Below are 70,000 nucleotides of genomic sequence, written 5' to 3'. Positions count from 1 at the left end.
CCATGCACTATTATGGTGGGTTGGCATCTCACTAACATTGTTGGGGCTTTTCATCTTGCATGGATCATCTCTTCATGGCAAACAAATAGATGTGAAAAAGGAAGACTGATCTTTAAATGGTGTTGTGTTTGAAGATTCAAAAAATCGTCACATTTTTTCCTTGCATTTTTATTGCGGTTTGTAGCGTTTTATGACCTCACGGCTAAACTTACCTAACACTATATTAGGGAGAATATACAGGGTAGGGACCCCTTTTGCTTTTTTAAATTCTTGATGGCATGGATTCCATAAGATGTGACATGTATTTGAGATCCTGGTCAATGTTGCTGTTAAGAATTACTAAGACCACATTATTACCCATTCAGATGGAAAATTACCTGACCTATATGTGCATAATCTTATTCATAGTACTGCCTCCACATGGATTGCATGAATGTACATGTTCCTAATAATATGCTTAATCAATGTGTATTGTTCCATTAAGATGGCTCATACTAGACCTTCTATTTTGTGAGGTTGCACAAACTTGTATATGGCTGCAGACTCCAGGATGCCTAGATTCTAGGTCATGGAACATCCAGCTGCTTGTCTGGACTGTTTTGATGGTCAGTCTTCAGAATAGGCTTGTCTGGCACCACTTCACACAAGGAGATACTGGTGCGAAAGGGAGCATCAGGTTATAACCATAATCCCTGTTCTCTGTATGTCTATCCTGGACACCAGTTTGTGGTTCCTATCTACATTTTGGACATCCTATTCCACATTTAGTCTCGTTTTGCTGTTATAATAACTGCCTTCTTGTGGGACGATGTTCCACTGGATTTTGGAGTCTGCTAATGAAGATTTGTGCTCATTCATTCATCATTTGTAAACGGGCATTTTCATGCTGGAACAGGTTTGGGTCTCCTGGTTCAAGTGAAGGAAATAAATGTAATCCTACTGCATCCTAAGGCATACTATGCAATAGGTACGTTTTGTAAAGTACGAAATATGGATACAAAACCAGGTGTCCCAATACTTTTGTACCTATAGTATAGCTCACAGAACCACAATAGTATAACAGAATACACAATACACAGTCACTAAAAGGGAGCAGCTTTCTGACACCTCATTCAATACAACATTTTTGAATCAATATTGCATGTGTGGTGCTGAAACACAGAGCGCATTCATTTGAAGTAAACTTTTTTTTTTATTAAAGTGTGTCTTCTTTTTATTCACATTAATTTAAACAAAATATAAATGTTTCAAAATAATACAATTTACATTTAGTTGTGAAAAAAAAAAAAGCAAGATTATTAGATTTTAATCTTTTAGAATCTAACCTTTTAGTATAGTAGGGTCAGGTCGGTTCCACAAATAGTCATCATAGTGTTTAAGTTACAGAAACATAGGTATATTTGGATAAGAAATACATATTTCTGTTACTGTTATACATCATCCATGTCATGACAGTATGCCTGAGATCATGAAATCCACTGAGAAATAGATGTTAAGTGTTCTAATATTACTGGAAACTCTGGTTAATTCTACATTTTAAGGCACTTGGCAAGAAAAAGATTTTTTAAAATGTTAAACGCTACAAGTTTTTTAGCTGAGCATGCAAGTTCCAAGTACTCGTTTGAAACGTCCTTCATTTCAGACATCGTCGGAAGTGAAATAAAATCCATTTAGGAATATAAAATCAATTCCTGCTTGTAGTTCACTCTCAATGCTTTATCAATACTATCAGATAAGCTCTATGTAGTTTTTACATGGCTTTATATATTGAAGCATAATGAGCTCAATAAAGTTATATCAAATAAAAAGTGAAAAAAATAATAAATAGGTCCACAGTTTCCATCTAATACCAGTCTGAAGATCATATTCTTCTGCATTAGAGGCCCAGCATGCACCGTTCAGCAAGTCTTTAATTTTGTAAGGGGATTTCAATGACATCCTCTGCTATTATTTCCCCTTGTGGGGCTTCAGGAATGCTGGCTGAGTCATTTGTCCTACAGGAAAGGTCTGAGAAGGGACTGAACCAGGCCAGAGAGAAAGGATCACCAAATGCTAATTTCATGGCTTCCCAGCATGTAGTTTTCTCCCATGTTGGAGTCTCTCCTTTTAGTCGCTCAATACCCTAAACAAAAAAAAAAATAGAGAACACAATATTTAGACATGAGCTTATTTTAAAGTGCATGCACAACTAGAAAACATCCACCAACTGAACATCCTGTGAATGCCACTGTAAAATAAAGCACAGTGGTCCGGATGAAGTGCGATGTGGGACAAATCATAGCTGTGCATTTTGGCAATGAAGAGAATGCAGAACTAATTCCTACAAATGTAAAAGGTCATATGTGGATGAATAAAAAAAAGAGGGGGGGGGGGGGGAAGTGCACATGCAACATGCTTTCGACAATCGAGAACATACACAGCAAAGAAAAAGAAAATCTACCTTCCTATATACAGCATCTGCATGCATTCAGGCACTAAATCCGTTTTCAGATTTACCTGGCACATTAGCCAGTGGGGGAATCAAGGCTTACCTCCGATTCAGACCAATCAGAATGACATCATTGTTTTAAAATAACTTTCAGCTTTTAAAACAGAGAATCACAGACATCTAGAGAAGAAAAGAACTAGATACTGAAAATATTGAGACAGAAGAGAGTGAAAGAAGAGCAAATAAACAAGAGAACAATACAGGTAGTTTGGACATTAAGATATAAAAAAGTACAGAACACAAACAAGGATTTCTTTTTAGTTTTTTTTAATCCATTTTATTCTTGAAAACTCTCCAAAAGTCCCAGTGATTGCCATTCATATAGCCTGTCATGCTTAATTATTTTGTTCATTTACGCTCAATCCTAAGAAGAAGAGAAAAAAGAAAAAAAAAAAAAAAACACCACCATTTTGTACAGATTCAGAAAACTGACCAAGGAACCACTAAAACACCAGCACCTGAAACAGAAAATTAAGTTTAAGGGTTTATAGGTTTAGGAAAGATAGGTGTATGTCCCATATAAGGAGATTGTAATGTTCAGCGCCCTCTGCTGCCTGAGAGTGTAAGTGTAATGTCGGTAAGAACATTCATAAGATTTCCTCTTCCCCCTAAAGCACATTTCTCCCAGTCTGTTTTCTCTAAATGGAGCGGAGCACATTTCCAGGCTGATAAAATGCTTATTAAAAAAAAGGCAGAAACATGAAAACTGGTATGAAACACTTTTTAAAAATGACACTGCATCTTCAAAACTTCAATCAAATTCAACTAATTTATATCCAGTAACCATAAATATATCCAGTATGACATTTAAGATTTTTTTTTTGTTAATGAGTGTTAATGAAAAAAAAGAAATTGATAATTTGTATAAAATATTAAACAGGTTAAAAAAACAAATAAAAAAAGAATGTATATTTACAGATTTAAAATAAAAATTCACAATGAGCCAGCTTCCCTCAGCAGACGTAGTGTAGTGCTGCGATGTAAAGTCTATGAATAATAATATAAGTAAAATGGTCTTGCACCGATCCACAGGAAACGTGTTTATTTAATATGCTCCTTTAACAAGGACAGTTGCTTGATTTATAAGACTTTGTCATACATTATCTTCTTTGTGTATTTATATCTTTACTCATTATTTAGTAGTAACAATAGTTAGCATGATATGCTGTCCATTTTTCCTAACTACAGTTAACACTCTTATTTCCTGACAGGGAATGAAAAGGACAGAAAGGTTCAGAACAGGCTCCACTTGGACCATTTATAGAAACAGAACAACAAGGAACAATGTTAATAATAAAAAAAAAAAAAAAAAATGAGTTAATCAATAATCAAGACCTAAAAAGCTGTTTGGCTGGAGTGTTACAGAAATTAATTGTTACAGAATGAATCCTCTCCCTTGTTCCCAAACTCATAATTTATATAGACAAGTGAATAAGAATATACTGTACATGTACATAAAGTTAATTGCGCAACAGTTTTAAAGCCCATTTTACACCAGATGGAACACAATTGGCAGAACACAAGCATATTTTAAAAAGTAATATGCTTTCAAGCTCGTTTCATAAGTCATGTGACAGCCGCATCTTTAGTAGAACTTCAGTAGTAATGCGTCAAACTTTCATTGAACCAGGCTACACATTCTACTTAACACTATTATGTGTCATTGTGTTTATCCCACCTTTTTCACTATACTGTACTAGATTATGTTTATTATCATAAGCAGCAGTAGGGTCCCCTGGTGGTCTAGTGGTTAAGATGCAGCGCTCTCACTGCTGCGACCCGGGTTCGATCCCCGGTCAGGGAACCATCCCCAGCCACTCTCAGTGCCGGTCCCAAGCCCGGATAAATTAAGGAGGGTTGCGTTAGGAAGGGCATCCAGCGTAAAAACATGTGCCAAATCAAACGTGCGGAGGATCCGCTGTGGCGACCCCTAACGGGAGGAGCCGAAAGAAAGTCAGTCATCATAAGCAGCAGTAGAATCAGACCTTTGGACATTTACTGCTTAAATACCAATCAGTTTCATTTTGTGGCTATAAATCATTAATCTACTGTACATCAACCAGATCAGATAATGTTTAGAAACTGAATCAACCAATCTGCATGTGATTCAAAACATCTGGCCTAGAGAACACTGATGAGATTTTAGATAGGTTGGATCTAACTGCGTTGTTGTCTTCTCAATAGAAGAGGCAAGTTGGCTCTCAGAGTGCACCTAAAAGAGGTGGCGCAAAGCCCAAGCATATTCACAAAAGATTCATTGTGCAGTCAAAGGCTTCAGTGATTAACGCCATGCTAGCAGGACTGCAACTGAGCCTAAGTGGCTACTCCATCTGGTGTAAAATGAGCTAAGCCTCTAAACTGCACCTTCTCTGAAAATATAGAATGGATGCAAGGATATAAGATATGGGATAAATGTTTTACATATAAGTTTCATTACAGCAATAAAATAGTCCCACTGGTAAATTTAATGCAAGACACATTGTTCAAGTCAGGATTACAATCACAGATGCTGGCGAGCGGTTTTTGGAGTTAAACAGGTCCACTCCAGTCTCTACCGTAAAGCTGGATAGGGAAGGGGGGTGGGGGTAGGGGTCTATTCTTCCTGAACTCAGACCACGTACTGGTAGGGATCAGCTTTCCCATGGTCAGGTGTAGAAAATGGACTAAACCATGCTATTGAGAAGGGGTGTCCAAATACCGCCTTCATGTTCATCCATTTAGTTTTTTTAGCCCATCTTCTCTCTTCCTTTTTCAACTGCTCTATACCCTAAAAACAAGAGACAAAACTTCAGAGTGTATGTGACTGATTACCTCTAACTGCCAGAAGAACCATGTTTTAAAAAATTTCTTTAAAAAAAATAAATAAATAAAAATAAATAAACTTCTAAGCTATAATGTAGTTTGACCTGAGAAAATGAAAGTAGTAATATACAAAGAGGTCAGTTTTATAAGAAAAGAGGCAAATGTGGGTTAGTAAGCAGAGCAACACAAAAAGATGTACCAGAAACAAATCAAAGTATGTTCAAATTCAACATATATAATTATTTGATTTATTATCTGGTTTACATGATAGATGTGGTTAATATTTAAAATTCACCCATAAATAAAGAGTTTCCTACATGCAAAATGTAATAATAGGAAATTTAGGGACAAATGGATCATTCTTTTTTTTTTGCTGACTGCACTATGCCTAAAGGAAGAAATGAAATGGGACTGTGCTAATAATTACACCGACTATAAGTATTTTAATGTAATGTTTGAAGTATTACTATGAGTGAACATAAAGGCAGTGTCAAAGAAAATCTATTTAGGCTAAAGGATAACCCAGTTATAATGTTAGTGGGGAATGGTGTTACGTCTGATCTATTCTGGGTCAGGAGTGCACAGTTATTTATGTCTGAGGTTTTCTAAATACTGTTCAAGTGGTATTTCTGACTTTTAATCATTGTAGAGTCACCACAGAACCAAGAAAGGCGCTTGTACAGACATTTTCTAGAGCAAAGATGGAAAGATGGCAGAGGGGAAGGCTTCAGGTCACTCACCGTCTCATCCGAACAGATGGAATGGACTTGGGTGCCAAACATCACAGAGGTGAAGATGAGAAAGAGGAGGCCCTCAAAACACAGGAGGATGAGGAGGATGACTGTTGCTGGAGGTGAGAAGGTACTGCATTCTGGGGTTGGAGGGGAAAGGATGGGTGCTTAACACACAGCAGGGTAAAGAGCAGGAAAGACACAACCTACTCCACACTGCTTGTATTTAAAGACACGATATTAGTTAATCTTCCAAGATACGGACTCTCCAATGGCATTTATCAGCTATGAATAGTGCAGAGATCAGTCACTATTATACATTGGGAGAAACTGATATTGATATGTACTCTACTGTTCATTTTTTTTTTTTTTATACAGCAACATTAAATAAAACATCACTGGCAGGTTAACAATAGTTAATTAGATACATACAATAAATAAATGAAAGACTTCCGTCTTAAGCATGTATATTTTACATTGCTAATGAAGAAACAGCAGCCACGTTTACATGTACACTTTTTTGTCATTCAGATTCAAATCAGACTGTTTACATGAGATGCTATCTAATATCTAATCCGTTATAGTGTTTACATGTGCCTGCGCATTCAATCAGAATGACACACATAAGCCTATATTCCTGTCAACATGGAGTTCCATTATTTCTTATGTAAAGTGTTGATCTTGTTTAAGCAACAGCGTGAATCTGTAGGCACACTACTGCTGAAGTTGAGATTTTTGGTGGCTGTGCATCTTTAAGAAACATCTCAATACTTCCCCCTTCCCTCCGCTGAAAAGCAGAAGCGTGTGGATGAAGGTCCATAGTAAGGACTGGTGGGTGCGGGTTGTAGTGCTAGAATTTAGTGACCTGGAACGGAAACTAAACGTGCGCACGAGTTGCCGGTCATTCACACGTTTGTGTGGTCTGGTAGAGGGATTTATAGTCCCAGAAGAAGAGACCGTCAGAAACCCAATCCCCGTTATACAGAAATAAACTTCACACTGTGTGACATCAGTTCACATAAATACATAAAACATTTTATATGTAAATGTAAATAATTCTAAATAAAATCAAACACAAGATCTTAACAGTTAAATGTGATTTTTTTTTTTTCACCTTGTGAAATATAATTGTAAATGCTTTTACTTACTTGTCCAATCATCTTCAAAGCAGTACAAAAAATGGAGAACCACCATGACCAAGGCATGCAATGAGATGAGTGCAATGTACATCTGAAATGCAAAGAAACAGAATTACAGTCCTGTTGAGCTTCTATTAAACCTAAACTTATATACATACATATTTTCCAGATAAACCTGCAAGAACTTGTGCCTTATACATATTTAACCTTTGCTAATAATACAACTGTTATGCCTTAAAATTAGAATGAGTGTCCATTCTATACTTTTTGCATGTTGCATGTTTTGGCCATGCAAATTCTACAATCCAGAATTTTCTTAACAATGTAGACGACATCTTGACAAATTGGGCAATTTATAACTGCAGGCAAAATCAGATTGACCTGTTACGCACAGAGACAAACAAAAACCCAGTACAGAAGATACTATTATTAATGAAATCCCAACTCACACCCAAGTGTGTAACATACCGTGAAGAGCACAAAGTACTTCTGGTTATTTTCACCAACACAGTTGTTGACCCATGGGCAGTGGTGATCCATCTTTCGAATGCACCGCTTGCAGACACTGATAAAAAGAAACAAGTATACGAAAGAGAAAATAAATAAATAGTCGATTCCCATGAACGCATTTTGTCAAGATTTATTCATTTATAACAATACAAAAAGACCATGTAAAAATGATCATTTTTGCACCAGTAAATATGGACGAATGAGCTAGAAACAGCACCATGCTATGTCTAAATCTTCATAGACCTAAATCTGCACACAATTATGTGGATCCAGTACACATGGCCAGCATATGTGATATACCTCATTGCAAATCATTAAAATCTTAATCATAAAAAAATTTATAAAAAAAAAATCATACTTCATACCTGCAGTGGTGAGCTCGGTCAGGCTTGATGCTGCAGCATTTAGGACATTTGTATACTACCTGACCTGGCTTCAGCTGCAAGCTTTCTATGTATTCTTTTGTGGCATTTCCTTTTGGTACAGCACCCTGAAAAACATACATGACTTAAAATGCAACTGTTCATACGCCTTTCAGCATTAGTTTTGCGTGAACACAAACTTACCGGATCTGTGCACATGGCCCTGAAGTGCGATGCCAAAGCCAGAAAGGCGAGACTGTTAAAAACTGCACCGTTCATCAAGCTGTAGGTGAGGTTCTTGGATGGAACCAGCATGACAAACAGTACGACAAAGTCCGCAAAGAGAACAAGCAGCCATGTGATAACGCCACAGACAATGCCACAGGCATCCCGAACAAACCACATGGTGCTCTGTCTGTCATGACAGGGAGGAACACACTGCACAGGTTGCAAGCTGCCTGCCTGCTTCTCGACGTCCCGGAACCGAGGAACTGGGCTTCTCATCCTATCACAAAGGCTTCATGCTGAAGAGAGGCACAACAAGAAAGAAATCGTTAATGTGTAGTTGCTCCAGAAATTAGTTCTCATTGGTTGGACAGATTTGACTGATATATGGTTGCTTTGGATTCTAACTGCCTGTAAATAGTTTGTATGCAAAACAAGCGGATTTGAATAGAAGCTGATATGTTATCCTTAAGGTCATGGATGTCGCATTTCCACAGGCACCAGGTTCAGCAGATACCACTTTCCAAAAAAAAAAACCACAGGATATAAAACAGATGGAGGTTTAACAAGATTTCTACATGTTTCCAGAGCATGTTTGCCCAACGGCCCTCACGATTTAAAGATTACTCCTTTATCTCCCTCTAATACACCTGGTTATTTACAAAAGAGCTGAATCAGGTGTTGGAGCAGAAAAATCCATTGTGCTAGACTCCACATTTCCGGGATTCCCCTAAGAGACTTATCTGTGATTACCGTAAAAGTAAATGTGGCTAAAATGACCAAATAAGATGATGGATCAATTGATATCTCAATAGCTGGATAGATAGATAATTTCCCACAGAGAATCTGTAATATGTTACAACAGCCAGTTCACAGACATACGACAAAGTAGAAGCAACAAGACATAGAAGAATATTAATACTTGAAGATTATTAAAGCTAGTTTAAATGAAAATATCACAAAATATTCAAATGTATAAAAAACCTCTATGATACACTTTTACAATAAATATTATAATATTTGTATGAATAAAGGTGGGAATCTAAGGACTGCACATTAAGGTGCATTAAAGAGGTCAAAACTAATAAAATACTTTTTTATGTACATGAGATCTATCCATCCATCCATCCATCCATCCATCCATCCATCTATCTATCTATCTAGATAGATAGATAGATAGATAGATAGAGACAGACAGACACACACACACACTTAGGTGCACCAGCAAGTTGTAACATTGTTAAAAAGAGAGAATGAAACATACATGATCATATCAATGGGCAACACAAAAGACTATAGACTAAGATATATAGATTAATACTGTACATTAATATAATAAAAAAAACAGTCAAAAATACCTTGAGTCAAAGCTTTAAAACATGTATCTTGTGCTATTGTTTGAGTACATGGAAGCAACTGCGATCATATTTACCCTTGCTTGGGGTAAACCCGCATATACTGCTCAGTATAAAATGTGCTAGGCTAATACTCCATCTCTCGCCTAGCCTTGTGCTCGTCGTCCTCGCTCTGTGTCTCAGTGTCACACTAACCCGATAATAAAAGTACTGCTAGTAACCCTACCCTTCAAATGTATATTTAATAGAACCACTGACATCAGATGCAAGTGAAGCTAATCAGGTTTTGTCAGGTCACAGAGCAATTCTGGTGAGTCAAGTCGTGCTAAGGATTGAGCAATCAGATATACACCTGGACGAGGAAACTGTTTTTAAAAAAAAAGACCACATTAGAGCGCTACCTCTAAGGCACACGGTTTCGAGATAAAGTGTAACGCGAGAAAGCTACATGAGGGTCTGCGCTACCTGGGCCGAAAGCCGCTTCACACGGCTTACTTACATTACTGCTCAAAATGCTCCTCGCGTATCACTTCATCCGGGTATAAAACGGAAATATGAAGAGGACATACAGCAGCCGCTCCGTTCCTCGGTTCCTAATAGTAAGGGAAATCCAATTTCGTCGAATACGACCCAGAGGCTTGTTGTGAAAGCTGCATTTTTCTGTGAGTCCACGCCTCCCTTCGCTGATTGACAGGCAGAAACGCGAACAGGCCACGCCCCTTCCTAGGGACTTCTTGCTCAGACGAGAACTAACAGGCCACGCCCCCTCTCGCACAGCCTACACTCTTCTTGCTCTTTCGGCTTTTCCCATTTGGGGTCGCCACAGTGGATCATCCGTCTTCATACCCCATTGCCCTCTACATCTGCCTCTTTCAAACCAACATGCAGGTATGTCTTCCCTCACCACCTCCATAAACCTCCTCCTTGGACTTCCTCTTTTCCTCCTTCCTAGTGGCTCCATCCTCAGCATTCTCCTACCGATATACCCCATGTCCCTCCTCTGCAAATGTCCAAACCATCTCAATCTCGCCTCCCTCACCTTATCTCCAAAACGTCCTACATGCGCTGTCCCTCTAATAAACTCGTTTCCAATCCTGTCGATCCTCGTCACTCCCAACGAAAACCTCAACATCTTCAGCTCTGCTACCTCCAGCTTCACCTCCCGTCTTTTACTCTAAGCCACTGTCTCTAAACCATAAAACATCGCAGGTCTCACCACAGTCCTATAAACTTTCCCTTTCACTCTTGCAGATACTCTTCAATCACAAATCACTCCTGCCACTCTTCTCCAACCACTCCACCCTGCCTGCACTCTTTTCTTCACTTCTCTAACACACTCTTCATTACTTTGCACTGTTGACCCCAGGTACCTGAACTCCTCCACCTTCTCCACCTCTTCTTCCTGCAACTTAACCACTCCACTGCCCTCCCTCTCATTCACACATGTACTCTGTCTTACTCCTACTGACTTTCATTCCCCTTCTCTCCAGCGCGTACCTCCACCTTTCCAGGCTCTTCTTAACCTGCTCCCTACTCTCACCACAAATCACAATATCATCCGCAAACATCATAGTCCGGGGAGACTCCTGTCTGACCTCGTCCTTCAACGTGTTCATCACCACTGCAAACAGGAAAGAGCTCAGATCTGACCCTTGATGCAGTCCAAGCTCCACCTTGAGCCAGTCTGTTCCTACTGCACACTTCACTGCTGTCACACTGTCCTCATACATGTCCTGCACCACCCTCACATACTTCTCTGACACACCTGACTTCCTCATACAATACCACAACTCCTCTCTTGGCACTCTGTCGTACGCTTTCTCTTAATCCACAAACACACAATGCAACTCCTTCTGACCTTCTCTATACTTCTCTGTATAAAGCTGGATATTCTCTTTTTCATGACTGCTCTTTTATTGTTTCATTAGTCCGCAAGAATGAATAGTATCCTGTCAAAGCTTAAGACTTTTGAAACATGTATGAAGTCTTTTATTTTATTTTAGATTTAGATTTTATTATACTCTTATTTACAAAAATGTAATGGACCCTTATTTGTCAATTGATTTACCATGATCATGATGTATAAGCAAACATGCCAATTCTATGGCATCTTGGACATCATCTAGTGCCTTCTATTAGGAACGTGTATTAGCTACTTGCATGTATTATACACTTTCTCCTTGGTAAAAGTTTGCAACCCAGAAAGCAGCTCAGTCTGGCTGAACTTGCTTTCTCAACCTGTATAACCAGCAGCTAGGATGTATGTTAGAAAACTGTATCAAGTGCAGGACAGCTGGTTTCAGTCTTTAGTCTTGTCTTAGATAAAGTCGCTACAGGGGGCCAAAAATAAACTCTTTCTGAATCATGTACCTCCTCAGTCAAAATGTACTGTTCCAGTATTTTTTATGTGAAATCTAAGCTAATTAGAGATAGTGTAGAGTTGGGTGCCGGTATAAAGTTATAAAACACAGCAGCAGTGCTGGAAATGTTATGCACCATGCTGGGATGAAAATCTATCAAACAGAAATAGCCAGGCATATACAGCAGTCACGTGGTTCAAAGTATTGAAAGAATTCTGAGTTAACTTTTCAAATGAAAACCTTCCATAGTTAATGGCACTTTTATTTTGGATTAAGTTTTCTGCTATTACCCAAATTGCAACCTAAATATTGCGATGCAGCAGTGCTTTAACCCATTTGTCTGTCATCTTTGTCCTCCTCATATGTAGACTATGCTCAAACGCATCAATTTCCACTGTTTCGTATTTTATGGTAATACTTTCAACTCTGTTTCAGTCATACCTTGTAGAGTTCTGTTCCATTCTTAAAATTTAAGTACCGTGTTTGTACAGTATTCGCTTTAATTCTTGTTATGTAAAGCTGTTTTGAGATAATGTCGATTGTGAAAAGCACGATAGAAATAAACCTGAACTTGTTTATTCGTCTTCACTACATCTACTCTGGCTTTCTCTTTAATATTACTTTAATTGTTGGAAAAACATATGTTGATGCTAATTTTGTCTTGCACTATAATGCCAAAACTATGTGGACCCTGATTATCACTTTCACGTGGGCTTGTTGAGCATCCCATCAAAGTAGGTCCCCTATAGTGCTGCCATACCCACCTCCACTCCTATGGGAAACATTTTACTCAATTTTGGAACATGACTGTCAAAATAGGGAGTGGTGGCTCCAGCGGTTGGGGAGTGGTGGCTCCAGCGGTTAAGGCGCTGGGTTGCCGATCGGAAGGACTGGGGTTCAAGCCCCGGTATCGCCAAGCTGCCACTCTTGGGCCTTTGAGCAAGGCCCTTAACCCTCTATGCTCCGGGGGTCCCTTACGAGGTAAATATCAAGGTCCGTGACGTCGGAGTGACGTGGGGCCGCCTTCCCGTGGGCTCACCACCTGCAGGAGGGACCGTAAGGGACGGTGCTGTAAGGATTGGGCAGCAGTCGAAGGCGGGGGTCTGCTTAGACTGCTGCCCCCGCGACCCGAATTACGGATAAGCGGGAGAAAATGAATGAATGAATGAATGAATGAATGACTGTCAAAATTTGTGTTCATTCATTCTGATGCACTGATAATGGCTGAGCATGCCAAGGGCAATTCTGCATCCCACAGAAGCTCATACACCCCAGCCCTGGCAAACAATGTCTTCAATGAGCTTGCTTAGTGCACAGAGACATCCCATAAGGAAATTGTTTCATTCATTTGGGACAGACTTATTAGGGATACACTTAGGCAATACAGTGGAACCTCGGAGCTCGCGGCCTCAGCGCTCGCGACCTCGCATGCTCGTGACTTTCATTCCGACCGGCGACTCTCATTCAGATCGGCTCGTGAGCAACCGCGAGCTGCTCAAAACGCTAGTTTTAACATTTCTAATCAAGGTTTATCTCATTAAAATTGTCTAAAAAATGCTTTAAAACAATTTTTATTATGCATTATTATTCTGTACTTCTCTACTGCATACTTTACTGTACCTGTACTTTATTTTTTTTAATTAAGCATTGTAATTGCTGTTAATTTACATAAAGTATTGTTAAAATAGTCTAATAATTAAGTGTTATGGAGTGAAATAGTGTTATTTACTCATTTAAATCGATTTCGTATAGTGTTCTTTGGATTTTTACTGGGTTGGAAGGGGCGTAGCAAAAGGTCGCGAAAATTCGGAACTCGCGACCGGTCTTGGTCCCTAACCCTCGCGAGCTCCGAGGTTCCACCGTAAATGTATATATTTATTTATACCTTTTATAACATCTCTGTAAAGCAACTGTGGGACACTATCCATTGTTAAACGCCCTGTACAAATAAACTTGAAGAACTGAAATGGGATAAATTAATAAAAGAAATTAGCACTTTCGGAAGTCGCTCTGGATAAGCAGGTCTACCTCTTCTTATTCTTTCAGCTTCTGCCATTAGGGGTCGCCACAGCTGATCATCCATCTCCATACCCCCCTGTCCTCTACATCTGCGTCTTTCACACCACCTACCTGCGTGTCTTCCCTTACCACATCCATAAACCTCCTCTTTGGCCTTCCTTTTATTGTCCTTCCTGGTAGCTCCATCCTCAGCATTCTCCTACCGATATACCCCATGTCCCTCCTCTGCACATTTCCAAACCATCTCAATCTCGCCTCCCTTACCTTTTCTTTAAAACGTCCTACATGTGCTGTCCCTCTAATAAACTCGTAAACCTTAACATCTTCAGCTCTGCTACCTCCAGCTCCACCTCCTGTCTTTTACTCTAAGCCACTGTCTCTAAACCATACAACATCGCAGGTCTCACCACAGTCCTATAAACTTTCCCTTTCACTCTTGCAGATACTCTTCTATCACAAATCACTCCTGCCACTCTTCTCCACCCACTCCACCCTGCCTGCACTCTTTTCTTTACTTCTCTAACACACTCTCCATTACTTTGCACTTTTGCCCCCAGGTACCTAAACTCATCCACCACTTCTCCCTGCAACTGCACCACTCCACTGCCCTCCCTCTCATTCACACACACATGTACTCTGTCTTACTCCTACTGACTTTCATTCCCCTTCTGTCCAGCACATACCTTCACTTCTCCAGGCTCTTCTCAACCTGCTCCCTACTCTCACCACAAATCACAATATCATCCGCAAACATCATAGTCCAGGGAGACTCCTGTCTGATCTGTCCATCACCACTGCAAACAGGAAAGGGCTCAAAACCGATCCTTGATGCAGTCCAACCTTCACCTTGAACCAGTCTGTCGTTCCTACTGCACACTTCACTGTTGTCACACTGTCTTCATACATGTCCTGTACCACCCTCACATACTTCTCTGACACACCTGACTTCCTCATACAATACCACAACTCCTCTCTTGGCACCCTGTCGTACGCTTTCTCTAAATCCACAAACACACAATGCAACTCCTTCTGACCTTCTCTATACTTCTCCATCAACATTCCCAAAGCAAATAGTGCGTCTTTGGTGCTCTTCCTCAGCATGAAACTATACTGTTGCTCACAGATGGTCACCTCTTCTCAGCCTGGCTTCCACTACTCTTTCCCACAACTTCATGGTGTTTGGAAAAGCACTAAGTCTACCAAATGCCATAAATTTAAATTCCAACTGACAATAATAAACATATCAGCAGCATAATCACTAAAGAGTAAAACAAACAATTCAAAACAAACATATTGAATGTGATAGTGGGTCTGGGTGGAATTTTCCTTTGCCGTTGTACATTGTGGCGCGCATGCGCATTAGTGCGTCCAGCTGATCTGCCACTCACGTTCACCGGAACTTGAATTGGCTGGTCTTTTTGATATTTCCGGTTAGGGTAGACTGCCTGAAGATTGGTGAATGTGAACGTTAAGGTGGATGCTTTGTGTGTGTACGAGTGTGTGTGTGAGAGAAGCGAGAATAAAGCTACACTGTAATAATGTCTCTAGTGTTCAGTGCCAGTCGGACACAGTGGCCCTCTGAGCAAACCGCCCTGACTGACAGCTAGAGTCGGAGCTGCTTCCTGTTACTTGTTAAATGGAAAATAATTTCAATTTAATTTACTTTATTTAGACGTTTTGACTGTCTTTGGGCTCTGTTTCTGCACCTCGCTAGCTAACTAATGCTATGCATTCACTGAGAGTTCCTCGGGTATCTGCCTGGTGAGTACTGCACGCTCGCTAAGCTACACGTTAGACAGGGACGTTACTCTGATGGTTAGATGTGATAGATTAGCAGCTTTAATATTACCGAGCATATGTTAAGATGTCACGTGTATGAAATGCGTTAGCACTGTTTTTCCCTTTTCCCCCCACGTGTATAATGAGGCTTTAGTGCAACATTAGCCTAGCTTGGCGGCTAGGCTAAGTTGCTAATTGTGCTAGGTTGCAGTCTTTCCACAACCTGTCTTGTTTGGATGCAAGGCCACACGCAGAGACATGGCTAAGGATCATGTTAATCATTATTATGATTCTCACTGATTGGATTTTGTATGGGCATGGAGATTAAGTGAGCTGAAGAGATGTAGTTAGAAGGTCGCCCAGGCTTCAGATCGTGTTTTTTTTTGTTCAGGGTTGAATGAATTCGCTGATCTGCACCCTTGTTTTTATTCTGCACGTGTTTTAGACACTTGGATCACCATGGCCGTGACTCAGTTTCGCCTGTTTAAGATCTGCACCTGCCTAGCATCCATCCTGTCATTCTTTAAAAGGCTCATATGCAGGTGAGTCCTACACCAGCTGCTTCTTTTTTATCATGTTTCTGAAGATACTTTTGTTTTATCACAGCTTTGATATCCCTCTTTTGGGCCCCATTCCCCTCCAACATCGAGTGTACAATATTATGTATGTATTTTTGAACCTAATTTGTGTTATTTATGGCTGCCGTGGGCTGTCACATGACTCGGAACCAGTTGTAGCAAACTTGCTCTACTTCCTGTTTATTTATTTTTATGAGAGCATTTTTGCAGTACTGGATTGTTTAGATATTAGATCAGAAATGTCGTACCAGGGCCACGATTGATCACACAGACCTGCTGAGGAATTGAGATCTGGGGTGCTGTTATTACCTGGATATGCCATGTTGTGAGAAGATGGAGTACAGTTTGGGATGCTCTGCAGTTCTTTGGGAATTCAAAGTATTGGGGTATCTTGGAAAAGAAGGGTGTTTAAAAAAAAAACCTACATACAATCTTTGTTCTACTGTTACACTAGCTTTAATACACCAGCACTGTTAATCAGACACTAACAGATGTTTTTCCTGAAAACACAGCAGATCAAAATGTCTGCAAGATCCTTCATCATATCATCACTGTATGGATATATATAGTTCTTCACCACACTGTTATTACACAGTTTGGCACACACTAAATGAAACTAAGCACTAAACTGTTTCCTAAAACTAAAAGATTTCCCTTTCCTGGAAGTAAGAGACTCAAACCAAGCATATCAGAGCTGCTGTGCACAAAATGAGGTCTGTAAAGACACGGTGTGCCAACGTTAGTGTGGACGAACTTGAGTGTTTTGAAAACAGTCCTGAGCACATCCTAAGTAAACACCTTTGGGATTAAAAAATAAATTTAATATTATATAGAACATCACCTTCCTACAACACAAATTACATGATTAATCTTCTTAAATAGAAACCTCAGCATGTTCAGTTAATCTCTAGTGGTAAACACTGCCAGGTAAGAAAAAGTAATTTCTATATCAAAAGTGATATCAAAAATAGATAATGTGTTGATGATGATGTGTTGCATGCTGCTACCGAGTGGATAACACTAAGTAGGTTACTTATTTGTGTATTGAGGAGTAGCAACATTAATCTTTATACTATCAGATAAAAATAGAATAGATGCATAAAATAGAACTTGTGTGTGTGTGTGTGTGTGTGTGTTTATTTATTTATTTATATATATATATATATATATATATATATATACACACACACACACACACACACACACACACACAAAATAGGGCTGTCATAATAATCTGCAAAAATTTTATTAACACGCGAGTAATGCAGCACACATTGCTGTTTGACCATTTTTATTAAAAAAAAATAAAGAAATAAATATAAAATAGGTGAAATTAAAACCTGCAATGCAACACACATTTATTCACAATGTCCTTTCTTTACTCAGATAAAAAAAGATAATAAACCGCACCAAAAAAAAATAAAATTGTTATCACTAAACATTTGTTTTACTGATGTGCTAAATCTAAAATGATGCACACATCGGGCAATTAAAATCGTCCGTGTGGAAACGAAGCAAAAGTTCCGTTTTGGTGTCCCGATGATATACATAATTTAAAACACTATCATTACTTTAAAATATTTACATTTTAAAGTAATGATTTTGTATATTTACAAGATATTTTGTCTTCATGCTTTATATTGAGTATGGTTTCACTAATAATAAACATACATTTGCATTAAGCAGCCATATTTGTTTCTGATCATGTTGATTAGAGTATTAAAAACTTAAGTATTAATCAAAGTACATTTAGAACAGATGACATGACAATTATGTGATTAATTGTGCTTAAATATTTTAATCGATTGACAGCCATTACACACACACACACACACACACACACACACACACACACACACACACACACACACACACACAGTCACGCAGTCACGCACACTTGTGTTAAACTTCATGCTGTTGTTATATGTTGTAATTCTAAATATATTTTATATTTGACAAAATAAAGCATACCTATGTACTCACTTACACACTCACAGACCCAACTCCCCCCTCCCCTTTCATACACCTTGTCTAGAACTGTGCACATTGAACATGTATGGAATATCTGGTCATATCCATCATAATCCAGAAAAGGAAACCATAATGCATTTTTCTTCTGTATTATGAAACAGTTAAGTGATTTTGTCATCTGGGGGCACTGGGAGGCTTAAAACATGACGCTTATTAATATTAGTTTTTACACACACCTGGGCATGTTAAAAGTTGTGTCGGAAAATGATTAAAAGTGGAACAAAGTCAATGTATTTTGGTGGATACAAAAACACTTGTCTTTTAAGCATTAATACTGACTAATCATGCACAGTATAACAGGGGACATGTACAAACAAGGCAACAAAAGGTCACTTTTGTTATATATTGTTTTAAGTATTATTTTTAGGTGGATAAATAGTTTCCATAAGAAAATGTATACGGTGCTCTTCACTAGTATTGGCTTCCTTGGTAAAATGAACCATGTGCTTACATGTTTTCTGCTTCCAATGTAAATGACACGGGTTAATAGTGTTTAAGATCTATTAACATTATAAGATATGCAATTGCTTTGGCCTATATGGTGTAGTCATGGCAACAGGAATTCTGATTGTCATTTGGTTAAAAGTAGCCAAACATGTCCTAAAGCACTTCTTTACCCTTTCGTGACTCTGTATTAATGTTGTTCTGTTCTTGTTCATAGAACTGTAAGATCACGCAAACGAAGTGGTGATCAGATCACTCTTCCTACTTCGGTTGATTTTTCCTCTGTACCCAAAGAAGTAAGTATATACACAGTTTGTATGTTCGATTTAGCTTAATCGTTTTTTTTTTCCTTCACCTTTTTTCTAAGTCTGTTTAAAATAAAGGTTACAATCACATTTCCATAACTTTAAACAGCAGTATTTTGAATAATATCAATAGAGTTATGTGTCTTAAATAGGAAAATTATTAGCAATAAAAGTAATATGTATAACTTCATGGCGCTTGCCTTCAAGATAATATAATGAAGTTAAAGCTGCAGGCTATGTGATTTGGTGATTTTTTTCCCCCTGTGGTGGAAAAAAAAATGTATTGCAAACAACCTGAGGAAGAACATTTTTCTACCATGGTTTGTGCTACATCATTACACATTTCACGTACACGTACACGTGGTCCACGTTATGTGCATATAAAATACACACACACAGTAGCATGGACGGAAATGCACCACCCACATTTATATACACTACTGAAACAAATTCACAAGTAGATAATGATTCAAATCTCTTCAAATTGACTGAGTATATGTGTAGTTGGACTACTTTCATTTAATCATCGTTCATTGAATGCATTCATCTCTGTAGGCATATTTGCTATTTTACTTATACTGTATCTAACATATGATGTTCTTATGTAGCCAGAGATAGAGGAGTGGAGTTCATGGGATGAAGAGGCTCCCACGAGTATAAAGATCGAGGGAGGTAATGGAGCTGTTCCATCCCAGCAGAACCAGATTGAGGATGAAGAGCCAGATTATTTTAAAGACATGACTCCTACTATCAGGAAAACACAAAAAGTTGGTTTATCCTTGTTTGGATTGTTATTTTAATTATCTTATCATTTTATTGTCTACAGAATAGTGAAGAGAGTTTGCAAGTAACACAATTCTTCCTAAATCTTCATCTCTTACTAGATTGTCTTGAAGAAAAGGGAGCCTGTGAATTTCTCTCTCCCTGATTCAACACTGGGCTTCTCCAGCAGACTGGCTGTTACTCAGGATATGTCATTTATCCAGCCTTCGGTAAGATATATTATTATTATTATTTGTATTATTATTTAGTGTAGAAAATAAGGCATGCGGTCTGGATAATTCTCCTTATAGTGTAATTGATCTGATGTACTCCGCAGTAGTGCATTACCACAGATGGACACCTTTTTTTTTTTTGACTCATCTGTAAATCTGAAGCAAAATATGTTTGCAATATACAAACAAAGTATGAACTTGATGCCCTAATTTATACAAATTTATTCTGTGCTCTACCACGCCTTTCGAATATGTGACTTTCGTCCGACTCGCCTACACGTGGTGAATCAGAGAGATGTGTAATGATATGAACCAGGTATAAACTGTAGGTTTACTGTTCAAACACTATATGGACCAAAAGTATTGGGACACCCGATACTGCACCTCGGGCCTCCTCACCCTACATCAGTGCCTGTCCTTACTAACACCCTTGTGGCTGAATGATCACAAATCTCAACAAGCACGCTCCAAAATCTAGTGGAACATATTCCATTTACTTCTGTGGCATTTGGCAGACACCCTTATCCAGAGAAACTTGCATCTTCTCATCAAGTGCCTGGGGATCCATGAAATTCTGGAGTAAGAACAGGAGCTTTGAGGATTTGGATTTGGACTGTAGTTAATGTCAAAAGTCTGCTACACTGATTCAAGACTACAGTTTCAAGCTACAACCTCTTAGAAGTGTCGGTTATTATAACAGCAGATGGGGACTGAATATGAAATGGGATGTTCAAAAAGTGCACGTGTATTTTATGGTCAGGTGTCCACAAACCTTTGCCCTGTAGGGTATTCTGGTGCTTGCTTTGCTGAGAAACTTCTATATGTGGCCTACAGGCAGAGCTGGGAGACTTGGAAACCTGGCAGGAGGACACGAATGCCTGGGAGGATGAGTCTGATGCTTCATGGGAGGCAGAAGAAGTGTTAAGGTATTACAAAATCTGAATCTTGATGTAAGAAACACACATTTTTGTAAAACTGCATGACAAAAAAAAAATATTATTCCTTTTGATTCCTCAGTGGTTTGCCAACAATTTTTATTTATTTTTTTATTTCTTGAAGAATTTTTAATCACATACTTTACATACACAGTGTTGTGGAACATCTGCAAGACGCGTCTGTTTATAGCGTTATAGCTCTCACTAGTTTCTATTTATTTCCCTTCTGTAAAAATTAATAATAGAACTAAATTATTACAATTACAATAATACATATAGCTACAGGGTTTCACTGTACACAGATGGTTCCGTTTCACTTCACTGACAGTGTAGTGAACACAATGTACATTTAGATCATTTGTCCACTAGATGGCAATAATATACAGTCGGGTCTTCAAGAAGCTCTTCTTTTCTCTAGCTTTTTGACTTTTTCTAACTCTTCTTCTTTTACTGTTTTTTCCCCACTTCTCAGTATTAAAGTTTATTTGGCAGTGAAGTAAAATGTAAAGAACAGGCCGGCTTAAGAATTTAAGTAAATAATTTCAGTTCACTGAATATTTGGTGCTTGAACTAATAATTGATCTGCTTGTGGATTTCAGACAGCAGAAGTTAGCAGAGCGGGAGAAACGTGCCATGGAACAGCAGAGAAAGAAAATTGAGAAGGAGGCACAGAGAATGATGAAGAAGGAGCAGAAGATTGCAGTGAAGCTTTCCTAACATTTCTAGGCAGCACTGGACATGAAAAAGAACCCCAAATTATTGTCCACCAACATCTTTCATCATTTTTATTCCCAGTTCAACATGCCCCATTTTCAACCATCAGTTTTGAAATCCTATTGATTTTTCTCGAGTTTTACTGATTTCTGGAGTTTTCCCTTTTATTCTTTGTATAGAATGAATTGTACCCTTTTATTGAGATCACTTATAGTTGGGACATTGCTAATAGTACACACACAGAAGAACGTGGAACGTTAGCATGTCTGTATTTATATATAAAAGAAAGGACTGTAATGTGAATGAGGAATAACTTTCTCATCCTTTTTTTTTATTATTTGTGGAAAACATATTTTGGGATTGAGACATTGCAGAAAAAGGCAGTTTTTTTTAAAGGGCCAACACTCACAGAAGGTGGTCACCTGAATGTGACAAAAAGTAGTTTGAAGAACATCCCTGAAAATACATTGTGCTTGGAAAGCGACCAGTTTTTGAGTGTGTGTGTGTGTGTGTGTGTGTGTGGAATGGAGTGCATGACTGAAGCCAATATTTAATGTAGTGTGGGTGGTAAAATGTGGGTTGCCATGGAAACATGGCAGTTTTTCTTTTGGCAATCTTGGACTGTCATCCTAAGCTTCTCTTCCGTCTTTATTCATCTTAAATTTTACAACAATCATGGCAGTAGCATATAATGCACTGGGTACAGCTTCTATTCAACACATGCCATATGTAGCACTCTTCTGTATAAAACTGTACCCAAGTGTATTTTTTTCCTTAATTATTTCTACAATGATTATTGGTAACTACTGTAAGGTGATAGGAGTTGGTTTTGTGGATGGGAAAAGAATTATTGTCATGAAAGGTTTTAGGTGCAGGTCATTTATAATGCTTATTTTATTAAAAAAATTGTTTCAGGGGGAAAATAATTTAAAATGTCCAAGATGAGAGGTTTTTTTTTATAAATTATCATGCAACAAATGTGCATTGCATAACTAAAAACTAGTGGCAGCCATTTTCGATTAAAAATCATGTAATTCAATTTATGTACAGAAACGAAACCAACTACAGTTGTGCATTATTGTGCTATTTAGATGCAGATGGTTAAATATAGCCTATCAATGTTGTTCCAGTTAAATGCTCAGTGACTTCAGTCTGATTCTAATTGGTGAGCTTAGGCTTTCATTTCATGCTGGCTTCATTTGCACAAAACTCCAAGTAACCAAAGTAAAGAAGCAAAATTTGGACACCAAATGTTTTGGCTGAGGTATGTTGAAAATGTATGCTAATGAGATTTTCCCCCCAAAGCTATCCTTTTAAGTTGCATCTCAGCAGACATGAAAGTTTCTCCAAAGATTTACAGCACAACAATCATGATTACATTCTGGAGACAATGTTCAAAGGGGCAGCTCTGCAGTACATTTGAGAAATCAGGCCTAGGCAACGAATGAAACATGAGTCTGTCATTTTACAAACAATGTTTCCATTCTGTGCACACATTCATTCTTTCCCTGTAATAAACTGTTTGGATTTATATGAAAAAAGAAAAAAAAGATGTGTTTATTGGAGCCTAGAGAAGGTGTATTTGAGGCCTAAATGGTGCAATATACAAGATGTTTGTGCAGATGTAGAGCTGCATTTCTACACAATCAGATCGGCACGTAGAGTCTATACCCAAACAGGCTTCGTCTAAATATCCTAAATCCTGACTGTGCGCTAGGCTTTAATGTCCTTAACACCGCATGAGAATTGCTCTGCTAAATGATTCAACACGACCAATTTCAGAGCCTATTCGAGGTCATCATGTTCCTACTAGTGGAATATTTCAGGGCTAAGAATGATGTCGTAATCTCCCATCTGTTTCTGCAGCGCCCTCAGCCCACTGACGCTCATACATCCTGACCCACTTTAATATTCAAACGGTTCCTTTCATGCAAGAAGAAAGGATGGTGAATGTGTCGATTCATGGTATAATTTTTGAACCTCGTTTGAATTGAAGAGAAAAATGTTATTGCAGGTACAGGACTTATGTAATCAAGAACAATTTGTACTTTCAAATAGAGGCTGTCTTTACAGTTCCTGCTGCGACGAGTTATATGCAGCCCCTCGGATCATTCTTTTATTGTTTTTAACCATGTTTAACACATTGATGTAATGGCCTGAAAAACTCTTCATGGTGGTAAAAGTTTTGAAAATGATTGTATTTCAGTTCAGAAATGCCTTTCTTGTTTTGCAGAGTCCAAATATTCTATTATGACTCCCCAAGTCACAGCAATGTGCTGTTTGTCTAAAAGCAACTGCTATATATTCCATTCTTTTGGATTCAACATGTAGTAAATAATTCATTTGACAATGAGAATTACAGTATACATTTAATAAATAGGCTGTTTATCAATATGTGACCACTGCAAAAAAAGTTTAGGAAGTCCAAAAAAAACCCCATTTAAAGTGATATATGATATTTAGTATATATATATATATATATATATTCCAGAAAACCAATTATGTTCAAACCCTGATTTTGCAGGGGACATTTGTTTACTGAAACAATTGGTTTCAGTAAAATCGTCTATCCTGGGAATAATGACTATAATGGAGGAATCCACCCTGGATGGGAAGTCCCTCATCGTCACCATGCCACACAAACAAATAAAGGGGCCGCTCTAACCAATCTACCTGCCAATGAGAGGATATGAACGGGAGTACCATACAGAGAGGAACTCGAGCTAAGGATCAAACCTGGTACAGTAGAACTGTGAGGCAGAAACACTGCTGCACCACCATGCCCCCTGTCTCTTCAAACTACCACAATTATGGGAGCATTTGATGATAAACGCACCATTTTCTCCCACCTGTGCATACATTTTAGGACTTTTTTTTTTTAAAGTATGAGTACATACTTCCATGGAGCTCTGCTTGCCCAGTTTTACTGTTGTCAGACTATTTATATTGATAAATATTTGTCACATCTATTCAGCATTCTTAGTCTGAGTTGACTGATAAGTCAGAGCGTCAGTTCTCATTTTTCTAGCTAACTTTAGTGCTCACTGGAGATGAGGGCCAGGTTACACAACAGTGGTGCCCCATCTGGCATCTTACATCACCCCTTAACTAAGTGAGCCAGATGCCCCTCATATTGAGTGATTACATCCAAAAATCTATGAAAAGAGGAGCTTCAAATAATGCTTCATTATGTAAAATGTTTGCTTTGTCTCTGCATGTGTAGGAGTTAACAGCACCAAGATTAAAACAATGAGCTTCTGCTGTCAGCTCTGCCCGAGTGAACCCCCTTTTACTTTAAAAGCCTTTAAACATTAAGAGGCTTTTGTGTGCAGTCATATTTAACAAGTGATAATAGAACAGATGAGGGAGTCTGAATAACAGACAACCTATATGGTTTCTAGTTTTATAGATTTGAAGAGATTATAGAGTTGGCTTCTTTACTCATCCAAACTATTTTTATTAACAGAAGAACTAAGGGGTTTTCAAATATTTCATATTTCCTCATTACATGCATTGCTTTAAATCCCTTCCCATTCCAGATCAACACATTATCTGGGAAGGAAAAAAAAAAAAAAAAAAGGGTACAAACAAATAGGCTAATCATGCTTTAATAATAAATATATTTAACATGTCTAATACAAATAAATATTGCACATTGTTTAGGCACAAAAGGGTCATATGTACTGTAGCATTGACTGTTTAGAGAGTCAGCAAGGTCACATGCTCCACGAGAGGCAAAAATTCACAAAAACAAAATACTGAACAAAGCTTTGGGGCTGCTCCTGCCTTCCAAAGAACATTATTGACAACAGTCAACACACAAGAAACAGACTAGCTGGCAACATACAGCACAATAGCATGACCACCTACCCAGGTGATCACATCAGGGCAATAAGCAATACAACTTGTGACAAAAAAAAAGAAACAAATAAATACATTCAAGTTAATTTGTCATACAATTATTCACAGTGCAAAGTGACAGAGGGGAAAAAAAAGTAGCAATATAGATATATACACACAAAACAAAACTTATTTAAAGCTATTAAGTGCTATAGTTAACTGTGCCTAAAGGTGATAGACCATTACACATGTGGCCCATACGTGACAAGGCGAAGAGAGTGCAATCCCATAATGCAACACCCACGGATTAAAGCTGCAATGCTGTACACTGGTGCCCCATCATTTTCATTGTGCTGAGAGCACAGCCAGGCCACTGTAGGAAGAACAGGTGCTGCTACAGCAACCAAATCAACGAAGTAGGTGTTGCTCCAATAGTTTTTCCCCACCACAGCTGTACTTGCACTGCTGCTACAGGTATCCTTCATGCCAAAGTCTAGCTCTTCTATGAACCCTGGATCCACTTCAGTTTCAGAACCGCCAGGGTCCTGTGGAATTAGCAATGCAGAAAGTGCACGATTGTAGGGAATGTGGTTTATCCCCTCAATCAGGTTGGGATTTTGGGCTTGAGATAATTTGGTTTTGATCAGTTTCTCTTCTTGGGGTAGGTGGGATTCCTGTGTTTTGAAGAACATTTGGAGAACGTTTGAAGACAGGCCAGAATTTTGAAGCTTAAGCAGATGGAAAAACAGAGCTTGAAGATCAGGGTTATAGAAGCTCTCATCTGTTTGGACTGCTTTCTCACCAGACACATGTTGCTCATCAGCAGTGGTTTGACTGTGGATTTGATCTTTTGAGCTCTTCATAGAGTCCTCAGCAGCACTCTGTGTCAGAGTGGACAGTCCTGGCGGGTTCATGTATTTAGCACTACCATTTTGGCTGCAATCTACAGCTGTAGACATGAGAACCTGCTCAAGCATGTCCATCTGGTTGGCCATTTCCTCATTAACAAGCAGCCCACTGTCGGTCATCTCTTCCTGCGCATAATCCTCAGCCTGCAGCTTTTTTATCTGCTGCTTTTCAGACAGCTTTTCTGGAGAATCACATATAAAGTCCAGAGTGGGTTCATCATGGAGGGTGGCACCGCTTTGCGCCAGTTCCATGCTATGCAGCAAGGATTCCAGCTTCCTATTCTGGATGTTAATGTCAATGAAGTACTTCTGAATGCCTTTATCTTTTTCCATTAGACTGTTTTTCATGGTCTCGACTACTTGCCGTAGCTGTTTTATCTCCTTGCGTGCCTCCTTGAGAGCCAGCTGTGCTTCCACACGGTGACACTCTTCCTCAATCCAGTCCTCACGCATCCGGCTCAGCTGGTTCTTCAAATCCTGAATTTCAGATTCCCTGATAGACAGGAAATATACACGTTTATGCTGCTTTATTGAACGGGTCTTACCTGAAGACAGTATGCAAAAGATAAATCACTTTGGCTTACCGTCCAGAAACAGTTTGCTCAAAATCCCTGAGCTTGGTTCTTAGGTGACGGATTGTCACCTCTTTTTGTTGTAGAGGGGTCAGGTATTGCTCTGGATTAGGAGGCCTGATGCCATGATTGTCACCGCATGAATGGTAGCTCCCTGGAGTGGTTCTTCTAAAATAGATAGATAGAATACAGATACCTAGCACAAATCTAGACCACGGATCAATAATTATACAAATGGTACATATAATCTGATTCTCAAATAATTCAACTGATCTATTAATTTCATCACACACAAAATTATGGTATATTTCCTATAGAAAAATGTCTGTAGTCATTGTAGCCTTATACTTCTTTTATCAAAGTGAGGCACTATAGTAAGGGATGAATCGGTAGAGCACAGCCCTGTGAGCAGAGACTCAAGCACAAGCTAACAGTGCTTTGAAGCAGCCTCTGCATCTCGGTTATAAACAACACACCAGAGAGAATGAGCCACATACTGCAGCATTCCACTCACACTATCAACAAACCAGATATGCATATAATGCCATACAGTACATACATTAATGATCTTCCATTTGCTATCTATTGTTAAGACATTCAATGCAACGATCTGAAAATTTTAAACATCAAAATATAATAAAAAGAACCACAACACAAAAGCATTTGAAGCACACAACTGGCTGCATTAGCTATTTAGGCTGCCAGGCTCTACCACAAAATGGCTTTGAATAAACCTCCGCAGTCTGTAACCATGTGGGCGATGTGATGAACAATTTAGTGAATCATTTTGAAGTTCATCTGAACCCAAACATGATTGATTGTACTAAGCAAGTCCTTTACATAGAGTGCAGGAAGATTTTGCAATTGTCTGATAGACACACTGAACTAAATAATCATTACTTTGTCACTGTAATCAGATTTCTGCCTACACCATTGTCTTACCTGACAATAGGGCTAGAACTTCTGCTGGTGCATGATGAAGGGTTTTTTTTGGGTGGGGTTCTGTAAGGGGCATAAAGGTCTGAATCACGTGGTGCAGTAGGGCTTCCTGGAGGCTTAAACACAGGCTGGCTTCGGATGTGCGGGACACGACTTGAAAACAGACAAGATGATGGTCAACAATTACTAGCTATTACAGCTATAAGAGGAAAGATATGGGAAATGTAAAAATCCTCAAATGCTGTAGCATGAGCCCAACAATTTATTTAGGCAGATAAAAAAAAAAAAAAAAGCATTTATAAATGAATTTTTGTAATCTGATTTACAGGTGAATGTTGATAAAATCCTGAGGTGCAATACTTTACCTGTGTGCAAGGCAACCCTTTTTCCCTGTGGAGTTGTTGGCCATAATTTCACGGTTCTTTAAGCTTCCAGTACTGCTGGAGGAGCTGAAGTCAACCTCACTGCCTGCAAAACAATGTTCTACACGTTTCAGTGAACACAAACATGGTTTGATCATTGTAGCTACAGAATCTCCTGCATCATTATTACTCACCTATAATTTGTACTCAATATACAATTATGCCCTACAAAAACTCAATAAAAGTAAGAATTATCAGATCAAATACACTAGACAAAAATAAAACACCAGCAAAATTGACATGATTTAGTAACATGGCATTTAAAAAAAAAAAATAGCGTGTAGGTGTAAGCTGATAGACCATAACATCCTGTTATCGCAACACACATAAATACATGCACATTTACCTGAGAAACACCTCTTTCCTTTTGATAATACCATCACACTGTGAATGTAAAACTTGTGAGAAAACAGAACAAAACAAAGTGTTAAACCTAACAGTCTTTCAGTGCCGGTGGTGATTTAGATTTTGTTAGTCACTTCAGTGAACCAATAGGGAAGTTAACGACTTCTAATTTTACTGATTGGACAGCTGTGGCCTAGCTGACCAACCAATCAGCAATCACTCTGAGCTTGAACAATCAAGCAAAACCTGCCTCATAGTGGTTTGGCATTCCTGGAAATAAAATAAAGCTTTCTATCTTCTCAAGACAACTTCTAAATAACAGCAGTAGCATTATTAAAGATAGGTAAACTTGATAGTAGGGGATAATACGATTAGATATAAAAACCAAACAATTAATAAAATCAGAGTAATAAAATATATTTTTTTAATCTTTTATTATTAAATAAATCTTACAGCCCAGGTTCCTTCCTTGAACGTAGTGTAATGGTTTTAATAATAATAATGGGAATTATGTTGTATTATTTTCATTGACACAGTTATTGTCCACGTGAGTCTGACCTAGGACTAATAGAAAACCTTTTAGCAACTTCATCACATGTGGTATCTACTAAACACAGATAGAAAACATTAGGACTTTAGTAAGCATCCAGTCTTTAAATATGTTTTTTTGGGTTTGATAATAATGGTTTGATGATGTGCACAAGCACAATATGTTGCAAAAAATTGCTGATAAATTTTAATAGCATATGTAGTAAATAAAATTTACTACATATGCTATTAAACATATAAGATGTTTGTGGGATTGTTTTTGTTGGTGTCTGTGCATCAATTTCAATTGATCTTTGTGTCTGTTTGGGTTTCCTCTGGGCTTCACTGGTTTCTTCCTACCTTCCAATACAGCCAAATGGGTTAACCGGGTTCTATGTTACACTGCGCTTAAGTGAATATGTGATTATGTGTGCAAGAAGCCCTGTGATAGACTGATGTCACATCCGATGTGGCTTCCTGCTTTAGGCTCTTCATTTGTCTTCAACAAAGTGTTCAAATATTTAATTAAACTAACTAACCTCTTAAAGTTAACTAAAGTCCTGTTGTTCCAGAAAAGCTTGTATATACTGTGCAGGAAGAAAGAGAAGAAAATAGCTTAAATAAGTATAGATAATCTATACAAAATTGTATAGATAATCAGTTCAAATATACATTGTAATTTTGAATTTCAGTTTTGACTTGGAGATTCAAAGAATGTGAGCAGAGGTTTGGAAATGCACAAGTGAGCTGATTATAAAGAACAAAACACTTCACAAAACTCTGTTAAAGTTTGGTTTAAGATTTAGCCAACAAGCCACAAACTGAAGTAGTAATAGTTTTTGGAACAGATACATTAGCCTTTCACCATCTGGAAGTGACAAAAGTGGTTTAATCCTGGAAGCACTAAAAAGATTTTTAGAGAGTCTTTTTAATGTGACGTTTTTAATCATATGCTTCAAAGCAGAGATGACTATCAAGCATTACTCACCCTGAATTACACAGCAAACTATACATATATATCTATGAGACTTATGAATCCATGAAATGGTACCAATAGATGACCTTTGACTCACATAAATCATCTTTTTTTCAGTAAGACATTGTGCTAGAACAGCTAATGTGTTTAGTAGATAAAAATCCGTAAGGAGTTCCTGCATCATTTATCCTAAAAAAATTTTTTTGAACAGCTTACATTACATCATAGTGCAGCTGCTTCACAAAAACTGCCTGATCCATGATAACAATAATTCCAAAGTCATTATTATATTGTTTGACTAAGTCAGTAATAGTGCAGTCCAGAATTTGGACCGTAATAAAACTTGAAACCTGAAAATAAATAGTACATTTGATAGCCATAATAGTATAAATCATTCTGATTCTACGCTAAGATGAATGTACTTTTAAGTCTTGAAAACATCATCAGATTTTTTTTTCAAATTTTTATCTGCGCTGTTTCACCAAGCCACAGCCCACTGTTTCAACAGATTTTTAGTTGTTGCATGATCTTGGCTAAGAAGAATAAAACCCAGTGTGGTCTTCTGCTGTTTTAGCCCATTTTGTTTATGGTTCGGCATCTTGTTGGTAAATGTCGTCATTTATCAGAGATCGGAAATGTTTTTTAGCTTGAACAAATCTAGCCCTTTCTTATCAATAAGGCATTTACTTTATTTTTATGCATTTCTCTGAGTGAACATACCTAAGATATACTCAGTATAGTCCATCTGTCAACAATAATATTGCCAGGACAGCAAGATCACCTTTTTTGCACATTTTGCTGTGTGATATAAATATTATTTATTATAAATATTATTATTAGCCGAAGCTTTGTCATTTGTCATTTGGCACAAGTAATCCTATTAAATTGGCAGGTGAGTGCATAAACTTTTAACTTAGTTATTTAGGATTAGGTATAAACATTAGTGTGCTTGAAAGTTGTTGTGTCCAAACTACACTATTATGCACTTGCCCAAGACTCCATGTTTTTCTTTATAAAAGCTGTAAGATGAATCTTGGCAAATATTTACTCACCTCTGTGCCGAATAGAGGATTGCTGCTGCTCCCTGTTGTGCTTCCGTGTAATATCATTACTCTCGGCCACCACATTGACTCTGACCCTCTTGACCTTGGTCTTGCTTTTCACTAGAATTGGTGACCCCAGAGAGCTGTTGTCTGATGCAGATCTGATTTTAGCTGGAGATGGACACTGACTGCTCGGACATCCGGTGTCATCTGAAGCCACAGGAACAAATTTCAACACTGCAAGCAAAGTGAATGCATAATGCTTCTCCTAATCCAACTAGTCAGTGTTTAGACCTTGGGGCTTATCAACAATTCTACATGCAGCAGTGTCTGTCTTTAGGATATATGCGACATACCTGATGAGAAGCTGTTAGGACTGATGGTTCTGTTCTGATTTCTGCTGACATCATTGCTTTCATCCTCAGACAATGGAAACTTGGAAATCTGCGAATCCTTAGCACAGAAAGGCTGAACTATGAGACGGGGGATGCGACTGCGTGTGCTGTCCTTTCCAAATGACTTCTTCACCTTAATGTAAGTAAATTATTACTGACAATAAGTATGTAAATTATAACTGACAATTGAGCAATAGCAATCAACCAGTTGTCTGTGGTTATAATGATCAGTTTCTGCAATCTAAATCTAATTTTGGGTTTGACAGAAAAATCATGTTTGTGGGTAGAAAGAAAGCAAATACCTTATATTCCTGAAATGGCCCCATCCTTCTTGAGTCAAAAAACAGGTCGGGTCTAGTCCTCTAAGTGGAAAAAAATATTGTTTCTCATTGGCTTCTTTAAAAAAAAAATTAATTTTTGATTATTATTTAAAATGTATTATTGCTTTATATGGATAATTTTATATTGTAAATATTCATATCTACACCAGCAGATTGTGTATATGTACGAATACATATGTAGAGCCTTGAGAATCTGCATACTACACACTACTGTTTGGTAGACTTTATATTTAATTCTGAAAACATTTTGTCCAAATTATTCACAGCATAACTTTGAAAGCTACTGTGGTATGCGCTATTTGGTAAGATAAAATTAAATTATAACGTGTTTGGACATTAAATTGCTGAACAAAATGGTGTTGAACAGGATTTGCCTGCATGACTTTTATTGTGAAACCGGGTTGGAGTAAAGCACAGAAAGCTTTCATTTTCTCCTTCTGTATTTCACTTCGAACATGCTCACGAAGGAAATACAAATATTTGTGTGTGTATATATAAAAGCTAATTCATATTAACTAAGCGTCCTTTTTTCGTGGGTCACAACATATTTGTTTGACAAAACTGGGGTTGAAATGTTTACACTAACACCGAAACACTAAAATATACAAGAACAGAAATAAAACTGACTGAAATTGGAGCACAGTAATCAGTTTACTGCAACTTGCAAGAACACACACGCGCACGGTCCACTGCAATATGAGGAGACTGGGTAGCCAATCCGATGGGATATGGCAGGACTTCAGGAATGAATGGAAGGACTTTATGGCAGGAAAGGAATAAGTCCTTTCAAAACGAATAAATAATTTCTATTCCAGAACTGCTGACTACTTCTGTCTATGATTTATTTTTGGAATTATGTAGCAAGCAAATGGACTTATTACAACCTATTATAATATTGGCCTGTGTCAGACAGCCAAGATTCACAAAGCCTGACAGACTAAATGATAATGTGTTGGTGCTAAAGTACCCAATTTCTAAAGCTTTTCTAGTGATTCATTTGGTAAAAATGAATAAATCACATGAATGTCTAACTTCTGCCATAACTCAATTCAACCACTAAGGAAAAACATTAAAAATATCTATTTACAGTTTTGAGGAGATTGTTAAAGTATTTGTTAAATGTGTGGCCGTTAATAATCAAAAATCTTTTTTAAAGATATCTGTACAACCCCACATATGTCATTACCCTATTGAATACAAACAAACAAAGAGTTGAACCGGGCAATCTACCAGCTGGCTAAACACAGGCCAAGCTGCTTGGGCTTGTAGATCATCTGAAAAAAGGTTGGTATATGTTGGAAGAAGATAGAAATGCAGTTAGTAAAGCAACATTAAAGCGATCAACCTTGCTGTAAAGAAGCTGGAAAATAACTGTCAAATCAAATGATCTACAAGTCTGTCCCAGCTCAGCCTGTGTGATAGCTTCTGATAACTTTATATGATAATGATATGATAATTTTCTTTATCATTTCATGATTCTTGTGTGGTCATCATCATCAAACTTGTTTGTTATCAAGTAGATCAGTTTTTGGAAATATTGCATATTGCCAGTCTTTAAGTAGCAATGCTTACTCTGGGTGTGTTTATGATTCATGGCTTAAAATAAATACACTAAATGTCAAAAAATTCAATGCTAAATAACATAGTTCTTGACAGGGACTGATGACCAAATATTTGAATATACTTTTCAAACCCTAGAAAACTGTAGATAGAATATATAATTTATTTATTTTTTCAAATATTACAATAGGCTAAATTAGCTGGTCATGTCAGATTTGTGTACTTCATTGGAAATTATGTCATTGCAAAAGAGGATTATCACTTCACCAAACCTTTACATGCTTTTAAACATGGTTCAGTTATTAAATCAGATAATATCTTTTCTTTATCTTGCTCCCTCTCCCTCCCTCCCCCCCTCTCTCTCTCTCTCTCTCTCTCTCTCTCTCTCTCTCTCTCTCTCTCTCTGTGAAGTACTAATTGGGGGGATCTCAGGTGGATCTTTGTCAAGAATTCTGTGAATTTATATACAGTATTCCAGGTCCCCTGGTGGTCTAGTGGTTAAGATGCAGCGCTCTCACCGCTGCGACCCGGGGTTCGATCCCCGGTCAGGGAACCATCCCCAGCCACTCTCAGTCCGGATAAATTGGGGAGGGTTGCGTTAGGAAGGGCATCCAGCGTAAAACATGTGCCAAATCAAACGTGCGGAGGATCCGCTGTGGCGACCCCTAATGGGAGAAGCCGAAAGAAAGTTATATACAGTATTCCAACAATTTAACTGTCTGCTTAAATAAAGGTCCTTGGGTTTTTTATTCACTGAATCTTCTGTGTAGCCTCACCTGGTGTTTATCATTTGCTTTTAGTAATTGTTGTCTACGCCACTTTGGGTATTGTTTTTTCTTTAAACCTAATTCATTAGTGACCTAAGCCAATTTATCCAACTAAGAAGCATTGGCTGTGTCTTACACTATGCACTTACAATAGAGTAGACCCAGATGATTTATGCTTGATTACAGTTATTTTTAGATCATATAAGATAGGATATGGGTCATGTGCAGTGGATGAGTAACTCTCCAATAAACTAGAACAATCTAGTTGAACAAAAAGACTTTTTACAGACACTGTTTCTGGTGTTGTTTTTCATGCAGATAGAGGAAGTAAATTTTTTAATGTTTTGAAGATGCTGATTCATTAAAATGAAGAGAATGAGATTTAAGATACACCCCTCCTTAAAAGGTGTATGCAGTGTACTTCCAAAGTGTTATTTTGAAATAACACTTTGGAAGTACACTGCATACACCTTACAAGGAGGGGTATATCTTTAATAGTATTTAAGTTTTTTTCCACCTTTAATATAAATCCTTCTCTTGTAACATCAATGTTTTTGTAACCTTTAAAAAATGTTACAAAAACATTGATGTTTTAAGAGAAGGATTATTATTAAAGGTGGAAAAAAACGTAAATACTGAAGCTACCACCTCAGCAACAAGGAAAGCCACAGTTTGGCAATATAATTTCTGAAAATGCACCATATGGAACATGTATATATGATGCTCAAATGTAACACAATTAGGACAACGTGACAGTAACATTATTTACGATGCTTTGGTATTATTATAGCTTAAGTTTCATAAAAATGAAGACAACTCAACATTTTTAGTCAAAATTAGGTTAAATAAAATAAACTTTTTATTTACATGGGCTATATTAGGTTTAAATCTAGGACTACGAGAACTTGCGCAGTAATGGAAAGCACAGAGCTCTGTGTTCACTATGTCTATGTGCTGTGGCGCAGTAGGTAAAATTCACTTGCCTTCTGAGAGGTGTCTTCTCCTTAGCGAGGTTTCAATGTGATGATACACAGCCCAGAAAACAAATAATAGTATATGTGGGCGCGTGTGCGCATGCGTATATACTGTATATGTTTGTGTATATGCGTGTGTCAAGCGTCCTATGATCCCACCTTGTGCTGTTCCTCCCACGCTTTCGTTTCACTAGATGAAGACTTTCGTTATGGATGGGCAAAATCCCCAGGAAAGGACCAGATTCCCAGCTACGTCAGTCTGATATAAATACCAATGTCGGAGTGTGTTATGCAACAAGACCGGTGTTAACCCTTCTCTTTCTACTCCTCAGTAGCAGATTTCCCAAACCTTTAGCTACAACTATGGAGTTAGCTGATGGAGCAGGCTATGTCAGAATGTGCAGAAATGTTACATAACACCATGTGCTTGCCTACTTCTTCAGTGCGCATGACGTCATTAGGAAGAGTAGTCTGGTTTAACCACGTCACTTCATATGATCTTTATTTTATCCCTCATATTGTGTATTACATCAATTAACAAGCTGACCACAATTACCAAGATTCCACAGATCTATTCATTTTCGTTTCTTATATATGATGTAAAAAGCTTTAGATTCCGTTGATTTGCGTTAATACACCAGACTCAAAAAGCTTTTAGGCCTTTGGGAAGGTGGGGGGATTGTGAGGTATGTGGAGGTAGATCATGAGAAGGTATCTGCAATGAGGATGATTTCAGGATGATCAGAAAGACTCGGTGCTGCTGTTTGTCGGCTCTCCATGGTGCTGAAGTAAGAGAGCTGAGAAAAGGCGCCATGGATATAAGGCGCTGAACTGCTGTCACATATTTGGTCGTGTTAAGCTCGGGCCTATCTCCTGAGCAACAGAAAGTAGTAGATTTTGATTACTTTTGATCTCCTGGTACTCCCAAAACAGGCTGACACAATGTGCATACTATGATCATTATTGTTGTTTTGATATTCAAGTACGAAATGACTAGGTATGGCAGATAGCTCAAGCTATAAATCAAGTGGAGCCAATAAAAATGCTATTAGATATTTATCTGTCATGTATTTTTGTTGCTTTTTTTATTTTTTATAATCATGTATCAAAGCGCATTTATGTGTAGGGTAAAAAACCCAAAGGCAAAGGTAAACACTACCCTCTAGCGATAGAAAAGCATAACTTCTTTCAAACAGCACAGTATATTAGTAAAAAAAAATTTTTTTGTACATATGAATGCCAGCCATCTTAGAGAGTCTATTTTAAATGGATGCTGTATTATGTAAATTATCTTATGTCATATTATTATGTCATGTCTATTATAATATATAATATATAAGTCACATACTGAAAAGTATTATTATTATTACCTCTCCTGCCCTATATATATATATATATATATATATATATATATATATGTGTGTGTGTGTGTGTGTGTGTGTGTGTGTGTGTGTGTGTGTGTGTGTGTGTGTGTGTGTAGATGTTTAAACATATTTATAGATGGGGATTATTTGGGCATTTATATCCACACATCCTTTAGATTTCTTGTGCTTGTCTGTTGACCGGCCTTTGTTTAATATGAAACTTCCTAATGCTGAAGAAGGTTTCTAACTAATGGTTAAATGCATACATAATAATAATAATAATAATAATAATAATAATAATAATAATAATAATAATAATAATAATAATAATAATTATTATTATTATTATTGTTGTTGTTGTTGTTGTTTGTGTTACTGTTTTCTTGTCTCTTTACAGCTATTTTGCAACATGATACATCATAGTTAAACCAGTAGTAAATTGCATTGCATAATTACAAAATTACAGCATGAAGTCCCTGTTAAATTAGTTTTGCAAATGCATTCTTTCGGCATATTTCAGATTTCTTTATTCTGTCAGTAGATAACGGATAGGGGGCAGTACAGCTCCAGAAAACGCAACAGTGTAAATGGCTTTTCAGGCCACTGTTCAGCTGCCCATAAACAGTGTAAATATAAATCCATGTGAGGTGTATTGCTAATAGACTATTTATCATTTTATATGTTAAAGGCTTGGGCTGGACACCTATAGACACAGACACCTATAGACACAGAAACCTATAGACACAGAAACCTATAGACACAGACACATATAGACGCGGTATAGCAACTAGAGGGTTATTAATGACACCAAAATTGCAGGTTGCAATTATTATTATTTAATTTTTTTTCTTAAGACCAGAAATGGGTTGTTTGCAGTTTGAAGTAACACACGCACAAATATTTGCATAAAGCTTTATGCATGGCAGCGTCTTTAAGCTGAGCTGTAGCCGGTGCAACAGATCTGTGAATGTTTTGTGTCGACATGTTAACCCCTGTCAGTTATGTTAGTCCGCTCGTAATTTCGGCCCAACGTCGCCCCGAGGCTTTGCGGCTCCCCCTCCTTCGTGCGCGTTTCTCTCCCAGTCCCAGTGTGGAGATGGACAGAAGTGGGCAGAGGCTTCTCCGATAATTGTGTGGACGCGCGGCGGGTGGGCGTGTCCCAGCGGCTCCGGCGACCTCTTCGTCGGTGCGTACGCAGAGCGCAAAGCGAGCGCGCGTCACTTGCTGTTCTTGAGCACACACCGCCTGCGAGTTAACGCGAACCAAACGCCGGCTTCACTGTGGAGAAGGCTTCGGCGCACATTTGGGACGCCGCCGCTATGGACGCCTTTCGAAGCCTAGCGCTGTACGTGCTCTTGGTATTTCTGTGGAGTTTACCGTGCACCCGTTCGGCCGCGATCGTTCCTTCGTCGGGGCCGAAGAGGAACAGGGGGTCTAGGAGCCCACATGATGGACAAAGGTCACCCAAATTTCTTAAAGATGTTTTTGCGTCCTCCCCCGGTCTAAGTGGACGAGATGATTTTAAGAACTCGGTTGTGCCACACGAATACATGCTCTCCATATACAGGACTTACTCTGCCGCTGAAAAGCTGGGGCTTAACGCGAGCTTTTTCCGCTCGTCCAAGTCTGCAAATACCATTACGAGTTTTGTAGACAGGGGAAAAGGTTTGTCGAATTATTTTATGCATTCACACGGAACTCTGGTGCGTTCAACATTCTGATTGCGCTCTAATGGGAGAAGGCGCTTCTTTTGCGCATTTCCAAGTTAAAGAGTTTCGTCCTTTTGCGCACAACATTTTGCTTCAATTTGGATGTCTTTTTCATAGTTGCAAGACTGGACTGACGTTTTGTCAAAAAACAAAAAAGAAACCCCCAAAAAACAAACAAACAACAACAACAACCAAAAAAAACCCCAGGAAGACTGGAAAATAAACGATTAAAAACACAAACATGCCAATGAACGTTAAATAAAATTGGATCAAGTTTATAAACCTCAAATTCCATTTTAACAAATTTTTATCACTAGCATGAACCTTTTACTTTAGGGAACAATTTAGACCTAATTGTAACTCCGCCTCATATTTTTGGGGCGTATAGTTCTATTTAAACCGGGTTTACTTTGACGCCAAAATACCACGCCAATAAAGTCCTCTTTGGGACGTTTTTCTAAATTAAGGCAATAAATCATTCCTCTAACATTTGATCAAAACCCCTGTTTTCATCTAATTTCGCATTACACTGGAGAGTAACTGCAAAGTCCAGTGTTGGATTATCAGTGCTCAGATGGACTGTAGGTCTTTATTATAACCTCAATTAACTGAAATGAACTTGTATAAACATAATACGTTTTCTTTTTTAACAGCTTTTCAGGAGGACTGCAAAACCATTCAGTGAAATATACTTTATTTCCGTTTATCTATATGTTCAATTAATTAAAATTGCGTAAAGTACAGTAGGAAGCAGCACTTCTACGCACGTATATAAATGTCCTTATTAAATTAGATTAAATGTTCTATTTTCTAGAAATATTTATTCATGGCAGTGGATTTGTTAAAGCAGTTATCGGTACTGTGCAAAATAGTAGTTAGGCTGATTAATTATTATAGGCTGACACACGTTATTTAATATTATTATTATTATTATTATTATTATTATTATTATTATTATTATTATTATTATTATTATTTAAGTTAAATCCCATTCTAAACACATATTGTTCTGTAATTTTGATTTGAAATTCAATGAAAGCTATTTTTTGGTCCAGTTTCTACCTTCTGCTTGCATGTTAGCTATTTTCGGACAACTACAGAAAAGGTTTTTAAAGCGTGGTGATGTGACCACTGCATGCCTTTCTTTTCGGACACAAGACAGACGCCATAAATACATATTTTGACAAGGTTTCTGTTGCATATTAAAACATACTGCATTCAGTGAGATACTAGTGGACTGTTTAATGCATACAAATGGGGAAGTTAAAATGTAGTGTCTTCAAATGGGAAAGTAAAAAAAAAAGCAGAATAAATTGTTTTAGATGGCACAGGAATAAATTAAACTAATTTACAATAAACAATAAAATTATGCTGTGCTCGGTGCACCTTATTCAGTACTTGGTGTGACCAATTATTTTTACACAGGGGAGCGTTTAAATATTACAAGGAACACATAATTATATATATATATATATATATATATATATATATATATATATATATATATATATATATATATATATATATATATATATATATATAAATAACGACATCGATTTAAAAACAGAACAAAACAGTATTTCCCAGAGAAGTTTACATCGTTATAGTTGCAAGAACAAAAACAAGCGGATGAAATGTATGAAAATTACTTTTGGCACTTGAAGTAACTCATTAAAACGCAGATGCTCTCTCTCTCTCTCTCTCTCTCTCTCTCTCTCTCTCTCTCTCTCTCTCTCTCTCTCTCTCTCTCTCTCTCTCTCTCTCTCTCTCTCTCTCTCGTTCGCTCGCTCGCTCGCTCATTCTCTTTCTCCCTCTCTCCAAATTATATCTGGACAAAAATGCGCACGGATGTAAGTTGGACAGTAGAGGAATTGTTTGTCTAAAGCTCGATTATCAGTTTTTTTAAATCTTCTAAAAGCTGTTCTGGCGGTCCTCAGTTCCCAGTTCAAGGCGTGTATTGCCTGTGCAACTCTGCAAACACGAGTGCAATAACTTTTACAGTCAGAATAATCAAGCAACGCATTTTTGCACCGAAAATGTTATCGTTGGCAGAGAGCATGAAATATAAGCATTGAAGTCTGTAAGGGGGGGGGGACTGGGGGTGCAGAACTGTTAATTATTTGTTGACTTTGTATTCGATTTATTTCAAGTCTTAAAAGTTAATGCAAGCCATACGCGCATAGCAACAGAGATAAACACACCGTTTTCTTCTGCTTTAATGATGCAACTTGTGCAGAAAGACACACACACGCGCGCGCTCGCGCACATAGACGGGGAGAATGGATGGGGAAAAAAGCAGGAGTTTCTTTTATTTACATTAAGAACAAACTTGAGCACGCATAGTGTTTTTTATCATTTGACCAAAAACATGAATTATAATGTATTGTGATTAAACGCAATGGGTCTGGTTGAGCTGTACATCAGTATGGAATGTGGTTATATTGTTTTTTGCGCGTTGTTAAGATTTCCCAGGTTAGTCTGAACTGATCTTTCTTTCGTCAAAACGATCACACGAATTTCATGCCATTGCTCGTTGTGGTTATGTGCGTCTGATAAATGCCGCAAATGTGCGACTAGGCCTCCGACAGACCTCCGGAGAGAGTTGGAGAGAGAGAGAGAAAGAGAGAGAGAGAGAGAGAGAGAGAGAGAGAGAGAGAGAGAGAAAGAGAGAGAGAGAGAGAGAGAGAGAGAGAGAGAGAGAGAGAGAGAGAGAGAGAGAGAGCATGAAGTGTGTGTGTGTGTGTGTTGTTCGGCTACAATCCCGACTCCACTGGGCCATTTTTCTTGCAGCTTTGCGCAGTCTCTCCATCAGCGCATTCAAGAAATGTCTCCAGTTAAAGCATAACAGGTCAATGTGACATTTTGGATTCATTTCTTAGTTAATCTGCACACATTTCGTTTTTTTTTTTTTTTTTTACCAGGTGGTCGAAATGGTACAGCTCCCTTTTAAGCATCACAATATACAAAACGAAACCGGTAGAATTTGGCAGTAAATATCGGTCCATGTTTATTTGGAAAGGTGCATAAATGTTTTATTTTTATTATTTTGTTATTTACGCCTATAATAATCAGCTGATAAACTGTTTTCAGCAGATTTAACTTGACACACACATTAGTGATTTTAATGAAAAAGAGCTATAACATAATATAACAAAATATATAACAAGGCGACCCACAGTCAAAATAATAATAATAATAATAATAATAATAATAATAATAATAATAATAATAATAATAATAATAATAATAACAATAGTAGAAGTAGTGATTTAATAACAATAACAATATATAATAGTTTTTTTTTTTATTAACAAAACGTGTTCTTTTTTTTTCTTTTTTCAAAAGCTGACTTCAATTTCTTCTTATTTTTTTTCTATCTTGCAGACGAACTCTCGCATTCCCCTTTGCGAAAACAGAAATATGTGTTTGATGTCTCCACTCTCTCGGACAAAGAGGAGCTGGTGGGAGCAGAACTAAGGATTCTCCGTAAACCCCCAGAGGACGCGATGTCCTCTCCGTCAGGCCTCTACAACATAGAGCTGGTGTCCTGCGCTTCGGACAGGTCTCTGGGCTCCAGCGTCTCCGTGGGACTGCGCGACGCACGAAACCCGGCCTGGGAGGTTTTGGACGTGTGGGATATGTTTAAAAGCAGACTGTCTCCAACTCACTCGAGTCAGCTGTGTGTGAAGCTCAAGGTCACAGTGGGTCAGTCCGATGCTGAAAAGGACTTGAGGTCACTAGGCTTTGACAGGCGCGGCCGTGCGCAGCGTGAGAAGGCCATCCTGGTGGTGTATGCGCGCTCCCGAAAGAGAGAGAACCTTTTCAACGAGATGCGCGGAAAAATCAAGTCGGCTCGAGGATCTCGCGGCTCCGAGCAGGACACCGGGATGCAATTTAAAGCGCGTCGGAGGCGGAGAACCGCGCTGAGCAGCCGCCACGGCAAGAGACACGGCAAGAAGTCGAAGTCGAGGTGTAGCCGCAAGGCGCTACACGTGAACTTCAAGGAGCTCGGCTGGGACGACTGGATAATCGCGCCCCTGGACTACGAAGCGTACCACTGTGAGGGCATGTGCGACTTCCCGCTCAGGTCGCACCTGGAGCCTACAAACCACGCCATCATCCAAACCCTCATGAACTCTATGGACCCGAACAGCACGCCGCCCAGCTGCTGCGTGCCCACCAAACTAAGCCCCATCAGCATACTGTACATAGACTCCGGCAATAACGTCGTTTATAAACAGTACGAGGACATGGTGGTGGAGCAGTGCGGCTGCAGGTAGCGATGCACGACGGGAATTTACGCTTAAACACACTTGAAGTCGAGGCCATCCGAACTCGAATCCGTGTCCAGCATAGAGTTAAAGGCTCTTGCAAACAACAACAAAAATATAAAGGCGTTCCCTGTCATTTCTTGCCATAACCTGTAGTCTGATCATGCTTATCTTATTTTTTTTTACGTGAACTTCAAACTATCATCACTATGGCACCGACCCCTTTTTTCTGCAAGGATTTATTTTAAATAATGGGACGCATCCCTATTTACATTAGATTAACATACTCGAGCTTGCACAGTGCCTAAGCAGTTTCCATCAGCCACTTATCGAAACGCGTTAAAAAAAAGCTTAAACTAGGATTTTCTTGTGTCTCCGGCAAGTAGCCTAAGGTAACAAAAGCCAGGTTTTGTGCATAACCGTCTGGACAGGATTCACTGGGGATTTTGTTACTCCATTATCTATGCGGACTGAAAGGAATGGGGTGTTGGGCACCTGTTCAAACGCAGCCAGTAAAACGGTGTGTCTGAGCTCACTGTGCTTCACTGCGGTCCGGTGCGCATCACGTGGTCGTTTTTCGAATGCGTCCTGCTTTCGAACACGGTGTGCGCCAAGCGTTATTATTACACCGACTTGACCTGATTAGATCCGGTGCTGAGTGTAAACTTGCCAAATATTAAACCTGAAATTGCAATGTACTAAACTTCTTTGGAAAAGACAGACAGACAGAGAGAGAGAGAGAGAGAGAGAGAGAGAGAGAGAGAGAGAGAGAGAGAGAGAGAGAGAGAGAGAGAGAGAGAGAGAGAGAGAGAGAGAGAGAGAGAGAGAGAGAGAGAGAGAATGTAAAAGACCATGCATGAGCTAAAAGACAAAGTTTTTTTTTTTTTTTTTTTTTTTTACATAGAAATAAAAATGTGTTTTAAAAAATCCACTTGGGCAAATTTAGGTAAAACAAATTCGAAGTGCCTATACATTTTACCGCATGGGGTCACGATACCTGCTATAAAGTCCACAAAACAAGCTCATGTTGGACACAGGAGACAGCAAAAGGGTGGACCTGCAAAAAGACATCTCAGAGAAAGAAAGAAAGAAAGAAAGAAAAAATGAAATAAATTAGAAAGGATCCCAGCGCTCGCGTATTCCCGAAATGCACTTGACAGAAGCGGACTGTCCGGAGCCTTTTCCCCGCGCCTGACCCACTGCTGAGGGAAAAGAGACTCGAGCAAGATTTTATTTAAATGCACATTAGCTTCGAATGCACTGTTCTTCCTTATTTTGAGCTGTAAATATGTGTACAGTTAAAAAAAAAGAAAAGGGGGCAAGGAGTGGAGAAATGACCAGCCACGCTTTCTGTTTTTGTAAATGTACATTTTTTTAAAATGCACTCAAATCGTTATAATTTCTATTCTATAATTATTTTTTATTATTTGTGATGTACAGTGTCATGATAATCTCGTATTTCTTACAGTGATACAAATTAATAATTTAAAATTGTATTCAGTACTTGCTGAGGGTGGAAATACCAATATCGATGTCTACCTCATTATGACATAGAGTTGAAGTTTTGAGGTGCATTCAGTTAGAGTGTAAGAGATTTTCTTTTTCAGTTCTATATACAATATATCAATGGAGATTACTACACTATTACTGTACTAATAAAACGGAAAAGAAGTTATCTTTGTGTCACTAGTGGCTCATCAAAACACAAAAACTGAATACTTTTTTACCTTTATTTCTGAATAGTACATATCTATGATCACCGTATATTGTGTACACTGTCTAGGTTAAATTGATTCTTTTTACATATAATAGTGTTCAATATACACAAATATTACATGATCTGTTATTTTAAATACTACATTTTGTGACATCATACCTGATATACAGTGGTTTTATATACATTTATATACAATTTTCTCTCCACTTTGTTATTTTTTTAATTTATAAATTATTTTTTTTTATATAAAATTTAATTTTATGGGCAACATGTTATCTACTGAATTGTCATTACAACATCCAGTAGTCAGTCCAGGCAGTTCAGATAACTAAATCTTTTTTTTGTTGTAAACCATTCTGCACCTTGTGCAGTGACCTCACAGCATATGGCCTTGTGAGAGAAATCCAGCAGCTGTCAGCACTATGAGGCAGCATGTACGATCAACAGGCTGTTTTTCAATGAATTAACCATCCACAGGTCAAGTTTTCTTAACACTGTAATGTTTCCCAATCTTCAGATGAAAAGATTTAAAAGCAGGGATTGCTTCCATATAGGTGGCTGGACTTGGCCTGGAAGCAATTAGAAATTGCTTTAAAATGGCATATGTTGTCCACACACCAGTACAGTATCATGTCACCGTACACATGTTTGGTGAGTCAAGAAAAAACCTGCTAAATGAAGGTTTTACAATATCCTCGGAAACTGACAGTTGTGACGGAAATTCCCCATTATAATAAGGATGGTAAAGGCATCATGCGTGGTAAAGGGGTTCATGTCAAAACTCATCACCAGTAAATCTACACATTCCAGAATAAATAACTAATTAGTACTCAGTTCAGAAATGCTATAAAAAATGAAGACCTAGACATTGATTCGTTCAAGCTTCAAATCCTATTTTATATATAATGATAGTTGTAAAAAAATTTTTGTTCTGAGGTTTTATTAGACAAGCTGAGAAGGATTGTTCCAAAATCTTAATTTAAACACGCATATGTTTTCTCGCAAAACTCGTGTTTACATTTCTATTTCCAGAACAGAAAACACTGTATACCGGAATTTCATTGTCTTTACTCCAGATTTGATTAAGAAATAATGAATAGTGTCTGTGTTTGCTGAAGAGTGCACTGAGACAGGAATGCTGGATATCTCAAGAGTGTTTAGGAAAATAGACAGCGAAGTTTATCATTTTCAGTTTCTTAGTGCATTCTGGAGTTCTGTGCATTTATGAAGAGATGGCACATCCCTAGTCTCCCTCTGGCCGGGAATGTCTAAAGACATTGCTGTTTATTTAAATGTTGTGTCTTGAAAAGTTACAACCAGATGCCTGGCAGAGGGACAGATCATTTCCAGTTCAGATTTAAAGAATGTTTTTGACATAACCCATCTGTGTGGTAGGCTATCAGGCCAGATGACGGTTTGAACTCTGTGAAGCCGAAGCACAAGTCTTAAGTAAAACTTTTTATAATTACAATCAGGCTTGGAGGGTTAGGTCTTTAAAATATTTAAGAAACTTTAACACATATGTACACAGCTTATTCTTACATGAACCTTCTGTTCCAGCAAGGACAGTGATGTTCACGGAAATGCACTTGGCAGCTGCTCATTAGAGAAAAACACAGGATGGAGTGGTGCAAGGATAACAAAAGACAAACGGGATATTCATCTAATGGGGCATCTGCTGGCCTTCTCCTTTCTCCACAGAAGCAAGCAGGAGGCTCCTGGCTATTGCCCCAAGCTAGCCTAGGCTTTATTGAAAGGATAAATCTGCTGGGCTTTAGTTTACCTGTTAATCATATTACTCCATGCACTCTGGAGGCCTTTTTGAAAGCACAAGCAGTTTCTTTTACCTCGTTATCACTATCATGGCCTTTAAATCTGACTAAGCTTGGATGGAAAAATTCAGACTTTTTTGCTGATGTCAGAGAAAAGAAAAACAATTACTAGGGATTGTTGTGATAAAGACTAAGTACCTGTTTAAAATGCGAATGAATTGGCAATGCCTCACACCTGTCCAGTGAGATAGTTTGTTTATCTGGACATCTTCTTAAGGGTTGGTCAAATTTGTTTTCTGGAAGCAGCGTTCAGTTTAGCACTTAAGAACAATGGCTTGAGATTCGTTACTGTTGTAAAGTGGTGTCTTGTCTGAGGGTAAGTTAAAGTGTGTGCTAAGAGAGGGGTAAATTTGCACAGTGGCTCGGACAATGGTGCTGTTTAGGGACAGGGCAGGGACATGACCTCTCCATCTGGTCCTCCAACTGAACAGTCACTTTCAATACAACTTCACCATCTTTTTGCGTTTTCTTCCCCTTAGAGAGTATGTCGGGCACCTCCAGGACTGCTATATTTCAAAAAACAAGCTTATGCCAGAAGGAACAATGGTACATTTGAAGTTGTCTTGTAAAATAATCTACTGAGAAAAACAAACACGGGGCTGAAGCTGGGAGCTAGTGAGAAACAGACCCTCCAAGAGCACAGGAGTGGGGTGGGCTGAGGTCCTGATCGCAGGTGTTGATTGGTGGCTTGTCTTGACAGACACCTATAGGGCTCTGTAAAGGCACAGCTTTCACTTAAAAATGGTGCCTGGGGTGTCTCAAAAGGTCACAGCCCTATAAGCTTGCACCATCCATTAGTCATGAAGCACTGCAGCTTACCTGTCTTGCGTTTCAGCTGAGCGCAATACGATTAACCTCAATTATGCTTGATTACAAGGTGTGGAGAATGCCGAGCTGAGGCTATGGCCTCCTAATAAAGATCAGACATTAATTATGCACTCTCAAATCAGATGAACTGGCCTGGCATTAAGTTAGAGGCTGCTCCCAGGGCAAAGGTTCATGTTTGTGTGAGGTGACATTGTTTTCATGAAGAGTTGGGTCGGGTTTTCCAGAGTGCAACTGTCTATGTTTGCAGTTTTACAACTCTGCAGTAATGCGGTGCTGGGTAGCAATGGTACATATACGGGGAGATGTACAAAAGAGGGGCATGTGGGCTTTGGCGCAGTCCCAGCCCTCCTCACCGTAATTACCCCATTACGCCTTAGTGGCGGATGGAGCTGTTACAGATGTTTTATGATGGGGGCTGGGGGTGGCTTTTCATTTTGTCTTCCTGATGAGGGACAGATTTATGGTGTAACTCAATGATTCCATTCAAGAAAGCATTTCCACACGCATTCACGCCCTTCCCCCACACGCTAACATACAAACAACAAACACATGAGTTTAACTGGATGTGTTTTTGTAGGCTTCTGTCTGGGAGCTAGTCATATTGCATGTATTTTTTGAGGAAAGTAGTGAGTAATGCACTGCTCATCATTATAACTTTTTTTCCCCAAATTTTCTAATGGTATTCTGAAACATATTAATATCTGGTAATAACAGATGTTAGAGTTGCTTGCATCTGACTAAATATATTAATGCTAAAAAAACTATACTATAGAAAAAACTACTATAAATGATGCCCTGTCCTAGCATGGATGGGGCTGCACACTAGATATGCCGCTATTGCTTTATAATTGGAGATCTCTTAGGCAAAATCTAAGTGCATACACTCTTCTTACTTATTAAATATTTAAGATCAATACACTTTTAAATAGCATCCAGAACATAACAGAGAATTCAGATTTATTTTGCTGGTGTGTCCATTGAATATCTTTCTTCAGGTATATTCATAGCTTTTTTCCTTAACAGATACAGAATGTTTCTTATCCAGTAATAAAAACTTTAGACACAATGTTTTGAGAAAACCATTAGCTTGAAATGTAAATTTGACACTTTTACCTTTTGGAGAACCATCACAATGTCCCCCATTTTTTGTATCCATCTTGTAATGTAATAATGGCCTTTTTATTTATTTGTTTGTTTGTTTGTACATTTTTCCCGACATTGATTATTGAAAATAAGCATTGCAATTAGGTTCAAGTTACATAGTGGATTGCTCCTCAGCTAATTTGCATACCCAGCATGCTAGTGTGTGCTAAGAGTGTCCCTGGGTTGATAACAGATAACAGTTCTTTCTAAAAGCTAATCATTGTGAGTTGTCAGGTATGAGTCATTTAACCAGCAAGGTCAGAGGAGGAACAGTTGACATTAATCATTTACCACACACACACAATGGGGCCTGGCAAGACTAGATAGCTCTGTTCGACCAGGGCTTTGTGACCTGAACACATGCTCCTTGTGTTTCCAATAAAAATGGGGCAGACAGTTCTGATATTTTCTTCAAAGTGGTCAAAAATGTGTTTGAGTTGATTTGTGCATGGTTAAAGTAATTTAAACTGAAGCAGGACTCTGGAATGATTGTGTACATTACTACATTGTTGACATTTATCCCGAATACTTTTATTTAATCCTTTAAATGATGCACTGTGGCAAGTTTAATCAGTTTATCATTTGGTTCTTCAGTTGTGATGCATTCTTGTATCTGTTTGGGCAGATATTTAGTACTTTATCTGATCTTTGCTTTTCTCTTGTTTTCCTGTCTCTCACATCACGTTACGCACCAGACACTAAGCTCCTCTGGTCCAATATTTCTGTTTGCAGAAGTATGACCTCTTTCTGAACTGCTGTTAAGTGAAAAGCACTTTCAGCTATGGAATCAAATGGCAGTAACCATATGCCTTTCATGTGATACAAAGGTGGCAAGTGAAGTGTGTGTGTGTAACGTGTGTATGGTGCTAGAGAGTTTTTAGGGGTGTGCATTGTGAAAAGGAAAGTGGCATCTCTCTTTGTGATGGTTAGGTATGTGTAAATGTGTGTGTGTGTGTGTGTGTGTGTGTGTGTGTGTGTGTGTAGTGATGGCTGGACATGCTGTGGAACAGAGGGACTGTCTGCTCTGCTGCTCCGATAGTGCTTTTACATGGATGAATGAAGTGAGCAAACAGCATTCCTCTCTTTGTGAGAAGGTTTGTGGGTAAGTGTCCATGTCTATTAAGGGGTGCGTTTGTAGGTGAATGTGGGTGTGTGTGCGTGAGTGTGTGTGTGTGGGTCCATCCCAATGTTTAGCTGTAAATTACCCCTCTTGACCTTTAGGTTCATTAAAGCATAGTGGAAGATACACATTCTAGTTGACTGAACTAGAACATCAGTTCCCAGGTCACTAGAAAGAGGGATAGTGTCTGGAAATGCATCTGAAAGAAAGAGACCACACAAATATTTTCTCTTACTGGCCAATGGCAAACAATTATATACCTCGCTATGCCACGCACTAAAGTAACTCAGTAAAGTCTATAACTATAAATGAGACTGTTGGTGTGTATATGTACCCACTTCTATTTAGACAACACACACATGAATGTACTCACACACATGCACACATTTTATTGATCATAATCTGCAACATGACCTAAGAGGAGTTTGTGTGTGTGTGTGTGTGTGTGTGTGTGTGTGTGTGTGTGTGTGTGTGTGGTGGGGGAGTGAGGGAAGGGAAGGATGTTTAGTACAGAAGCAACATTAATTCATTCCTTCAGCTCCTCTTTGAAGAGTGCAGGGAACTATGACAGGCTAAATGTTTCCAGAACTGTCACATTTCCACCCAATCCTAAAGGGCTCTCATGAGCACTCTTCCTTTCATGTTTGATTCTATTTACAAGATTCCATGATAAACAGACGAGGACAGGCTGGGGTCTATGGACAACAGAAGACAGGGCAGCAGAAGGAGGATAGGCAATGTACTCCATAACCAGCCTGCCTTTGCAAATGAGTTCTTTGTCTACATTAGAAAAGATGATTGGAATGCAAGTCCCAGTGAAATCATACAGCTTATATTGCGCCTTTTAGAATTGCAAGGAAAAGTTTAATTTACATACATTGTAAATTACACGTCTACATATATAGGTTCAGGTTTGACTAAGCAACAACGCCAAATAATAATGTGTGTATGTATGTAGACAGAAGTCACGTGAATAATTTGAGAAGGACATGAAAAAGGCTTTAATAATGTTTTTAATGAAACGTGAAATAATGTTTAAAAAGTGAAGACTATATATATATATATATAGTATATGCATATTTGTATTTCTATATCTATATAGTAACTGCTTCAGTTATAATATCAATTAAGATATAATTCCATAGCTGCACACATTTGATGCCTACTGATCAATTATGTTTAATATTAAATCAATATGTTTTGATTCCTTAGGGGTACATGATCATCGTCTTGTATTTAACAGAATGGACATTCAGTCGCTGAGATCTGTGGAGTATACTGTGTCCTTACACAACAGCAGAGGCTAATAAAAGGCTCTTGAGGGGGAAAAAACATTTAAGCTCAACTGATTAAATAAAGTAGTAAAAATTTAAAACAAACCAAGGCAAACAAAGAAGTAAAAGATAAATAAAATCATTAAAATTCCAGAACAGCAGTGAATCTTTTCATTATTCTTATTAAAATCCTTAAACAAGCCTATATTAATGGATAATGTTTCATAACATTGGGATGTTTAAATGCCCATGTGTATTGTTAAAGAAGTCTTTAGAAATGTCTATTGTGGTGCAACAGCCTGCTACTTAGACTCTGCACTGGAGGGCTCTCTACTTTATTGAACATGACATTTGAAAGATATAAGGAAATCTGATCACACACAAATCAAACATAGAGGTGATCAGGTGATAAGGCGGAGACTGAAGTTTCCTTATCTTTCTTATAAAAGCTTGATACCTACTTCAACAAAAGGTTTGGATCTAATAGCTTCTAAGATTCCTGAGCATTTTTTTCCTTGATGTGTGGGACAGAGGCAGGTCTGGGAGGAGGGATTTCCTACATGAAGAGAGACTGATCATAATGAGGTTGGAAAGGATGGATGTTGGAGTGGTTGAACTTTTCTTGCTCTGACTCATTGAAGTGACTTGGTGAGAGTTCCCACAGGCCCTGGGATTATGGCGCAGGCTTCAGGGCTCCTGGTGGGTTTGGTATGAGGAGGGGGCATTCCAGAGTTCCAACCAGGCTGATCAGGGATGGCTACTCCTCCTCATCTTGCTCCAAGGCAATACGCTGGCCCTAGCCAGCAGGATGCCCCCTGACAGGCATATCTCATTAACGGGGTGGCGGTGGGGAGGGTGAGAAGGATGCTCGTAAAGCAGAAAGTGTGAGAAAAAGAATTAAAGAAACCCAAAAAGGGGAACACCAAAGTCATGTGTGCTGTAAAATTGTCCTGAATATAATTATGGGAGACTATGGACTATGGGCATACATTATATTATAGACTACACCAAGTCTGTATTATTCAATATATAACATGTCCAAATGTTTGGTCTAGAATCGAGATTGTAATGTGCTTATTTTTGCCTAGACTGCTAAAGGATGCCAGCTAGACAGGTGAAACATGAATTCCCTCTGGCTCCATCAACAGGCAGCTGGTGTGTATGACTTGCCAAAGTGCCAGTCACTGCCAGGCTACCCATAGAACCCATATATATATATATATACAACAGACAGTTCATTAAACTAATTCTTGAATAAAGTGTACCTATATAAGGTACTATAAGTGTTTATTTTTTTCGAGTGCTACTGAAATTGAATAATTTAGCATCTGCTGAAGATTTAATTTAATCAAATAAAATATTTGCCTTCTTCCTTGAATACAGTCAAGGGTAGAATATTTTGGATAACTTTCTCCATTACTTTTTACACCGTATTTGTAAGTAATTATCAGACATTATGATTTCTTGACTAATTATAAAGAACAGTCTAGTATTGTGGTATTGTGGTTTGATGGTCCAAATGGGGATCCAACAGGATTGCTATTGTTCTTTAATCAAAACTTATTTTTATTTATTTATTTATTTTATTAGCCCTATACTCACCTATAATATTTATGAAGTTCTATGTGTGTACAAAAAAGCCTTTGGAGAATGGCGTGCTTACTTTTAAAACTTTTAAAATAACAATCATAAAACAGACAAACAAAGACTTTTAAAAGCACAGGATCATGCCAATAAAAGCGGATTTAGAGACATGTCGATTTTATGAGTGTGCATTCACAGCAGCAACACTATCCTCTTACTGTGTCCTGGCCACTTAAAATGGCTCGAGTGTTTATGTCTTGCAGCCGGTGACATGCCTGTACTCTTGGTCATAATGGTGCAATATGTTTACACTGTTTGCAGACAGAATTATGTGTGAACATTTTTTTTTTTTTTGCAGTGTATTTTAATGGGTGGACAAATGATCCTACACAGGTCAATGTATACATTCAGTAAAAATGGAACCTTTGTTTAGTGGTAGTGTATGCAGTATACAGTAAATAATAAGACAACAATAATAATATATGCAATTTGGTTTAATGCCATCATGTTGCTGGACATGGTGTTTCTCCAGTGCAGGAGGGTATTTTTCCAAGAACCTACAAGCTCTAAAACCTGTGTGCCAAGTCAAAAAACATAAATAAAAAAAGAGCATGTTGAAAACCCTGGCCCATTTTACCTGTGAATTTGTGAACTTGACAGGACCAACACATCTTTCTTCTTGCTTTTTACTGACACTGTGCATGCTGGTGATATTTTCTTGCAGACTTTGCAAACTGCCTATGCTTTTTGGTTAAAAAATGCTGTATACATCATTTTACCTTTACTCAAACCTAAGCGCACTCCACCACCACATACTTAACAGCAAACCCCCCCCCCCCCCACACACACACACACACACACACACACACACACACACACACACACACACACACACACACACACACAAACACAAATGCCTTGCATGAGTGTTACTAGATTCATAAGTTTCTTTTTATTTCATGTACTGCTCTTGTTAACACTACAGTGAGCTTAACCATGAGGTAAGAAAGCAAAAAATAACAGTCAGTCATGTTTGGCAATTGTGTTTGCTTTCTCAGTCTTGACTTTCAAGTTGCATATATTAGAAATTAGGAAATATACCTGTATAAACACTAACCACTTCATTAAAATAGATGCTTTGCATACCCTATACATTTGTGCGTTCCACAGTTGTGTATGTGTTTGTGTGTGTGTGTGTGTGTGTGTGTGTGTGTGTGTGTGAGTGTGTGTGCATATGACCTGCATTATGCTTCTCCCCATCAAAAAAAACTCTACTTACAGTCCTTCATGTTCTTGCCCTGAGGCTGACGGCAGGGGTTCCATACTTAGTTTCCTGTAAAAAATACCTCCGTGCTCCACATCCTAATTAATCTGAAGGGCATGCCCAAGGTCCCTATAAAATCATACGAGACTATACCAATTTCCTGGTAGCTTGCGAACTACATGTGCTTCTTGTTCCTCTGCATAAGACTTTCCTTCCCTGGAACTCCACTCCAAGATTTACATCTCCTCAGTTTTCTTTTTTTTTTTTTCTAAACCATTTTCTCTCAGTGAGATTTAGGTATTATAACATGATCCTAAAAAGATATACTTTACCTTTGCTCTAAAACACAACATGATGGTTATAAGAAGAGGGCCTACTGGAATTTGTTCAGAAAACATCAGAAACATCTGGCCGCTTCGGCTTCAGAACACTGTACAATTAAAGACTGCGCTAACACACATAGGCAACATCGGTATTTGTGTAACTGTGTAGCTGTTTGAGACACACACACACACACACACACACACACACACACTCACAAAGAATAGACAGAGAAATAAAGTATGTAGGGTGTCTAGGTGTCTACATACTTTACATACTACTAATGATGTGGTCAGTGCTGACATGGTTACCTTAAAACAGTAGGTAATTATTTAAAACATTAGGAAATTTAAAAACAGTAGGTAATTATTTGAAAAAAAAAAAAAAAAAAGTCTTTACTGGCTTGTGGATTGTCTTGTTGACAGCAGGTTGTCACTCAGTGAAAGATTAAAGAGCCTGATGATGAGATGGAATGATGGTGGAAGTGCCTTCTTCTGCTTATGACGTAGTCCAGATTCAGCTCTCAGGAATGTGTGTGTGTGTGTGTGTGTGTGTGTGTGTGTGCGTGTGTGCGTGTGTGCGTGTGTGCGTGTGTGCGTGTGTGCGTGTGTGCGTGTGTGTGTGTGTGTGTGTGTATGTGTGTGCAGTTGAGTCTTGTTATGTGTTTAGAGACCTACTGAGCTCTAGTTCCTTGCCTTTATCCCCACTGACCCCCAGAGGACACTGCCAGCATATCCATTTTGGTTTGTTGAATAGATTTTATTTGTTTGTTCAGCACTCTTTCTCTGACCAAAATGATGATGGTTTTCACAAAGAATTTTCAATTACCCTATTCCATAAAAAAAAAATCCAGTTCACATTCTGTGTTCTATACCTTTCACATAAGATGGGTTTCACATAACAGGAATGTTTTCATTGGCCTCCAACCAAGGAGCAGGAAAAGAAGGAACTTCGATTGGGCCACAAGCCCCAGACTGACCTCAAGGAAACAACTGTCATAGAGAAAAGTCAAAAAAACCTTTACTGTCTGATGGATGAGGGACCTGAAAGAGTATTGATAAGCAACTGCTTTGGCTGCAGTGGCAAAAAAATTAGCAGAGAACAATGTGTGGTCAAAGAGAGGAAATTGGTATGTGTGGCCATAAACTCACTCTGTGGAACAAGCAAAGGGTTCCCACACACCAGTTTAAGTTCAGCTGCCAACCCTGTGTCTGACAATGAGAAAGGAGTGTGTGAAAATAACAGCCTGAAACTAAAACTATATTTAGACTTCAATTTATTATCTCTTAAATGATCATGAGCTCTTTTCAGACTATAGGTATCTAGTAAATAAAATGTAATTTTTTTATTTTTAATATTATTATTATTATTATTATTATTATTATTATTATTATTATTATTATTATTATTATTATTATTGTGAAAATCTGTGGGTCAAGCCTGTGTTATTATTTTTTTTAAAGGACCATCCAAAGATTTTCACAATTTTTTTCTGTTATAAAATTCTGGATAAAAATATAATTGCCAAACAACATTTAACCAAACACTCAATAAAGCAATATTATAACAAATCAAACTAATTACCAATGACAAAACATATGTTTATTTTTCATTTTCAATCTTAAAATGACTTAATTTTATTATTCATGTTTAAACACACAGTTAAATTAGAGGATGGACCAAGAAATATATATTTTTTTAAAACAAGTGATATATAACATTACTGCATACACATATTAGTCGTGCCATTCTGATATCCTTGTGGCACACACACACACACACACACACACACACACACACACACACACACACACACACACACACACACACACACACACACACACACACACACACACACCTCAGTTAAATCTGGAGAGAAATATTTAAACGTAAGGTATTTGTCAAAGGTTAGATATTTCAGCGTCTTCTAATCAAGCGATATTCCCCGTTTCCTCCCAGCCATGCTCCATAATTTTCAGCCCTATATTGTAACACAGCACGTCTTTGATCTAACTTCCCCATTAGCATTGCAAATACCTGTGGGTAGTTTTGGGTGCTCATGCAGAAGGGGGTGACTGAGAACAGAAGAAATACTTGTATAACAGGCCAATACATATCAAGGCTATGTTTATTGGTTTTGAAGCATATTCACCATTTGTTGGGAAACACTAAACCAGGGAAGGTTCCTGGCAAAGTGCTGGGGTGGTGCTCTTTTCTGGGTCAGTAAGAGCACTGAGGAAATCCACTCTGACATTAACAGGCTGCTATAGGAAGTGTTTTTGGATTAAATTAACATGGTCCTGGCGGGTGTATGAGGGGCTGGGGGTTGGGGAACGAAGCTGGGTGTGGGGTTGTGTGGGTGCTGTCTGTGCTGTGAGGGAACCTTGGCTGGGGTCTTCATGACACACTTTTCATGTTAAGTGGAGCCACTGAGTGTAAGAATGAAGGAGCATTTCATCTTCATAGCATAATTATAGCCCAAGCATGGGGCATGTCAATGAATGTCAGTAGCAGAACATAGGGATGAATCATACACAAAGTGGTGTATTTGTCCTACAATATTCCCCAACAGACAAAGTCTTCAGTGAGGCACCCTTTCTTCTCCTTCTGTTAGATCAAGGAAAGTTCCGCTCTTTGACCTTGGGCAAGGGTCACTAAAACCAGGAGGGTTCAGGAAGGAGTGCACGGAAGCGAGGCTATCAGCCCCTCCACAGCTCTCTCTTGGCTGGCCGGCTTTCTCCGCTCTCTAAGATGCAGATTACAGTTAGATAAGGCTGTAGGGGAGAGGGGAGTGGAGCTCCTTGCCAGAGAGAGCGGGACTCCAGGCTTGAGTAGCTGCCTCCTCATAGCTGTCTCTCATCACGCCATTGACCCCCCAGGAAGCTTTAGATGCCAAGGCTGGTTTCATAATTCTCTTATCCAGGCAAATCTGTGAGATAAGCCCAATGGAGTTGAAAGTGTAAACGGAGCACCATGGCGCTGGACTCCTGCTGCAGACTCATTCTTTACCTGCCTGCCAGATTCGCTTACAGCCCTGCATCCTCCCCTGCATAACCAAGTACTACAGTGTGTGTCTGTGTGTGCTTGTGTTTTCATGTATACATGTATGTGTGTGTGGTGGGCCTACAGGGGGCCTTCGGCCTGTCAGGCTGCCTCACCTCCCTCATCAGGAGCCACACACACACACACACACACACACACACACACACACACACACACACACACACACACACACACACACATATACACACACACACAGAATTTGGTTTGGGGACATTTGATTGATCTGCGAGAGAAAGGAGCAAGAGCTTTTGGTCACATCCTGTGACTGGTGCTGATTTCCCTCTCCAGAATGCAGCCCTGGAGTATATCTGAGTCTCAGTGTCACGTTTGTATATGTTTTTAGAGATCATTGAGAAAGTGAGTGGTTCGGGGAGACTGGGGGTAGTGGTGGAGGTGGTCTAACCTGAGCAAGTTTAAAGCGGAGCAGCCTTCCAGACAAATTTGCGTCATGGACAGCGGATGTGGCTACTGGGGAGTGTGCTAATTGAGGTGCAGATCACATGAATCATACAAACGATGGTTTAAAACACAAAGGTTGCCCTTTTTAACCCCCCTCCCATTAAACTCAAAACCTCAGTCCTGTGCAGTCTGCTCTTCTGTTCAATATGTTACTCATCCTGTTGTTTAGTGGAAATGTTTCTCAGTGCATCATTTATGACGTCCAGACTAATTGGTGGTTTCTGACACAGTAATTCATATTTGAAAGTATATTTTAGGATTTTTAGGATTTACAGATTCTAATTTACTCTGTTTATTACATGCAGCAGTGTGTTTCATGCTCTTAAAAGCCACTGATGTTTTTTTTTTTATTAAGCTGTGTTATAAGACCGAACCTGAAACAGTCATCAACCTCTCAAAGAGAATGTCTGCCACAACTCAGGTTTTAATCTTACATAGACCTTAGCTGCAGAGTTCCTTTCTAATTAACCCCACATGCTCTTCTTTACAATAAAGAAACATATTCACGTAGAATCCAAAATATACCAGACATTCTTATACAAATAAAAAGATTAGTGTAAATTTATTATAATAAAACATTTATTAAGACATAATCGACTATGGCTTAATCTATTATAGAGTAATGGTTGTGCAGACATGTGGTGTTTAAGGATGAAGAATAAATACTGTGTGTATTTTTTGTATGTTTTGTATTTATACTTTTATATATTATATTTAAATTTAATATTAGCAAATTTCTATTTAGTAATTAAAAAAAATCCAGCCAGCTAAAAGATCTTTATAAACACTGTATTAAAAAAAATACTTTCACTTTTCACATTGTAGTGTGTGCCTGACTGTTACTGCAATGCAATTATGATATTATTGTTTAATAGGTTTGTGGCAAACAAACAAACTAAAAATAAATAATACCTGCACCAAGAGAAGCAACATAAAATACTTCAACTATATAACCTTATTAACCAAATGGGTGAACTGTTGTGATAAAGTTGTGCCACAATGCCACATTTATAATTCACATTATTTTGAAGCCAATATTTCCCTTTACTCACAGTAAAATAATAAAGTTTCTGAGCGCAACCAATAAATATTGAGTTTGTTTAGCCTGCCAAGTTTTCTCCCCTTTTTTGGCTGCATCTTATAAGAAAAAATCAGTTAACTTATCAATAGGTTGACAAACAGTTGATAAAATATTGAAAGATTATAAAAGCTAGATTATAAAAACTACCGAAGCCTAAAGTAGAAGAAACTGAGCAAAGGGTTCAGCCTGTGAAGCTGTGCATCTTTGTCATCAGTTTGATTTAAAAATTATAAACTAATTTTTTTATGTATCTTAAATTAGCCCTGACATCAAAATCTGGTGTCTCAGACCCTTAGTGTTATGAGCAATCATATGAAAACATAATTTTAAAAAAGGCAAATAAAATGAAAGATTTTTTTTAGCTTGTCAGGGCTGGTAAAATGATGACGCAATTTATTGCTGATTCATCCTGTATTTATATTCAATTTGCCCAAATAAAAGCTATCGAAATGTAAGAGTGCAATATTCTTTACAATTGACCTGTTTCTGCTTTTTAACACAAAACCTAACAAAAAGAATAATTGTATTTATTCATTTTCTATCAAAACTATTCATACTACCACACTAATAATAATTCATGTGTTACAAAATGTTTAGATTTCAGAAAGCACTTTTAAAGAAGATATTAATATTTTTGGAATAATGTTGGGGATTTTATTTAATAAATAACACAAGGATGTATTGCATAAAATGAAGCATCAAACCGACTTGTTGCAGTGTGCGGCGTATGGTCTGAGCACTGACAAGGGACCTTCTGCTTCTGCATCCTCTAAAGCAACGCTGGTGGCCCTCATGAGTCTGTCAGCTTCTGCACCTGACGCACAGCATTAGGACTCAAATTCTTTGATCGACCCTTGCAAGGCCTGTTCTGAGTGGAACCCATCTTGGAAAAACTCTGTATGACCCTGGCCACTGCACTGTAACTCAGTTTTAGGGTGTTACCAATCCTCTTATAGCCTCGACCATCTTCGTGGAGAGCAACAATTTAAATGCTCTAACACACAATACACAAATTTCTATGGTCCTGTCAAGCAGACAAAAACATAAACATGATGAATAGGACAAGTGGCTTTGCATGGTTACATGACAGTTGTTCTACAATTGTTATCACTTAGGGTATACTCACTTTTGTTACCAGCTACTTGACTGTATGTTGAATTATTTTCAGAGAGCAGTAAATCTATACTGCTATACAAGCTGCACATTGACTACTCAAAATATATCCAAGCTTCATTTCTATAGTATTGTCTCTTTGGAAGATATACTTAAATGGTTGCTTATATGTGAGGGGTATATTTTATATTTATATTTTTTGAGATACTGTAAATATTAAATTATATCACCTTGGCTCCATTTGCCAATTGTACATCGATTAAAGGTGATAGTGCTTTGGTCAGACATGCTCTAACCAAAACCAAAATAATGCAATAATAATATAGGGTTTGTCAGTTTCAATCTGATGTAATTAGACAAAAATCACATATTCAGCTTCTGGTGCAAGTAAATGTAAAACTCTTTCGTTGATGTTTATACTTAGTTGCTGGGAGCATTGCAGAGGTGGTTTTAACTCTAAAACTGGCAAAACCGTAAACAATTTATCATTTATTTGTTTTGCAGTAAATTAAGTTTTCATTTTCATTGAAATAAGACCATTGAGTGTCCACAGACTGCTTAAAATCTTCAAATATTGTGTCAATGGTTTGTATTGTTTTTCTTAAAAAAGTAAGATAAATGATTGAAGATTTGTGAATGTGGTATGTTAGAGTGATCAGGATAAGAATTTAAAGAGGAATCATCAATTTAATTTGGCAATTCAGTACAAGTACTTAATAAAAAAGGTCTATATGCTGTATTACAATTCAAAGTATAATCTATTTGGTACAATAGACTCTTGTCTGGTCTAGTGATACTTACTTCAATTGTTACTTTTTTTTCACTTATCAGATTCTATTCTTATTAAATATTAACTATATGAAAATAACTTGTTTTTACTATAAAAAAAGAAAAAGCTTAAGAAAAAAAAAAAGTTGTGCAAGAGCTTGCATTTCCAGTATAACATTCCAAAACTACTTATTCACTTAATATTTTTATATTCTCTGTGGGACAACACAGCTACACAATGTTCACCTTTTCCATTTTAGCCAATGTTCAACAAGGATAAGAGTGTATGCTCCTCTGCCTTGTCTTTCTCTTCACGATCATGCAAGCACAGATTATAGACCTTTAAAGCATTTCTTGGATATCACAGTAATTCAGTAATGCCCCGCCATGACAGGACTCTCCCCTTAAATTATCTGTAGCCAATTTTTCAGGTCTCCATTTTTTTCTTTTTCTTTTCTCTCAGAGCTGTTGCTGTCTTATTCCTTTCATCTCTGCTCCCACCTGACTGTGGGCTCGTGTGAATTTGAGGGCACAGTGGACTGAACAGCAAAATGACATGCCGTCGGAGTGGAGCTTTCACACGCCATTCTCTTTATGTAAAGAGACTTCAGGTCCCTTGCAGGCAATCTAAATGAGTTTAGGTAAAGCAGCCACAAAATGATCTCAGATGAATACTGTTTACACATTTATGCATTAATAAGGTAAGTTTTTGAATTATAGGATGATGTTTGTATACATTATAGGACTACCTCACTATCACATTGATATAAGCTTTTTGCACATCCCATTCCAGATTTGACCAGATTTCCTATAATAATCTCCACTCTTCTAGGAAAGTTTTCTGGAGTGAATCCATGGTGGTGCATTTTCACAGAGACAGGTTTAAACACCTGATTGAACTAAGGAAATTATCAAGCTGCTGCATACAAAGACATTCTGTAAATTCTTCTGTGCTTTGTGCTAACAATTTGGCGAGGGACCACCTATGGGTGTGATATTCATGTGTCCACAAAGTTTTCACCATATAGTGTATTCTCCAGAGGGGTGTTGGTGTTTTTTGTTTTTTTTCAGCCTTCATTTTGGAGGTGTTGACAACATCTAAGACCTTTTCAAGGACATCAGTAAAGAGTAACAGATACATAAAATGAAACAACATGACTTAAATCCTGTTATTGTATGTGTTCTTTTATATATTATGTCCAATTGCCTTTTGGTTTTTTTTGTTTCTCTAATGAAGCACGCTCTTCTGTATTCAGAATTATTAACTTGCATGGACTTTTAAACATCTTGTAACATGACAGTGTTGTAAGTTTAAGGTATGTAGTCACTTTCAGATCTAAAGTGGAGAATGAAAGAGCAAAGATGTTTACTTTGCACCTGCCCAGTTAACCTGTAGATCAGCCCTGTTAAGCATTGTTTGTCCAATTGACTTCAGGCAGGATCTAACAGTAGTGTGTAGTTTCTGTAGGTGTGGATAAGAATGATCTCTAACAATCCCACCCTTTTAAGACAGACCCAGGCCCCAAAGCATGCAAGCTTGATGGGAAAAAGTAAAGAAAAGATTTGAAAGCACTGACCATACCAGTTTTGTATTCATCATTGAAGAGACAGTGTGGGAGGAGAAAAGGTTATCTAACTTCTGATATGATACACTGGCTGATGAAGAGCTGGCCAGGAGGAAATAGAAATGAAGCTAGATTAAAAAAAAAAAAACAGTTTGAGTGAAAATGAGACAGTCGCAATGTCATCATTTTTTTGTTGTTGTTGCTGTTTGTGGTAAACTAGGACTTGAAGTGGCTGCAGCACACTGGATATAGACACATTCATCAATCCATGAGTTATCTAAACTTATTTGCCCGACAGGGTGAAAGAATTTAAATGCATGAAATCCCAGATGTAAGTTGCTTAAATTAACATTGGCACTGATGCCAGTAGACTTTGTTATGGCATAACCCTAAAAACTCCTTAATTATGTAAACAGGCATGGAAAAAGATGGCAGTGAGCAATCCTCTATTGTTAAAGAAAAGCTCTTGCAAAAACATTGGCTGTTTCCAATAATTCAATAGCTCACATGCAAAAGTTTGTTTAGACTTAACTGTGAATTGAAAAGGATAAAAGAATTGGATTCACACAAGGATTTCTTTACATTTGAAATTTTTTTGGAATGTGACAGATTAATACCGGTCTTTTTTCCCCCCACTAATCCTGTGCATAAAGTATATTTATACTGTAGGTACGAAATTTGCCAATAGGTGCTTATCACTGTTTAGTATTTTAAACTGAAGGACTTACCTTACATTGGACCATAGTGTGTTTGTGAGCTCAGCAGACACTCCTGAGCCAGCCAACCCTGGCTACCACTAAACATGCACACACATATAACTGCACATGACTGAATCCAGATTCAATGACTTCTCTCCTGAGCTGGAGTCTTTAGGTTGTGCTGGTTAGAGAATGCAACACTCAGTCAATCCTTGGGAACTCCTTCCCTTAACCATACACCCCAATCAAGCCTGGGTGGCCTGGATTACATCACAGTGGCTGTTGTTAATGTTACAGCACCACAGAGACTGAATATGAAATCCATGTTGTGATTCTGTGGGGTGGTGGGATGGTCATCTTTGCACATACCATCATGTACATGTCTATGCTGATCAGACTATGTTCAAAACACTGGTCCCTGTAGACCCCAATGCAGTGTAGTATTTAAAGAAAACATGTTGGATCCTAGTGTATTACAGTCTTTGTCTGACTGCTGTGGTTCTTTCCCATCCAAATCAAAATCCCCCTGAGGCCTTAGGTACAAATGGCTGCCAGAGGTCATCTGGGTTCTGTCTGGTTTTGACCCAGGGTGGCTGAGGATCTGCTCTGAATCACTTGTCTTTCTTCATAAGCCCATCTTCCCATTATGGTGCTCAGTGGCAGGACTGGAGGAACAATAAATCAACACTGTAATATAAGGGCATGTTAGCACAGGTATGAGAGTTCTCTATTACGTCCCAAAGGAATAGATCAGCACGCTTCTCTGCAACACACTCAAACATAAAAAACATTTCTTAGAGTGGAGACCTGCACAAAAGAGCAGAAAAAATCTGCGATCAGAGAGATTCTGTGAGAGATTGTGTGCTATACTTTATTTTAGCAATGGACACACATTTAATCTGTTAGTGGTGGCTGTACCGATGTGTGTCCATGTGCTTATTCCAGTGGCAGGTGTGAAGGAGTGTATGGCTAGATAAAGGAAACAGGGTGGCCAGCATTTTCTCCCAGTACATGTGCTTGTATGTTTTGATGCGGGAATCAGGCCAGTTTAGGTTGAGCTCTTCTTGTTATTTCTTAGTGGATAGTTCCCGCTGGTGCTGGGGCTTCTTGTGTTTGCTTTGTGGAGTGCTTCCATATGCAAGGCCCAACCAAAGAGACATCTGGCAGTGAGAACCGGCGATGGAAGATGGGAGAACAGCATGACTGGCCTCTGCCCCACTCTGTGCTCCTTCACGCGGGACTCTCAACTCCTCCATGACCCAAAGCTGCTAGTGAATATTGTCCATCACCACAAGACATGGATTCGCTTAATCTATTGATGTTCTACTGTGCAGATGGTTGTGTGTTTTTTACAATTCATACACCTTCTCCAACTCTGAGCCACAATCAATGTTTCTACAAGAAAGTGTTAACCGGGTGTATGAAGTCTGGCCCCTTGGTTTGCCTTGCATCACCAGGAACGTGCAGTGCCATCATATTAAGAGCACTTATTAACACTTTTCCCAGACTGGGGAAATGTTCCCTGCAGTATGGAAAAGAGCTTTTAATATCCTCCCCCCACTCCTCACTCTAGAGGAAAACAGGCTTAAACAATTATGAAGCTACTGTACAAGCACAGCATACAAAAGTCCCACTCTAAATTAGCTCACTTACGCTGTCCAAAAATATGCACCACTACCTCAAGGAAAAACATGTTATGCATGACATGAATAATTGTATGTTTAGCACTTACATTTGTTTTCACTCTTATCACACTTAAAGAAAAAAGTGCCTTGCACAACTATCTGATAAGTAGCATTTAAATGCACAAAAAAGTAATACAGCACATGTATATAGTAATATGATGGCTGTGAATTTAAGACTTTAGCTTGCACCTAAAACTTACAGCAAACCATTTTGTTCTAGCCTTTCCATGGCATTGTACACTTAAGGGTTTTGGGGGGTGGTTTAGAGGCTAAAAGGGGACTGAGGCCACAATGATGGACAAGAGCAAATTGATTACATGTGGTAGAGGAAGGTTTTCTATTAACATTATTTATTTTAAAGATATATGGCCATGCCTGACTCCAACTCTTGCTTATTGTAAGAAGTCACTTCCAATCACATTCAGACTTAGGCTTTGTGGTCTATACCATCGACACACTCTTCTCGCCAATGTAAACCCTGCCCCCACCTCATCTTTTTACCTTCCTTTGTTTTGAAACAGAAAGAAGTGATGCAGGGCGAAGTTGTGAGCTGTTGTTAACCTCTCCTTCACACCTGTTTCACAGTGTGGAGCGGCCACAGTTCAGCATACACCAAACTTAATTTCACTCAGGTGTTCCTGTGCTTGTGCCCTGACCTCAGTCCAGCATGCATGTTCAAATTCTTATCATAGCACACCAGTCATATAAAAAGAAACCCGTCAGAAACTGCTTTCAACAGCATCCATGCTCAGTGGCAAAAATGACACACGTTTGTAATTTGTATCTTTCGGGAATTCCTGAGATCAGAATCTCAATTGGGGAAAGCAGCTCTATTGGGGTCTAGTCATCTTTGACAGAGGAAATTACTTGTGTCAAACTTAATTGATTAACAAACCAATAAGTCAATTATAAGTCAAGTACATTTTAAGTCAAGTCACTTTCAAGCTACTAAATACCAGCTATCAGTTTCAACAACTGACTATGAAAATAAAAACAGTGAGAGAAAAAAAAAAGACATCGGAAAAAAAGATAAAGATAAAGATTTGGTAAATATAATATACTAAACTTATGCTAGGTAACTTTTTTTTGGTTGTTACATGTTTGTCCAGGGTAAAAAAAAACAAAAACAAAAAAAACCTAACAGTCCAGATCAGCTTGTCCCAGACACCGTCTGGAACAGATGAAACTTGGATGAAATTTTTGGAACAAACAGCTATGACCGTGGCTATGATCTGGCTATGGAAGTCACTGTTTTAGATAATTGTTATGTAAAATGGATAATGTGTCAACACCTGATTTCCAGATATTTAATAGAAATGGAATTACACTGTTATAGAACATATTTATATAGAACAACTTTGTTGCATGACCTCCCTGCATAATTTTATTATAATATCTGTGGTTATTTAATAAAGTGGTGCAAATCATGAGGTGGAATTTAAATGTAGCATTTGACATTTCTGTTATAATGGTGGTGTGGAACAAACTTTTTTGTGGTATGTTTTGTTATTTTATTTTAACAGGGCTTTATTATGTTGAAACAAAGACAAGGCAAACACATTTTCAGCTGGCAATTTTACCCTTACATGTCTACTAGAGTAAAATTCTGTTAATCTTGTAGCACATTATTATTGATATTATTGTAACTTTTATAAATTAACACAATGCTATCGAAATCTTGGTTTAAATTGGTCAGGAAGTGTTGATTCAACCGTAAGGTTTTATTAAAAACACTTGTTTTAGCAATTTAATGTGTGTCTGGTAACAGTTGAAATAATGTATAATTGTTAATATGGTGATGTTTTTATTAGCAATTTACTTAACCTTTATCCAACGCAGGAAAAGCCTTCTGGGTGGAGGGCTTTGAGATTTTTTTAAATGAGAGAAGAATGTTGAAGGAGCTACTGTTAGTATCTGATAGAGCATAAGTGATAATAGGAACCAACATGTTTAATGGACGTTACACACCATAAACTACAGCAATAAATGGTTACAGTACTTCTTGTTTTTTAATTAGAAAACGTTAGGGTTGGCAAATTGTTGTGCTATAAAATGAAATAAAAAACACCACCACCTGCTGTTTAAGAAAAAAGTGCAACAATTGGGCAACAGAATTGGATACACTTTTACAATTTTCTAATAATCCATACTTTTAATATTGTGATCATAAACTTACTTCAGATGCACTTTTTCACTTTTTCATTTAAAAAAGTGTTTTCTTCATTATATTAATTTGCTGACTGGTTGATTAAATGAGCAACTCCCTAGATTCAGTAATATTTTATTGCATATGTTTGCAGCTTACACATCTCAACCACTTTCAATATTTCTTATATCTGAATACAGAAGCAAGACAGGCCTGGTGCTCTAAATATTGCTGTTAGATTACTCGGGTAGAGTTTGTGAAATCTGACTTTGTTTATGGTATACTTTGGGCTGGGGTGAATTATTACCTTGGAGAATGAAGTGTCACTTTATCATCTCTAATTGCTGATTGATTTGAGAGACTAAGTCTGGATTCAGGAGCATTTTCCCATGGAGATTAAAACATATTGCTGAAAGTCGTTTCAAGCAGCACATTCACTAGAGGTCAGAGGGCAACTACATAGTAGTGCCTAATGGTAGCAAATAGTGTCAATCATGTCAGATTGACCTGATGGTGAGGCTTGTGGCGGCATTTTACTGGAATGCCAGGAATGAGTTCATTGAGTGAGTAGTCAAGAGACAAACAAACCTCGTTGCTTATTCCATTCTTTCTTTCTTTCTTTCTTTCTTTCTTTCTTTCTTTCTTTCTTTCTTTCTTTCTTTCTTTCTTTCTTTCTTTCTTTCTTTCTTTCTTTCTTTCTCTCTTTCTTTCTTTCTTTCTTTCTTTCTTTCTTTCTTTCGCTAACAAGGTTTTTAATGTAGCACTTTCTTGACAAAGATATTTTTGTTCAAGTGTAGTTACCACCTTTTTCCTTTATCACAAACATTTTTAGCTGTGAGATGACTGTTTCAAAGGAAATTTTTTTCACTTTTGTTTCTACATACCTGCAGATGTGTTTAGTGCAGTAGACGGTGAGATTCAGAATGAAAAGTATACTGTTCTTACAGCGACAACTGAAATTTGTTGTTTTGTGACTGTGAAATTATTATTATTATTTTTTTGGTTGTTCAAAGTACATGTATGATGCAAGCAATAATTAAAGAATGAATAGGAAATAATTTATTTATTTTTTGATCATCCTATGTCTTGACATTTGACAAACCTTCAGCACTGTAGCGCACATCCCAAATAGAGTTAAAAATTATTAAATAAATCCTAAATGCTGCATGGGATAAACCATCCTTAACGTGTTTATTAATGCAAGACCCATTTATACTTTAATCTTTCTTAAATGTTTGCTGTGTATAAATATACAATCACATCATTTCTTTTGTTCTTTCTTTCTTTCTTTCTTTCTTTCTTTCTTTCTTTCTTTCTTTCTTTCTTTCTTTCTTTCTTTCTTTCTTTCTTTCTTTCTTTCTTTCTTTCTCTATTTCTTTTGTGCTCCCTCTTATTTTGCCCATTTCCCTCATTCGTGTCCCTCTTGTTGAGGTTTGGAAGAAACTGTGTAATGGTTGGCAGTGGTTGTGAATACACTCAGTGGATGAGGAGTGGTGGCTGGGAGAGGCATGACTAACAGCAGTACTGTTCTGTCATCCAGCTCGGCCCAAAACACAACACACTCCCTCTGTCAAGGTGAAGCGATACCTCATTACTGTGCTCCAGATCCCAGCTCGCCATTTAAGAACGCTCAAATTAAATGGTCTCTCTGTGTTTAGTGGGTGGTGATGTGGTGTGTTTCTGAAAGTGTGTAAGCCAACACAGACTATCAAAAGCTTTTCCGTAGGTCATCTCTGTCTGAAATCTGTGCACTCACTGCCTGCTATAGTGAGGAGAATAAAAAAAAAAAGTAGAGGTGATTGAGAGATTGTGAGAGAGCCTTATACACATTTTCCAGAAAGACCGTGAGGTAATGTAGAATTAGAAATCTCCCCTGCCTATCTCAGTTTCTTTCTGTTTTAATTCTGGATATGGTTGTTCATTACAATAGTGATTCTGTTTGTAGAGGAGGTCTGTCTTTGTTACTGATGCCAAAAGCACCATAACAAAACAAACATCTTACTTAGCAACAAAGTGCAGTCCCATAGATTTTTACACTTTACTTGAAAGCTCAACTTTGGGCTTTCATAATACATTTATAAGCACTGCATAAATTCTATGCAGTGTCAGAAAGATTTGTGAGGTGACTGGGAAAAGAAAGAAAAGGGAGAGAGTGTACAACCTTTATTTGGCATTATGAGTAGTGTGATCAAGATGGTTGCTCTGATTTATTATCCCTACCAGTAGTTTATTTTCAGTAAAGGTGAATTGAAGACCCTTTGAGAAAGCTATAGGACATATGAATAATATTTTAATTTACACATGAAATAGTACACATGTTATAAATGCATGTTTGCATATCACTTTATTTTGAGGGCATTCAAATGAATCATTTTGGTTAAAGCATGGGCTTCTTAAATAAGTTCTCTAAAAGCTTCATAATAGTTTTCAGTGGAAATGGAGCAACAGCATTTCATTTTAAGGGCTCCAAATTCTATCCACCTTTAAGAAATAAATTAAGAAAAAATATGACAAATAGTCACTTGATATATTCCCCAGCACTGTTTTATTTATACAGCACTCAAATGTTATGGCGACTCAATGAAGGTGCCATTCATATAAAGTGACTCTTTTTTAGTTTCATTTTGAAAATTTTGTTTATTTTTGCTAAGAGCACATAATTCAGACATGAAGAGTATTTTTTTTACCTTTCTTTGTAAGTTGCTAACATTAGGGCTTTTTAAATAATAAGTCATGTTGGATGCTACATAGCAGCGTTATAAAAAATTAATGGTTTACTTCTTCACTTAGATAAAATGAAAATGATTAATCAAGGGTTTAAACGATAAGTAATGTAGTATTTCTTTTTGGGGAGTATGAAATGCAAATGAACTAGTGCTACTTAAAAACCTTTAAAAAAAACTTTTACTAAAGTTGTTATATTCGTTATGTCAGTGCCCATGTCCAAAAAGGATCTATATTCTCAACAATCTACATAATGATAATTACAGTTTTCTTCATGCAAAGATAATATAATCCTATATATAATTACTATAATAATTACTCCAGCAGTGTTTTTATAAAAAAAAATGCATGTTTTATGAAGACACAGTTTAAGTACTGTGTCTTCATAAAACATGCATCAACATTTTGTGATATGTACGAGAGTTGGATAAAATTTCTTATTTCTTGAGAAATTGTGAGAATTGTTTATTAAAATTACAAGAATAATTACCAGTTTATAATATGTTCCAGACTTATTGTAACATTGCTCTCGTGTTTTTTAAGAAAACACATTTTTTAAATCTTATAGCCAGATAAGAAAGTAAGACTAATAAATTGAAGTGAATTAATAAAGCAATGCTACTTGCTACATTCAAATTAACATAAATTCATAAACAAAACATCTTATATTTCTAGCTATTTAAATATACATTATCTCTAGGTCCCCTGGTGGTCTAGTGGTTAAGATGCAGCGCTGCGACCCGGGTTCGATTCCCGGTCAGGGAACCATCCCCAGCCACTCTTAGTGCCCGGATAAATTGGGGAGGGTTGCGTTAGGAAGGGCATCCAGCGTAAAACATGTGCCAAATCAAACGTGCGGAGGATCCGCTGTGGCGACCCCTAACGGGAG

General features: G+C 38.0%; 5 protein-coding genes across 18 annotated transcripts in view; 3 read left to right on the top strand and 2 right to left on the bottom strand.

The window, feature by feature from the left end:
* The window catches only part of tmem42a (transmembrane protein 42a), a gene marked incomplete at its 5' end in the record, with an annotated part of 6,579 nt that extends 5,379 nt beyond the window's left edge, over positions 1–1,200 (top strand). The window contains 2 exons of one of the 2 annotated variants that reach the window (XR_014534852.1): positions 1–241; positions 409–1,200. The exon at positions 1–241 is cut by the window's left edge and continues 32 nt beyond it. Coding sequence is in view for 1 of the 2 variants with exons in the window: in XM_083549526.1 (XP_083405652.1) it covers positions 1–109 (109 nt within the window). The other variant, XM_083549526.1, reaches the window with a different exon arrangement.
* Positions 967–10,358, bottom strand: zdhhc3a (zDHHC palmitoyltransferase 3a). 7 transcript variants are annotated; one of them, XM_083548451.1, is made up of 7 exons: positions 10,112–10,358; positions 8,237–8,556; positions 8,036–8,160; positions 7,629–7,725; positions 7,170–7,251; positions 6,031–6,161; positions 967–2,122 (listed from the first exon to the last, which is right to left on the bottom strand). In XM_083548451.1, the coding sequence occupies exons 2-7, from the start codon at positions 8,534–8,536 to the stop codon at positions 1,910–1,912; spliced, it is 948 nt and encodes a 315-aa protein (XP_083404577.1). In that variant the 5' UTR covers positions 8,537–8,556; positions 10,112–10,358; the 3' UTR covers positions 967–1,909. The 7 variants fall into 7 exon arrangements, with proteins under 7 accessions (XP_083404577.1, XP_083404578.1, XP_083404579.1 ...); XM_083548452.1 differs by having other exon boundaries at positions 8,237–9,405; positions 9,450–10,315; XM_083548453.1 differs by having other exon boundaries at positions 10,182–10,314.
* Positions 10,359–15,339: 4,981 nt separating this feature from the next.
* On the top strand, positions 15,340–22,705 carry ebag9 (estrogen receptor binding site associated antigen 9). The gene is made up of 7 exons (XM_083549305.1): positions 15,340–15,752; positions 16,216–16,312; positions 19,041–19,119; positions 19,737–19,895; positions 20,013–20,120; positions 20,958–21,049; positions 21,658–22,705. Exons 2-7 carry the CDS (start codon positions 16,230–16,232, stop codon positions 21,773–21,775), a joined length of 639 nt encoding a protein of 212 aa, XP_083405431.1. The 5' UTR covers positions 15,340–15,752; positions 16,216–16,229; the 3' UTR covers positions 21,776–22,705.
* A 1,423-nt stretch (positions 22,706–24,128) lies between these two features.
* Positions 24,129–35,850, bottom strand: sybu (syntabulin (syntaxin-interacting)). Of its 7 annotated transcripts, none has more exons than XM_083546329.1 (8): positions 35,392–35,850; positions 32,043–32,102; positions 31,702–31,873; positions 31,355–31,555; positions 28,397–28,499; positions 28,035–28,184; positions 27,105–27,260; positions 24,129–27,013 (listed from the first exon to the last, which is right to left on the bottom strand). In XM_083546329.1, the coding sequence occupies exons 2-8, from the start codon at positions 32,064–32,066 to the stop codon at positions 25,855–25,857; spliced, it is 1,965 nt and encodes a 654-aa protein (XP_083402455.1). In that variant the 5' UTR covers positions 32,067–32,102; positions 35,392–35,850; the 3' UTR covers positions 24,129–25,854. The 7 variants fall into 7 exon arrangements, with proteins under 7 accessions (XP_083402455.1, XP_083402456.1, XP_083402453.1 ...); XM_083546330.1 differs by having other exon boundaries at positions 35,542–35,841; XM_083546327.1 differs by having other exon boundaries at positions 31,355–31,582; positions 35,542–35,823.
* A 2,109-nt stretch (positions 35,851–37,959) lies between these two features.
* Positions 37,960–44,424, top strand: gdf6a (growth differentiation factor 6a). The gene is made up of 2 exons (XM_083558825.1): positions 37,960–38,411; positions 41,840–44,424. Exons 1-2 carry the CDS (start codon positions 38,066–38,068, stop codon positions 42,733–42,735), a joined length of 1,242 nt encoding a protein of 413 aa, XP_083414951.1. The 5' UTR covers positions 37,960–38,065; the 3' UTR covers positions 42,736–44,424.
* Positions 44,425–70,000: the final 25,576 nt, after the last annotated feature.

The sequence above is a fragment of the Silurus aristotelis genome (genome assembly GCF_946808225.1).
Source record: "Silurus aristotelis genome assembly, chromosome: 1".
Taxonomy (NCBI): domain Eukaryota; kingdom Metazoa; phylum Chordata; class Actinopteri; order Siluriformes; family Siluridae; genus Silurus; species Silurus aristotelis.
Note: the sequence above shows the minus strand (reverse complement) of the source record. Positions and strands in the feature narration are given on the sequence as shown.

What these genes read in the sequence shown, in the direction of transcription:
- zdhhc3a (XM_083548451.1), bottom strand. Translation starts at nt 8,536, where the DNA reads ATGAGAAGCCCAGTTCCTCGGTTCCGGGACGTCGAGAAGCAGGCAGGC. An exon ending in GACCGAGCTCACCACTGCAG is followed by an intron (nt 7,726 to 8,035) that starts GTATGAAGTATG and finishes TCTTTTTATCAG; the next exon opens with TGTCTGCAAGCGGTGCATTC. An exon ending in CCATCTGTTCGGATGAGACG is followed by an intron (nt 2,123 to 6,030) that starts GTGAGTGACCTG and finishes TTTTTTGTTTAG; the next exon opens with GGTATTGAGCGACTAAAAGG.
- ebag9 (XM_083549305.1), top strand. Translation starts at nt 16,230, where the DNA reads ATGGCCGTGACTCAGTTTCGCCTGTTTAAGATCTGCACCTGCCTAGCA. An exon ending in CTATCAGGAAAACACAAAAA is followed by an intron (nt 19,896 to 20,012) that starts GTTGGTTTATCC and finishes ATCTCTTACTAG; the next exon opens with ATTGTCTTGAAGAAAAGGGA. An exon ending in TGTCATTTATCCAGCCTTCG is followed by an intron (nt 20,121 to 20,957) that starts GTAAGATATATT and finishes TGTGGCCTACAG; the next exon opens with GCAGAGCTGGGAGACTTGGA.
- sybu (XM_083546327.1), bottom strand. Translation starts at nt 32,066, where the DNA reads ATGGGGCCATTTCAGGAATATAAG. An exon ending in ATCCTCTATTCGGCACAGAG is followed by an intron (nt 28,500 to 31,354) that starts GTGAGTAAATAT and finishes ATTGTTTTGCAG; the next exon opens with GCAGTGAGGTTGACTTCAGC. An exon ending in AAGGGTTGCCTTGCACACAG is followed by an intron (nt 28,185 to 28,396) that starts GTAAAGTATTGC and finishes TCTGTTTTCAAG; the next exon opens with TCGTGTCCCGCACATCCGAA.
- gdf6a (XM_083558825.1), top strand. Translation starts at nt 38,066, where the DNA reads ATGGACGCCTTTCGAAGCCTAGCGCTGTACGTGCTCTTGGTATTTCTG. An exon ending in TTTTGTAGACAGGGGAAAAG is followed by an intron (nt 38,412 to 41,839) that starts GTTTGTCGAATT and finishes TCTATCTTGCAG; the next exon opens with ACGAACTCTCGCATTCCCCT.